Source organism: Nesoenas mayeri (genome assembly GCF_963082525.1).
Source record: "Nesoenas mayeri genome assembly, chromosome: 7".
In the NCBI taxonomy this organism is placed as follows: Eukaryota; Metazoa; Chordata; class Aves; order Columbiformes; family Columbidae; genus Nesoenas; species Nesoenas mayeri.
The window spans coordinates 29,398,602-29,469,730 of NC_137551.1; the positions used below are offsets into that span (position 1 = coordinate 29,398,602).

The window sequence follows — 71,129 nt, forward strand, 5'->3', positions numbered from 1 at the left end:
CTGCTTTCCACCGCTGCCTCTGGAGTTTTGTGTTCAGAGGCATCACACCATGTCTATGCTTCTTGGTGGGAAACCTATGTGTTCTGATAGTATTTCTGGCTAGCTAGCAGCACATGATGCATGGAGGGTGCTGCTGCAATCTATGTGGTATAGGTATAGAAAAGAGAGTCCCCGTCACCATGCATTCGTAACTTATCACAGTTCCAGGCACAGCCCCAGGACCAGACTGACAACATCACAAATGTTTTTTATTCCTGAAAAAGCTTTAGTTGTTCTTCATGGGTAGTCAGTTCCAAGGGTTGTTATGATTAAAAAAGGAGTGGCAGCTTCAGCAGCTTGTTGTCTGTAGGCTGAGGTGGTATGATAGGAGCATTGTGGCTGTGCAGTGACAAATCCTCTAGGATTGACCTCCCTTTTTGGAACAGTTTCTAAAGGCAGAGCTGCTTCACGGATCTTGAAGCCCCATGGGTTCAGGTGGCCAAGATCTTTCCAAATCAGTGCAAAAAAATATGGTTTTCCCTTCTCTGGTAGATAAGCGAGGTATTGTAAACAACCAAAAACTGTCAGTGATTCAGACAGTGGAATATGTGTCAGACGTCCCTGCTCCCAAAGTAGCACCGCTATGGTCTGAGTGGTGGTGTGTGTCAGCAACCAGCCTTCCCATCTGGGAAGCTGCCCCTCGAGCCACACTTCCCTGAGCACTGTCTGTCGGGGGTGATGTTCCCAAGAGGTTCTGGGGGTGCACAAAAGGGAATGAGCATGTCTGCACCACGCTCCTGGAGGAGGAGAGCAGTGGGAATGAGAGCTGAGCATCAGTCATGGAGGATCGCTTCACCACCCCCTCCCAAATTTGGCTTCCAGTGTCACCACGAGCAATGCTGGACAAATGTTCTGGCAAGTGACAAATTGTTTCCCAGCTCAGCCCTGTTCCCTGCCAACCCCTTTTTCCCTGTGAGTTGACTTCTGCCTACACAGATGCTTCCAGAGCAGCCTGGATGCTGCCTTCATCGCATGCTGATGGAACAGTGAGTTTGCACTGATGAACATTTTCTTCCCCTGGATTTCTAGATTTTCCTGCATGTAGGCAGAGAGCAGCGTGATGCTGTATGACTGAAGCCCCTGCTCACAGTTCCTGAATAATAAAGGCTGCCCAAGCTCACAGCCTGAAAGCCATGTTTTTAAAGGCCTCCAGCACACATTCACACAGCAAACATCTGTGGTGGTGTGAAATGTGACAGCTCTGTGCTGATCTTCAGCCAGAGGCTACACTGCCCACCCTGGAGCTGGAGGAAGAGATGGTGCAGGATAGTCCAGCCCCCTTCAGCAAAATGACCTCTGGCTGAGGTGGGACCTTTCTGCAGATAAATTAGCAAAGTGAAGCAGAACCCTCTGGGTGCAGGAGGGATGGAGTGAGCAGCAGCTTATAGGGCTAGCGTTTTCCTCCTGCTCTGGAGGACTGGCTGTTACTCTTTTTATCAGGACCGTAGGATGAAACTATCTGGAAGCCATAGGCTATAAGGAAGCCCTAGAGATCCTTCATCATGAGCAGTGCCTGTTGGAAAGGGCATTTCCCAGGACAGACTTGGGAAGGGAGAGGGGAAGGGCCTGGCTTTGAATTTATTTTTTTTTTAATTAAACAAGAAAGTCTTAATAGACCTGGAAATCCCCCTTTTAAATTTGATACACCAGCCCCTTGCAGACCCCCAAGCCCTCAGGGAGGAAGCGAGATTAAATGCACTTGAAGTTGAGGGACCAGAGAGACAGGGACCCAAGGCATGTCTGCACTTGGGTAAGACAAAGCAGTGACTGAAGGAGCTCATTTGAAATTAAGCCCATAGATGAACAGCCTTTTTCTCAGAGGAGACCACCCTTTCACAGGAATGTGAGATAAATAAAAGACGACTTTGTACCTACAAGGTCTTGCTAGTGGTGCAGTTTGCAAACCGAGGATCAAGGCAGTTTCTGTTGCAAGAGTTCCTGTGCAATAGGCCGTTTGCCGTATCTGCAGAGGAAATCAGCTCTGTCACCCCACGGGCTCTTTTCTGCCAGTAGGAAACTGCAGCGAAGACTCATACTACAAGCAGTAGCGTTGTACTGGAACGAGTTTCCAATACAAAGTTGACTTAAGAGCAGCCAAGGTGCTGCACTGATTCGGCTGTGTGTTAATAATACCAGTACAAATCATCATGCAGGTCCTGCTGGTCTCAGATCATGCCCTTCCTACAGGACAAAGGTGAGCAAATGCATGACAGATATCCTCCAATTTTTGTAACCCTCCTGTTTTCTTAATGAACAGCATTTTTGTTATTATTTGCTTCCACATTTACTTCAGCTTAAATATGCTTATATATTTTATGGGTTAGAGTGTGATACCCTCTTATGTAGGCCTGTGAAATACAGGGGTGGAACATGGTCCTGCTGGCACAAACCAGTTTCATGCACAGAATGAAAACTGTAATGGGCTGAAAGTGATGGGGAAGTTTTATTTTGTAAAGATGCTCAAGTGGGCTATGCCATCAAAAGGATACAAAGTCGAAGCCACATCCTGCTGGCTTGGCTAATCCATAAAAGAGCTTTCAGTGTTTTTCCCTTGGAGTAACAGCTTTAAATTTTAATAAGCTGTAGTGTACTTTCACCGGATGTCATAAGCTGATAGAAAGTTTAAATAGGGTTAAGTAAGTAGGAGCCTAGGAGAAATGAACATAAGAGACATAAATCATTTCCTCTCTTTTACAAGTTTTTTCACTAGGTTTATTTTGGAAAAAAAATAAATAAATAATCAAATTATTTTTTTCTTCTCAGATGCCAGGGAAGGGAAACAACCCCTGAAGTAACTATAGAGCAACTTCAGCAGAAAGGACACTTGGTAAATGAAAGAATTTAATCAAATAATTAATTCAAGTTACTTTGTCATTTAATAGATTTTAGGATAATTAGCATGTTATAGACTTGTGTACCTGAATGTGAGCCACGCAAGCCTGTAAAACAAAGACTTGTAGGAAGACTCCCTTAAAGTTTCTTCAGCCCACTCCTGCTGCAGGGCAGGATCAAGTCTATGTAAGTCTTTCCGGATAGACTTTTGTCCAGCCTATTCTTGGAGCCCTCAGTGCTGGAGAACCACAGCCAGCAACCCCAGCGCCAGCACTCTCTGCTGCCGAGAATCTTCCTTCTGCCTACAGCAGATGTGCCTTCCTTCACTTTAAGCCCATTATCTCTTGAGGTCTGGTTTATCTCCTTCCTCCTCACAGCTCTAAGCAGCATGTTCACAGCCTCCCCCAGCCCCCCAGCTCCAGCTGTTTCCTCTGTCCAGCCCTGCAGCTGCCTTCTAGGTACCCTGCAGCAGCCCCAAATACCCTCTGGAAATACCATCCAGGGTGATAGCCAGGGGGTAGATCAAAGCCTAGATCTCCTTTTTCTTTGTTTTCTCTTTGAAAAGGTGAGATAAAGAGCTTTTGGGGCATGGGATGTGCAATGCCATGCCTGTACTGGAGTAAGATATGGAGTTTGCAGTTTGCATCATGACCCACTGGTTGCCCTGCTGATGCCTGGGGACCCCTGAGAACAAGCAAGGGCTGTGGGGTGGGGTTTTCTTCTGCTGCTGGCAGTGATGTCAAAACCAGACATGTAACGGGTTTTAGTAAATGTGTTTGTTTATATCTGCATAGCCTACTAAAATGACTCCAAAACTTTCTCAGCTAAAAGCATGAGCTGCTCCATTTTGAGCTTAGAAAGTAATTTCTGTACCCAGGAGCTGTACTCATTCTCAGTGAAGTGGGCACAGTAACACACACTGTGCAGTGGATTATATTTATATGATTATACCCTTTAGGCAACAACCTGGTACTTAAGAAATTAATCAGTCAGAAAGACCAAGGCAGAGGGAACAGGATTCAGCGATGAGAAGATTTGGTTCCAAAAGACCTGGACCAAAGTAACCAGCATTTCTTCAAGATCTATTTGTCCTAGTAGTCAATTAAATAACACGTGTAAGAATATCTTATGTCATGTAATGGCTCCCAACAGTCTACAGAAACAGTAACCGCACACAAGGACTAGGATTTGCAGCATCGGATCCAGTTGGGTACCAGTGGGCAGGAATAGCGGTGAGATATGAGTGAGAGCCCAGACGGGCTGACCATGGCTGTTAGTGGGGAGAGATCTGCTGGTGTGGAAGAGGAGCAGGTTCCTGGGAAATACATCCAGGAAAAGGGAAAAGACAGAATGAGAAGGCAAGAAATGCATGTGGGGAAACAGCAGCAGGAAGAGGAAAGAACAAATGAGAACTGGCAAGTTGATAAAATAACAAAAGGGCTTTGTCTCATGTTAAAGTCAACTAACCACACAAATTATTTTCCCATGTAAGCAATTACTGCAGCTACCCCGGGGATGGTATGTGGTTGCTAATGGGAAGATGGGTTCTTTACATTCATAACTGGGTCTGGCAAGTGCTCCATCAATGTGTTTCTTGATGCTCTGGGCCATGTCAGGCAAGATGAGAAATTGAAACTTGATTGTGTAAATAGCAGGAATCCCTGTTTTAAAAATTGCCTGTCCATCTGTACACAGCAGTATGTCATCAGCAGTGGAACAGAAAGAACAGTGGCTTCTAAAAGGAGATGGGAGGTTTGCATTATTCCTCTTTCTCTCCTGACAGCGGCTGTTGACAGCAGCTTGCAGCAGCCAGCAGGGTCACGTAGGCGTGAGTCAGGTAAAAATCAGACGTAAGTCTGAGGTTCCTTTTCAGCCTGATTTTCAGAAGTGCTGAGCGCAGACAACTCCCCTTTAAGATAACACACCATTTAGCTTAATTCTGTTTTACAGCAGCAGAGCTGGAAATATAAACCAGATATGAGAGACACTGGGGCCACATAAACTAAAATTTGGTTGGTTCTTCCTAATTGTATAGTTTGTGGCACTCTTTTTTTTTTTTTCTATTTCTTTTGGAATAGTCACTTATGATTAATAATTTGTTAGAGAATGTAGAATTAAAGTGAAAAATGTATGAGTTCTTTTTTATTGAAAATGGTCCGGCAGTTACTAATCTTTTTATTAGTTTCCTTGGGGAAAATATATTCCAGTTCAATATCAAATCACATCTATGGAGCCATAAAGTGAGGGGGATGGTTGTCATGCCACAGAGTCTGTGTCTGACAGTGCATTTCACCCCCTAGCATCAGCTTTTGGTGACAGGTTATTCTGTTGAGACAAATTTGTAAGCAGGCTGTATTAGTTAATGATCTGATTTGTCAGACTTTGTCAAGAGCCACCAAGTCATTATATCGATGAGGTCTCAGCTTGACAATCTCCTGTTGCCGCTGCTCAGCTGTCATTAGCCCTGGCTATAAATTTACCTGTCTTCCAGCTCGCTCTATTTACTGGCACAAACTTGTCTCACTGCTTGAGCTGTAAGTGTTTTGACATTAGCCACTCCAAAATTAGAAACCGATGTTATGGAAAACTTAATAACATTAAAGAAATGCCAACCCCTCTTCTCTGATGTCTTGTGCTATGCTTTGTTCGTCTGAGGAATTTCTTGCGTTTCACAACCAGCCGGAGGATGGGGATTCAAGATTGTGCCCCAGCAGTCATGATGCAGCTCAAGCCCCAGACTAGGACTCGATGGCATTTAGGTTACTCTCTATATACCACATCCCTGACCAATTCCTGTGTGACCTGCCTTCCCCTCAGTCTCCTTTCCAGCAGCCAGAGCTCACTGGCTTTTGCTCACCTTTGGTCTTGCTGAGATTTGGGGTTAACTCTGTGGGGTGGCAAGCACACTTGTAGCACCCAGCACAGGGTGTCCTTTGTCTCATCTCAGGCAACTCAAGCCCTAGAAACTTGACTGATCCTGTCTCTTTTGCTTCCCGGGAAGCATGCATTTATTCACCTAAACCCCTCTTTAAAGCTCCTTTTGTGGTTCATTCTCTCAAAAAGGCAGCATTTTGCTCCTGAGCAAGACCTGCTGGATGCTCCCCCACGGATGCTGTGCCCTGGGGTGGGGGTCCAGCCGTGCCCCCCAGGAGCCAGGGCCACCCCTCCCCAGCTGCAGCAAGAACATTTCCCTTTGCAGCACTGAGAACAGGCAGAAACAAAGAGTCCGGAGGAGGCAGGGAGGGGAGAAGGGAAGAATGAGCTAGGTTAGGGGAAATACAGCCTGGAAGAAAAGGAAAGGACCAGCTGATCTGAAAGCCCCGATAAAAGCCCGAGACAAAGGACGAAAGAGCCTGGGAGATTATCAAGGGGAAGCGGGAGGAGGAGCAGAAAGATGCAGCAGAACCTAAGTGGGAATGATGTAAAGTGCTGCAGGGAGGAGGGGAGTTTCCTACCTAAAGCAGAGGGTGGTTTATGTTACTCAGCCACCTCCATTTACAAGAACTGAGCCCCTTTCTCCCTTTTGTCTGAGAGCACCTGACAAACGAAGGAGCTGCTCCAGCGGGGAAAAGTATCCGTGACCATCCCACAGCCCTGACAGCATCAGCCCCGATTGCTCATCTGTTTCCAAGTACAACCGAGTCATTTTGCTGGTGGGCAGAGAAGTCAGGGACACTCTGCGTCCAGTACCCTGCAGCGGAGGAAGCATTAGCACTGCTGTTGTTAGCCTTATTATTTTCTTCTAATAAAAAGGTGGTCATGACTCACTCCATTAAGAAACAAAAGCAGAGCTGTAATCTACTGAAAGACAGTTGTTTGGATGCTGAGCATTAGGTGTGTAAAAGGAGGAAGGTCAGCTGCAGGTCAGGTCCGGTGATACACATACACCCTGCTGCCACTACAGGCCAAACTTCAGGTATTTCTCAGAGAGGTTATTTTCTGGGCTGGTGTGACTGGCCCCCTCTGTCAGACTAGCACATCACCGGGAGGAGCGTGCGGGGGGTGAAAGCTCTCTTTCCCACCCCTCCACATTTTGCTTGGGTTTCCTGAGAGGAAATGATGCTCTGGTGTGACTGTGCTGGGCCCCCTCCTTCCTCCCAGGAGGGAGAAGCGCACCAGCCTCTGCCCACAGCCCCCCTTCCCCTCCCTGTGCTGCGCTGGGACCAGTTGGCCAGCTGGGCTGTTACTGGGGGCTGAGCCCCGAGGGAGCCGGGCTGCTTCTTGGGGAGGAAGAAGCAGCTCCTGAAGCTGGGGGCTGGGAGGCAGGAAGGGCAGGTTGTGTTCCGGCAGTGCCAGGGCTTTCCTGTGTGAGCAGGAACAAGTCACTGCACCCCTGCCTGCGCCAGCCTCCCACTTAGTGAAAAATGAAGTGGGGGAATTGGTCTGTCCATGGGTTGATGAGAAGGTTTTCAGCATGGCTGTAGCAATGCTTCTCATGGTGGGGATCCAGTTCTGGCAGGGACCATGCTGGCACATGGGGACAGCCATCCCAGCCGCATGGTCCCAGCCATGCCCAGCTGCCTCCCAGGGTGGGTGCAGAAGAAGGGATGAAGCCAGGCTGCTGTGATGGTGGTGGCCAGGTGAAGACAACACCCACGTCAAGATGCTCTGCGAACATCTGCCCCTACCCACAATCTATTTCTATTTTTGTTCCATCTCATACCCTGACTGACTCAGAGGAGGGGTCAGGTTAGAAGGAGCCAGCTGGGGGCTGCAGTGGGGTTGAAAGAGGAAGAGGAGGAGGTGCTTCGAAACCAGTAGTTGCTATTCTTTCGATCAGCTTGAACATTTTCCTTGCAGACTCTCTTTCATGCTTCTCTGTTTCAGCTGCAGGCAATTTGAGGCAGGGATGGCACTTCCTGCCTGCTGTTGAGGTGAACATACTTTCAGGGCCCCATCAGAATAAATGACACGCTGCTCTGAGACAGCACCACTGTAATCTGCCCCGGCTGTAATCCTGCTTTGGCTGGAGCTCATCCTTCTGCCTAACTTCTAGGGATTTCCAGTTCTCTTTTTTAGTCAGTTTGCAAAACTCATCTACAAGGAAAGGGCAAGTGCCAAATTTCCTGATTCCTGTGCGTCTTAGTGTCGAGACTTCTGGACAGAGGCTCAGACTGAGGTCTGTACTGTCTCACGGGTCCTCAAAGTACAGTTTTGCAGCTTAGAAATTTACCACAAGGAAAGGGACATAAGATCCCCCAAACAGCCATGCCAGCAGTTTTTCTGTCACAGGTAGCCCTCCCATCCACAACCCCCCCCTCCATAGCATTCATTAATTCTGCAGAAATGGCACATCTTGCTTTTTTCCAGACTGTTACTCCTTGTTTCCTCCTTTGCTGCCAGGCTGTGAACCTTGGGCCAGGTAACCACATCCCCGGGGATGTTCCCCAGGCAGTCCACACTTCTCACTCGGTTACCTGCTTGCCTTGATGCAAACTGCCGCCCAGACAGGGGACCCAGCTCTTTCCGAAGGGGTCTAGGAGCAGGCAGCTCCCATTCCCTGAGCAGCAGTGTACTCGCAGGCAGGCCTGCCTGTGCTTGGGCTTTGCTGGGGGCAAGGACATACACAATGAGAGTGGGAATGAGGGGAACTGAAAGCACCTTTGCAACCTGGTGTGAGAAGCCTGTCCAGTGCTACCCTCCCTCCCCTCTCTCCACCCCCTTCCCTCCCCCGGCACGCTTCCCGGTTTTGACTGGAGGGAGAGTGGTGATGCTGGGATGAGCCTCAGGCCGATGACTGAAGAATTTTTGCGGCATTTTTCAGCTTCCTCTGCCTCCGAGCCTGACTAACGCTGCCTGCGCGGCCGCAGCCCCCGCCTGATGCCGGGGAAGGAGGGAGGGGATCCCCGCCAGGGGGCGGTGCGCCGGGCGGCACTGGGCGGGGGATGCCCATGTTTGGAAGGCGGGAGCGTCACTCCCCTTATATGGGCAGTGTCGTCAGGGCCCAGCCTCCCATTCATATAAATGCCCAGTGGCGGCAGCCGGGATTCCCTGCCTGGGCTCGGCGCGGTACCGCGGTGTCTCCGCCTGTCCCTCCTGCCGCCGCTGGCCGAGGCGCTGCGGCTCCCGCGCCAGCACCGGGACTCCCCAGCGCGCACCGTCCTTTTCCGCTCTCCCCGCTCCTGCCCCGGCTGCGGCGGGGCGCGACCCGCGGAGGCATGAAAGTCACATCCCTCGACTGCCGCCAGCTGAGGAAGCTCCTGCGGAAGGAGCCCTCCCGCTGCCTGGTGCTAGACTGCCGGCCGTACCTGTCCTACTCGGCCTCCTGCCTCCGCGGTTCGCTCAACGTCAACCTCAACTCGGTGGTGATGCGGCGGGCCCGCGGCGGGGCCGTGCCGCTTCACTTCGTGGTACCCGACGCGGCGGCCCGAGCCCGGCTGCTGCTGGGCGGCGGCGAGGGACCGGCGGCGCCCGGCCGCCTGGCAGCCGTGGTGGTGCTGGACCAGGGCACGGGGCACTGGCAGAAGCTGAAGAAGGACAGCACGGCCCAGATCGTCCTCAACGCTCTGCTCTCCAGCCTGCCGGAGGCCGGGGCCAGGGTCTGCTTTCTGAAAGGTGAGAGGGGCAGCGGGGAAAGCGGGGTGCGGGGGCTGGGGGCAGCGGCGTGGATTGACCCTCGAAACCTCTCCGGGTAACGGCGGCCCCGCCGTACTCCGGTCCCCTCTCCTCCACCGCCACCGTCCTACAGTTAACCTGATTGTTGGTGCAGGGCAGGGAGGTAACGCCGGGATTTCGTTTCTTTTCCACCCACTAGAAGTAAATCCCGGATAGACTCTGAGGGCTGAGCTCAAATGCCTTTCCGCTCACCCCCGCCGCGCGTTTGAGGCTCATGAAAAGCGAGCAATATATAGGGAACAAGAAAAATATTCGAACATTATCAGGAGGGGAGGAGGGCGAGAGGAACTGGGGCTGCGTGAAAAATAAACTCAGCCGCGCAGAAGCGAGGAGCGCTCCTTGCTCTCAGCCCGGCGACACAGGGCGACTCGTGTTGGGCGCCCGAACCCGTGGGATCGGTGCCCGCTCCTCCACCCAGGGCAGGGAGGTTTATCTCTCCATCGGGCAGATCGAGGCTGGAGGGGGAAACTCATAGCGGAAACTCGGGCGCTTCTTGAGGGACATAAATACCTTCTCCCTCATGTCTATTATAGCCCTTTGATTGCGGTTCTCTGTTTTCCTTTCGAGCAACCCGAGGATAATAAAACGATTAAAAAAAAAAAAAAAACCAACAAAACAGCCCGCCCTTTCTCTGTCCTCCCATCCCCGCTTCCCCTCCATTTCTCCCGGTAGCGCCTTTGTCCTTTCGCCCTCTCTGTTTCCTCAGCCCCGTTCTCTCCGGGAATGCCCGGCCGGGGCCGTTCCCGCCCGCAGCACCGCACACCCGGCTGCCGGGGCCGCGGGGCCCCCGGAGCGCGTCCACAACAAAGCAGGAGTTCTCAAACACACCCCTCGCCATATCCTGAGGCCATGGGGAGGACATAAACGGGGGAGAAAACCAGGCGAGGTTTCTTGAATGAACTGCCCCTGCCTCCTCAAGAGCCAGGGTTAATTCACTTTTATTAAGTCTTTCATCGCAGTAGTTTTTGTCCTGATGTGTCCACTTTGTACCTCCTATTACAATCGGTGCCTGGAGGGCTTCCTGCCGGGCAGAGGCACCTCCAACCTGGGTATTGCCTGGTACCAAGGCGGGGGGAGATTTCCAGGGTGGTTTGCCACCACCCTGGCTCTGTCCGGTCACTGCCAGCCTGCCCTGGGCTCTGATGGTCACCCCAAAACGACCAATTCTGCTGCTGCAGGGCAGAGATATTTGCACTGTACTGGGCCAGGCAAATCCTTGGGGACCCTATTAAAGCAGGGATGAAGAAACATCTCCAGGGTCAGACTGGGAAAACTGTGGCAAGGCAGGGTCTGCGCTAAGCTCTGCTGACTCCCAGCTTACTTTGTAGCCACAAAATCGTCCTTACCTCCTCATGTACCAGCCCCACACTTTGAAGTGGTGGCTGTGGCTGTGAGCAGTTTATCTGGGGTGGGGTTTTGATGGAGGCTCTGCTTTCTACCTTGTGCATATTGCACAAAAGTTTCTTATCTTGAAACCTGTTGATTTCAGGCTAAAAAGATTCCCCTTTGGTGGATGAGAAAGTTCGCTCCTTTTCCTGCTGCTTTTCCCCTTTGCTTTGCTGGGAGTGCTCTGGGTCGCAGGATCAGGCCCGTGAAATCCACTGCTCCATTTCAGATCTGGTGTGGCCTGAGGAGCCAGTGACTCACTGGGCAGCGCTGGTGATTCACTGGGGCCACAGACCCCCCCAGGAAGCTGATGTGGTCTGGGGGAAGATCTCTGTGACAGTGGGGGTATAAATCACCCTGAAGCACTGGGCACTGATCAGAATAGAGAGTCCTTTTGGGGTCTGTAACATCAAACTTGCAAATTATGGGCTGCAAAACTACCAGAAAAAAAAAAATTCCTTGAGGTTTCCCCCTTATATGCACATTCTTCCTAGGTGTGTGGGAACTGAGAGGAGGTGCTGGCTACTTAGAAGGTTAACAAGGTCTTGGTCTTGTCTTGGAAGTCTCGGTGATGAGATATCAGTAGGTTGTCCTCATCAGGTCAAGCATCCTGGGGACCTGGCCCCAGGCAGGGAAGCTAGTGCAGAGCAGTTGCACACCAAGTTGCATGCAGGCCGTGTTCCTTCCCCTGCTTTCTGGCTTCTAGGGGCTGAGTATGTCACATCTTTCATCTGTGTAGGTGTAGTTTCATTCTGGGTGAGCTCAGCCCCAGCAGGGTGAAAGCGGTTGTGTGGCAGAGGAAGAGCTTGCAGAACGATAAAATAACGGATCCTCCCTTGGTGCTGACAATGATTCTATTATTTATTGATTAAAACCGAAGTGCAGCCCAGCTTTCTGTGATGAGCAATCTAGTATTTGCAGAAATGACCTCAGGGAAGTCAGGTTGAGTGGGGAGGGGGAAGAGGACATTGCTGGAGGATGGGATGAGAAGATGACTCACCATAAGAATGGCCTGCAAATATCCTGATCCCCAAGGCTTGTAATTAACCATTCACCAGCTGTGTGCGTTAGGTGCCCCAGAGACATGAGACATGCATGTCTGTTTGAGCACGCACACTGATTTGGCTCAGGCAGATTTCTGTGTTCATTCAGAAGTAAAAAACACAGCACAGGGCACAAATAGGGATAATGGCTATTTATATAAAACTGGATATATATTTCCTATATGATGGCAGTGGCTAGGGGGCAGGGGGAGATAAGGTCAGCTATGCAAAACAAGAGGATTTAAAAGGCCACCCCATGAAGGGCAGTTAGAGATCCGGAGAGCATAGGAACCTGGAGAACTGCTTGTGTTTGTTGGCTTTTCACACTGCAAGTTGATCATTTTATCAACCCAGTTGTTGTGGATAGCATTTTTATCACCCCCGTCATGGTCTCCATGGTCACTTGGCTGCTTGACCCACTCCCTCGCGCTGTGAACTCTGGGGTGAGCCAGCTGAATGAGGCTCGGGAGTAGGAGGAAAGGTGCAGGTGCTGAGTGCCAGCTGACTGCAAAGTCACCCTCCTGCCCTCCGTCATGGAAAACAGAGTTTCATCATGTTCAGTGGGCTTTGGATTGTGCCAGCCACTTGTAACACGAGGACCCCACAGCAGGAGTGAGTGGGCGACAGCAGCACGTCACGAATTTGAGCACACATCTGCTCAAACATTGCAAAACAGTGAAACACCCGCGTTAGGGGGCTGAAATGTCAGAGGTAGCTGTACCGGGCTGCCCTGGCAGTGTGGGTGGTGGGGTGTGCGGCTGCTCAGATCTTCAGCACTTCCTTTTGTTTTGAAACCCTTCCTTGCACTGGGGCACCCACATCGACCCTGCTTATCAGGGCGAAACAGTTGCAGATGAATGAATCACAGAGGGTTTGCTTTCTGAGCCTTGTTTACTTGAGGGCCACACTCTGAAGGATTATTCAAGAGCTTTTTCTGTTCATTTCTGCTCTGAAAAAGCACAGGTGGTAGACACTTGGCACACCACTGTTTCCAGGCTGCTCCTGCTACCTGACTTGTTCATGTTAATTTTGGAGATTGTGTGCTTTGATGCAGCATATTCCTACCCTGGAAATAGGCAACGATTTAGCTGACAACAAACTTTGAGCAACGATGTAATAATAGGATTAATTCCTTTTCATTAGCAGTGCATTGAATGAAACGAATGCAGTACTTAACCATCCAGAATAGCTCATGTGGGGCTATTCAGTTGTCAAATGCTGTCACAGGATTTCATTAAGTTTTATAGCTGTTATTTAATAGATTGGTTTCAGTGGGGCTGTCTTCATTACTTCGCTGTCTTGTGCATTGTGGTGATAATTGACACAGTCACAACCATTCCCCTCTTGTGCTTGTGTCCATTCAAAAATGCAAATAAAATATTTCTTATGTTGTCACAGTAATAACAGATTTAGAAAGGATGACTATTGAGTACAAAATCTCCATCTCAACTGCTGGAAATATTGCTCACCTCTAAAACCTGGGGGAGGGAGCTTAGTCCCTGCTGTACTGGAGTTAATGGTTGCCAGACTCAACAGAATTATGTTCACTAACACTTTTAATCTGGATCCAGTGGCTGTTGGCGAGTTAATAATTATCAGTACTATCAGACATTTTTCTTTAGCAGTTCCAAGCCTTCTAAACAAACCTTTTTCCCCATGGGAGCACTATCCCTCATTAACCCCCTGGGGCCCATTGCCGTGCAGCACTATTCCACTGCATTGCAAGTGCCAGAGCTTCATTTCTCCTCCACTTTAATTAAACCAGTTTTTGGAAGCCAAACCATTCATGTCTGTCTTTTTTTTTCTCTCCCTTCCCTAGGGGGATATGAAACCTTTAACTCGCAATATCCTGAGTGCTGTGTGGATGGAAAACTCATTTCCCCGGAGAGAACAGAGGCCGAGAGGAACCTCTCCAGCCACTGTGAGAAGCAGAGTGCCAACCACAAACCCGCTTATGACCAGGTGTGTGTCACAGCTGTAGTGGGTCACCTTCCGCTTGCGTCTTGTCCCTCCTGCCACCAGGCTCAGGTGGAGGCTGGCAGGGTGCTGGGGGGGTCCTGGTGCTGGCACAGGCTGTCAGTACATTGTCACAGTCCAGGCTGGCAGCCCATGTGCTGAATAAGATGCCCTGTGTTTGCTGTTGGCCAGCAGCGCCTGTGCTCCCGCTTCATAATTTGGCAGTAGAAGGAGGAAAAAAACCTGTCTAGCCCCAAAACTGTATTTGTGACTTGTCCTTATCACACAGCCAGGCAGCAGAAGCTGTGAGCAGCTCGTGCCTCCCCAAGAGACTTAAAATGGGCAAAGGAGGGTCTGCCAGAAGTGTCCTTTTTCTAGCAGATGTGCTTTGCCCATGCCTCCTCCGGGACCCCAGGAAGACTCTGGCACTGGCGGAGGGAGGCTGGGGCCATGGGGCTGCTTTTGAAAAGAGGCAGCAGCTCTGGAGAGTTGCCCTCGGCTGGGGGGAGTGGGGTTTCCACAGGGGAAGTCATTACACCCCCTTGCCTGCCCAGCCTGGGGAACACGAGTGCTCTGAGATGTCACCTGTGGTTAGGCTGCTTCCGCCACGACACCTGTTTCCTGGCACTGGGGGAGCCCCCAGGCAATGCCCCTCTGCTCCCCAGGGACCTCCCACGCTGGGGGTACCTCTGTCCCCAGGCTCTATCCTGCCACCTCTGTGGTCCCGACTGTCCCCTGTGCGTGAGACCTGCAGGCAGCTCGGGGGGTGGAAAGCTGGTTTCTTACAGCCGGGGGCTGGCAGCAGCTCTTGTGCATCATGGAAAGTTACCTGCAATCTCCGAAACCCTTGTGTCAGGCGGTGGCTTTTTTTCTTTTGCGGTCTCGTCACCCAGGCTTTGCTTGCGCTGAGGAAGGAGGAACCGAGATGACATCTCAGGGCGGGTGACGCAGCGGGTGCTGCGTCTCAGGGAGGTGCAGGGGGACAAGGAGCCTTGCTCCAATTTTTTTTCATTTTTTTTTAACTTTCCTTCACCTTTAGAGGTGCGAGTGGAGGGGCTGAGTCCTGGACTGAGCTAGAGCAGCCTTTTTCTCCATCCTCCTCTTCCTCCTTGCTCAGACATGGCTCCCCACCTTGCCTGTATTTTGGTAAAGCCTCAGAGGCAACGGGCCTCACATATGAAAGCGCTTTGGGGCCGTCCTGAGGGGCAGCGCTTTAAAGAAAGCCAGAAACATCCTGCACGCGAGTGGGCTGGATCTCACTTTGTACCTCACAGATGTGGGCAAGAAAATGAAAACCTTTTTCCTGCGTGGGCTTTGACATCACAGTGATTCACTGGTCAGCAGCACTGGGGTCCAAAAATGCCAGCGAGGGAGGGAGAGGGTGCCCACGCAGGCTCCCTTGCTGCTCTCTCGGGTATCAGAAATCAAATACCCTTGAAAAGGAATTACATGCTTCTGCTCCTTCTCTTCCAGGGTGGTCCAGTTGAAATCCTGCCTTTTCTCTACCTTGGTAGTGCCTATCACGCTTCCAAGTGTGAGTTTCTCGCCAACCTGCACATCACGGCCCTGCTGAACGTCTCCAGGAAAAGCTCAGAGTCCTTCAAAGACCAGTACTGCTACAAGTGGATCCCGGTGGAGGACAGTCACACGGCAGACATCAGCTCACACTTCCAGGAAGCCATCGACTTCATTGGTAGGTCCAAATGAACAAATTTCCAGATCTTCATGTATTTTTAAATCAATTTAATTTAAATTGATTTAATTCAAGATACACGAAGATCCGAAAATTTGCTAATTGTTAAATTGGTTTAAAATAGAATACATATTGGTGGGAAGGATACATTATTTTCTGTACGCTCCCAGATGTGACAGCAAAAGTATGAGCTCCCTCCCTTCCCCAGCATCTCTCCTGGCAGAGGGATTTCAGCAAGGAAGGAATGAAGAGGGAAATTCAGAGCATCCTTCTTTCCACGCTGGAAGGCTGAGTGAAAAAAATGCCTCCTCTTGCTTCATGTGCTCAAGCAGCCAAGTGAGCTGGTTAGCTTTATTTTCTTTTCAAAGCAAGCATAAGCTTAACTTCAGCATGACAGGGAACAAAGAAGTATGGTTGAGTAACACTAAAGTCTATTGATTTTTTTTTTTTTTTTTTTTGTAAAGGAAGAAAACATATTGGTTCCTTGCACTTGCATGCCAGACCCTGTAAAAGCCAGGTGAAGCAGAATCAGCTTGTTGCTTTGCTGTGCTGAGATATTCCAGAGCCAGGGTCTTAGAAATCCAGTGTCTCCCCTTCTCTCAAGAACTCTTTCCACTTCTGCTTTTGATCATGTTGGTATCTCACCCTTTAATCAGACACCCCAATGCAAAAGCAAAAGAAAACTTCAAGCCGTCCCCTCCTAAATCTTCCCACGCCAGGCTGGGCCAGTGAGCGGCACACTGGCCATGCCAGTTAGCACAAGGAAGAGGCTCAGGGTGGTTTCGTGGGGTGGAACAGCCTGAGCCCGCGTGGAGATGATGTTGAAATTGGTGCTGTTGCTCTCCAGGAACACTTGAGAGAGAAACAGAACAAAACCCCAGTTACAGATTTGCTGGACTCATTGCTCGGCTGAGTTTGAGTCCTTTGACAGTGCAGGCAGAATTCCAAACACCTGATCTGAGGGTGCCCTCCGAGCCCTTCCTGGTAAGGGACCTCTCACATCTTTCAGGGAAATGCTAATCCACAACACTCCTCTGTCTCATCCCAAACCCCTTCTGATAGTTGTTGAGTCACTTGGAAATTTCCCAGATTTTGAGGATGACTTTAGTTTTCACTTTCTTTTAAAACTGGGCATGTGGTGTAGATGCTGTGTATGACTCAAATCCATGTCTTCTTTATTTTGTGCGGTAGTTAAATATAACTGGTCGTGGTGGCACCAGTCCCCTGGCAGACAATCGAAGACAGGCAAATGATAACTTGCTCAGCTCTGTGTTGTTTCAGTGCCATGCACTGAGCACTACATTCAGCACAGTTCTCCATAAATTGGAGCTTGAACATATTGCTCAAGGCAATAGAGCAGAGAACATCTATTTTTGAACTGCATTTTTGTGTGGAAAGGGCTTATTTTAAGCACACTCTCTTTAATCTAATAACAATCATTGTGTTGTGTGAGTAACCACAGTGGCTCCTGTTGTGTAAAATGGGTGCTTTGCATAAGCCTTTTATATCCTGACTTAAGTCCAAACATCCTTTAACCAGGCTGTAATTAGCAACTGCCTACCAGCCCTCCTGTGCTTTGTGGTGAGCCCCAGGGAGTGAGCTCAGCCTCTCCACCCAAGGGTACCCACCAAGGGCTCAGCTCCTGGCACCACCACTTGCTGTGAACCAGCCGAGCAGGGAGTTGGGTTTGGACTTTAATGAAAAGTCCTATTTTCCTAGCAAAGCTGATGAGAGGAAGGCAGCCCAGCTGTTCTCACCTTTGAAAGACCTGATGGTGGGAGTGCTGGCAAGGCTGGGCTTGGGTCAGTTCTTTGAGCCATAGGCAGAGAAATGTAGTTACAGCAAACCTGAGCATTGCCCAGATAGCTGATCTCTATCTTGCAATGCTCTGCAAAGTGAGTGGTTCCACAAGAGGAGGAGACAGGGGAAGGACTTTCCTAAAAAAAATGCAGATAGAACTGAATCAGGATACACAAATCCTGAAACCACATGTTATCTGCAGATCAGCTCCACCTCAGACTGGCTTTTGTCCCCCTTTTCTTTTTAATCTCCATATTACTCTTAGTACCCAACAGAAGAGCAAGCCTCTCCTTGTCAGTGGACTGGCTGTGTGCCATATTCCACCTCCAGTACTGGGTGTGTGTCACAGTGTCTTCTCCATTCCCAACAACAACTGATGTCTGAAATTACTTTTTTTTCCCCTAGATTATGTCAGACGAACGGGAGGAAAAATCCTGGTGCATTGTGAAGCAGGGATTTCACGCTCTCCCACCATCTGCATGGCGTATCTCATGAAGACGAAGAAGCTCTGCTTGGAGGAAGCCTTCGATTATATCAAGCAGCGCCGGAGCCTGATCTCACCAAACTTTGGTTTCATGGGCCAGTTGCTACAGTACGAGTCGGAGATCTTGTCTTCCACTCCCAGCCCTCCTGTCACCTCGTGCAAAAGAGAAGCTGCATCTTTTTTTGCAGAAGAACTGACATTAGGCAAAAACTTTGAAGGCTCATGTTTTGCCTTTCCTACCTCAGTGTTGAGTTCTGTGCCCATCCACTCTCCTGTCCACCAGCTGAAACTCAGCCCAATGACAGCATCTTCGTCCTGCTGAACATCCCAGGGAGACCAGAGCTGGTGAGGTCCTCTGATCCAAACTGTGACCCCAACAAGAACATTTCATGAACGTGCAATAGAGAAACCTCATCAACTTAGTCTGAGATGGAGTGGTGGTTGTGGGTCATACTTCCCATATGCTGTGACTGTAAGATGCAAGTGCTCTAAGTGTGGCAAGTTTTCTGAATTTTAGTGTCTTTTTTTTTTAAAAAAGTGCTTTTTTAGGTTTTTTAACCACAGAGTGTGTACCCACTACTGTATTTCCAGATTCTTGGGGAACAATGAGAAATCCATTTACAATGTTCTCAGTTCCCATCTGCTTCCCTTCTTATTTTTTTAAAGACCCTTATTTAAGGTTTCAAGCAATAAACAGCAGCAGTGGGGAAGAAAGCAAAAGAAAAAGCACCACCTTTGCGATGGCAGGGGTGGTGGGAGTGAATATTCATTCTGCTTTTTCTCTGGCTTTCCTCCTCCCCTCTCCTGTGTCACACTTTCAGGGAGCGAAGGGCTGGGGTGGTGGGAGGGAGCTCCTTTCCCAGGACACCATTGCACAACCAGGTGAAAATCCCCTCCCCTGCTCCAGCCTCTGAAGTGTCAGGTATTGACCACAGCGTAACTGGATACCAAACCAGCCCGTGGATCCATTCAGGTGTGGCATTTCCTGTACGTCTGCATTTGCCTTTGTACTGGATGTGCTTTTAACTAAAGCAGGGAACTTAACTGAAGCTATCAGGCTACCCTGCTGAGCTATTATCCTCCCATCTGTTGTATAAGAACAGCCCTAGAATACTTGAATGTCCTCATACCAGTTACTTCCCATCAGATGATACTGTAACTGATGGATTTTACACCAAAAAAATAAAACCCTGACAAGCTCAGCTCTAAGCCACCTCTTCCTCCATCCCTTTCCAAGTGTTCCCGATCTGTGATCTGTATTGTTTGTGGTCAAGTGGTCTTGTTCAGTGTTATGTGACTTGCTTAGTGTGTGTGGTCCCACCTTCCAGCCAGCCTTCCTCCGTGAAAACTGCTCACGTTGGTTTCTGTGTCTGCAGGGAGTTCAGAACAAGCAGTTCACTTTGTCTTGTTGACCTTTTTATTTTTTTAAATATGTAATATGTATGGGAAATGGCAATAATTTCCAGAAGATCTTGTGAATGTGAAAAAACCTGCAATGGTTTTTATGGAGTGTAAAAAAAATAATAAAGAGGAAAAAAAAAAGCCAGGAAACCAAAGCTGTTTGTTGTACTCAGAGTGAGCTGCAGAAGTGCTTTTGCAGAGCTTGGTGGCAGGAGAGGTCACCTGAGAAAAATCCCATGGCCCAAAAGTGATGTACGGAGAGAGAAGAGGAGGGTAAGCACCCCTGGGCGCTGTGCTCAAAGCCTCCAAGGTGCATCTCTACAAAGGGGAGAAGGTGAGGGGGAGGATTGTTTTAAACAGCACGACATGAGTCACGGTGGCGTCACTTCCCAGCAGTCAGGCAGGCACTTCTGTTTTGATTCATGCATGTTTTATATAAGATTTACCATCTTGCTGAAGATGAAAATCTGAAGTAGACACAGCCCCCACTTCCTTCCCAAGCACTTGCCATGGGATGTTGCATGCCCTGTGCCACAGGCCACCCACGAGTGTCACGCCAGGGACCAGGGCATGTGGGTAATGCTCATCTTTTCCCTTTTTTATTAATGAAAAAAAATTAATTTGAGGTGGCAGCATCGCTGACCCATTCAATGCCCCTTTTCAGCTGGGAGTTTTTAAGCTCTTACTGGCTCATCACTGCAATACATTTTAATTTGCATTTCCAAGTTATCAAGTTGAAAAACTTATGGTAGATGTCTGGGTGAGTTACAAAGCATTTCTGCCCTCTGGGGTTCATCCAATTGTAACATCCTCCCCGTGGGAAGCAAATCTCACAGGTGAGAAGCTGTCATTGGAGACAGGCTTTGAATTTTCTCCCTGTGTTGGGGGGCATGGCAGCAGCCCTGCCTGGGCTCTGGGAAACCTGAACACAGGAGCCAGCACCTGGGGAGGTGAGGCAGGTGATCCAGTAAGAGCTGATCAATTAATTTCCTGAAAGATCTGATTGCTGCCCTTGGGGAGCCCTGGAGTGTGCTCTCTGTTTCTCAGCTCTCATAGCAGAAAGGCTGCTAGGCTTAGCAAGAGTGGCCATGTACTGACCACAGAGACCTGCAACCTTGACAGAAACAGAGCAGCCAACAGCTTTTATTAAACAGCATAAAACATCTTCTGGGGGAATGGCCAGCTTTGTTTCTCAAGGATGAGGAGGCTGAAACCCCCTGCAGAGCTGATGTTTGCCATGAGAACCTGCAGAGCACAAGGCAGCGGGCTGAAGGGGTTAACAGAGGGACTGCTGGCCTTGGCAGGTTTGACCACAGCAGCTGGAAAGGATCACAGGCCAGGCGGAGGACCAGGTATTTAGCAGGGAGAGAAGGCAGCTGTTCTGGTTATGGAGAGGAACTCTGATCCTGGTCTTTAGCACAGTGTGTTGGTGGATAGTGTTGGCAGAGGGAGATGCTGGGCTGGGATGCAGCAAGGATGGAGGATCAGGGCCCTGTGGGAGCCTGAAGGGGGGTTGTAATTCATGCCTGGGCACAGGAGCCTGAGGCTTGTTCTCCTGCCCAGGGCATGGTTGCCTTTGCTTGGCTGGTCCCAACCCATGTCTCCTCCCTGCAGGAGGACACCCTGACATCCAGGGCATTGGGATGTAAATACTGCCTCCCAGAGGGACATGCTCTTGTGCCTGTTCATGCTTTGCTGTTCTAGTGCTAATGTAAGATTTCTGACCCCTGCTCAGCTCTTCCCTTGGCCAGTTTGGCAGATCTCACCTCTCTGAGAGGACATCACAATCATCTGACCCATCTGACTGCAGGGCTCTGGAGTGAGAGTATGTGCTCTTGTCCCTCCATTCCCGTGCTGCTCCAATGGGCAGGGTGGAACTGAGGACCAATGTGTGAAGGTGAGTGTGACAAATCAGGATGGCACCTAACTGGGGGATGTGATGTATGATTTTGAACCTGCATGGACAGGGCAGGAACCCTGATTCTCTGCTTCCAGACACCAACAGAAAACAGCTGACTCCATCCTTAGTGAGAGAAACAACTCCAACAGTGTTTTGTGGCTTGTGTGCCAAGCAAATTCATGAGATTGGACAGCCTGGAAGTCTTAGACCAGATGGTCTTGGTTCTGGGTAGGTCAGTCCTAGGAATGGAAGTTGAGATCACGCAGGTGAGTTGGATATGTCAGTGCTGAAGGATGGCGGCTGACATTGACAGAGGCTGAACTGACTGGTTCAATGTGCCTGGCAGAGGAACAGGGATGTCAAAAACAAAGTTGTGATGGAAAACAGAGACACACGCAGCTGTAACGGCCAGGGGAAAGCTATAGCACGAAGCTTTCAGACATCAGAAAAAGCAAGTGAGGGAAAGATGCCAGGAATGTTGTACCCTCAGGCAAAGCTTTGATTAGAGCTTATCCTTTATGATACCTGAGTCCAAAGAAGATGAAAGGAAATGTCACAGAAAAGGGGATTTTGCAGGTTCTGCTGCCCTTGGAAGTGCTTGTTCAGGGCTGTGCTGGAACGTGAGCATCTCTCACCATTGACACACTTATGTTCTGAACTCCTCAGTGTCAGGAGCTGCTTCAGATCCTGGTGTGGGACTGAAGAGAGCTTGTGCCACATAAGCTTTTGGTCCCATGCTCTTAGGCTTACGAAGAGCATGGTTGTGTTGCAAGAGTGAGCACTGCTGCTCAGTTGGTCTCTGCTTTGCTCAGGCTGCCTTTCCTTTCAGCCTCCAAGACAAACAAACTCCTCAAAAAAAACCTGCCACAAGAAATACATGTCTTTACATGATTGCAAATCAGATTGTGAAGTGATCTGGGTTGGGGGTGGATGGGTGGGTGTTGTCCTTAAGTGTCCCTTTGTGTTCTTTTAGTCATTTGCTAGTGTGATCTGCAGCCTATGCTGGTTACAATATCTTCTCCTGCTTCTCTGATTAAGGGACTTTCCAAAAGGTAGAGATTACATCCTGACCAGTAAAACCCAGGTAAAATTCACCTGCTTCATGGGGAGTTTATACTGAGATGCCCATTCCTGGCTCCTGAGCAACACTAGGTAGGTAGTTCTCAGCTTCTTGCCTTCTGGTAGCGAGTTTCTTTTTTTCAGAAGACAAAGCCTGAATGAAGAAGGTATTCTGCAGGCGTTGTTATTTGTGTGCTAAAACCAACACTTGCCTTACCAGGAAGTCAAAGATCCAACTGTGCCTGTAACACGGCAAAAGTAAGCGAGGCTCCAGGTGTGGTGAATTTGACCCTACATCTCCATTTTTCACGGCTTCATGCTAATTGGAGAGGAGACACGCTGCCAGCTCACTCTCTGGGGAGACAAAGACAGGAATCAATTTGCAGAGCCACATAAATATGGAAGTAGGATTTTTTTTGGCGTGGGAGGTGTTACCAGTGCCACACATTACGGTTCCTTGGCTTTATCACATCGTAGGCTTTTGCCGAGACGTGAGTAACTTCTCTAAATAAGGAATATGAAAATAGCTTGTGAAATAGGTTGAGTCATCAGAGAAAATCAAATTAAGTTCTGACATTGGGGCCTCAGTTGTGAAGTCCTACTTTGTTTTACTGTTGCATTATAAACTCTGGGGTCATTTCAATCTGTTTATTTCAGCTTCAAAATTCAAAGTACTCTGACATCTAAGTAAGGCTTACCAAACGGGTTCATTTTTCTGTTAGCAGCAGTGCTGCATCCCTATGTGTCCTGCCTACGAACACTTGCAGGGAATGTAAAGATTATCAAGAGAAATGGCTTCTGTTGCTAGAGCTGAAATGCTCAGCACTTCTTCCAGCATTGTCTAGTTATTTAAGAGGATTTATGGCCCCTAAATATCCCTTTCAAGTACTAGCCTACCTCATGGAAGTTATTTGTAACTCCTGGGAACCCTAGCAAGACCTGTTGTGCTGAGAGCTGCACAAACACCAAACCAACCCAGAAAGCCAGTAATTCAGGACCATGGTAGATAGAAAGGGAGAAAGAAATACAAAGCCCCAAAGGGATAGCATTGCTGTGGGGCTCTCATGTATCTGTCAAGGATTTTTCTTGGCACACCAGGATAGGACCCATGCTAGGGAAACCACCCACGGAAAGCACCTCTAGGAGAAAAGCTTGCATGGGATCCATGGGAACCATTGGACGTGCTGTATGTGAGAACAAGTGGGAAGCACCCACGGTGTAAATCCTACAGCTACGTGACACGCAGGTCCCCACCCAGGACCAGGCTCACTGCAGTCACAGGATTTCAGGACAGGAAGCACATGAAGGTGTCTGATCTACTGGGTCTGTTAGATGCTCAAAAATGACAGGCAGACTGATAAAGACCTCAAACTCCTTTGGCATAACCATTTTTCCAGACTTGGTTTTGCTGAGCTGCTCATGTTAGTAAAGTTACTCACATGAGTAAGCGTTCATCAGACAAGATTTAAGACTCTCAAGTGAAGCGATAAAGGAGTTTTTCATTGTCTCTCTTGTGTGTCTGAATAGTGGTTTATTTCTGTCACACAGATACTCCATTTCTGAGACTCCTTTGTAAAGCAGACAGAGTTTGATAGTGAGTCATCTCTGGTTATTAAATTGTCCATACATTGCAAGCTGCCTCCAGGCCCTGATCCAAAGCCTATTGCCTTCAGTGGGGAGGACAGTTCCTGAATGCAACGGGCTTTGGATCAGGGCCTGGATGAATCTTTGCATAAAATCTTCTAAGGAATCATTTCTTCTAATTGGAACTAGACTTGACGCTGCATTGAAATGGAATATGAGGTCTGCAGGACTCAAACTGGAACAACGGGTATGTCCTCTCTGCTCCAATGCCTCCAATCATGTTAAGTCAAGTTAACTGGAAAATCAATTGACACGAATTCCAGCATGACCATTAACTGCCATCCGGCTGGGCCCTGAGAGGCTGGCCAAGATTAGGCAGATTTCTAACAGGAATGGAGAAGAACTGTGTGCGTTCGTCTCCTAGAGATGCTTTCAACCCATGGCCTCCCTAGCAATGTCCGTGTTGCCCCGAGTAATTACTGTGGCTAATGGAGGGACCAGGGGGTCAGGCAGCCTGGGATCGATTGTGGGCTCTGCCCTTGGCTTCCAGGGCAAGCGATGCAGCTGCACTCCTGCTGGCACAGTCACATTTGTCAAAAGCATAAAGGAAGTGAGTGAGAGCTGGACTGACCGAGCTGACCAGAGAGATCCCCTGAGAATATATAGAAAAGAACTGTAGCAGCAAAACTGTGTTTTCTGCAGCACAGATCATTTCTCCCACAGAGGATGTTTCTGCTCTGTTGGTACAAAGCAAAGCTTTGCTGATGTGGCTTTGCTCACGCAAGAAGCATTTTGCTGCTAGAGTGGACCTGAATTTCTCTCCAAATGTTTCTTGCAGGCTTATCCATATGTTTTTGCATCCTGCCTTGCATCAGGGATAATGACATCGATCTCATTCTGAGAAGGGCTTTTTTCATATGTTTGCAATGCAAATTAGACCCATGGACAAAGGCTATCCTAAGCACAAAATCTCATTAACATGATGCATTTATTGTACTGTGCTTGTAGGCCCATATGTTCCCTATTATGAGAGAGTGTGTTTAGGTGTGTGTTTAGTTTTGGTGTGGTTTTTTTGTGTGGTGTTTTATTTTTTCTCCCCCCAGCCTATAACGTTTTATTTAGTTATAAAAACAAAACCAATCAGCCAGTGTTTCAGACAACCACGGTGCACTGGAGCAGCCGCTCTGCCAGGAAGCAGGCGATGGGAGCCCTGAGTGGGTGGCAAGAAAACCATGTGCTACCGAGAGCTAAAGCATTGATATGGTTCAGTTTACTAAATCCAGCTGTGAAGAGCAGCTGGTTTTCTGGCAGCCAGTGTGACATACTCAGGCGGATGAGAGGATGGATCAGGGGCCACCAGTGGGGAGAAGGGGAGGGTTCCCTGTGCTACTAAGTGCTAAAGTGGCTCCTGGCAATTCCAATTACCAAACCCAGCTACAAGGAGGTTTTCTGGACCTGAATGTGACATCTGACAGGGATATGCCTCAGCCGTGTGCACGGGGAGGACGGGGGAAGGAGAAGGGTTCTGCATAACCAACTACTGCCCTGCTTGGTGCTTGGGTTTGTGGGATCCTGGGGAAAGGTCATGGGGACAAGTGGAGGATGTCTGCAAACAGCAGGGGAGGCTGCCAAGAGGCTTCAGGCAGTGTTCCCATCCTGGTTTCTCGGTTTGTCTTTCCATTTCCTTCCCTTCCAGTCCCCCTACAGGAGGGAGCTGAGGACACCAGGGGAGACAGCGGGCACAGTAGGCCAGAACAAAGGGAGATCAGGTAGAATAAACAGCAAGACACCTCCTTGGGGGGCTGAAAAAGATTAAAAAAAAAAAAAAAAAAGATGCCTGTTATCTGGACCAAACTGTGAAAAGCTGCAGCGGTGAAGCCTGCCAGGCTGGGTGTGATAGGAGAAGGATGTCCTGCTGTCCCTGGGCTCAGCCTGGGAACAGCCTGAGAAATGATGCTGAGCGTTAAAACTGGGGGGGAGGGAGGTCGGAGATAATCTCTAGGGTAGTGGTCTTAGTTACCATGATAAAGCTGGAAGTTATCTTTGCTTTCTTTTGATCTTCAAAGGACAGGAGGAAATTTCACACTTAGAGGAGGCCACCCGGTGTCAGGTGAAGTTGCTGCAGCTTGTGAACGTCGGTCACATGCCATAAGGCCAGCAACTCACCTGCCTTAGTGTGAAAATGCCCCGTTGAAGGAGTCTGCCTTTTCCTGGGGCTGGTGTTGGTGCCAGGGCTAGAAAGATCACATTTGCTTGTGGGTCCAGAGGCTGCAGATGGATGGCTCAAATTGAGAGTAAAATCCAGGCAATGTGATTGTGATGTGATTCATCAGTTTGGATGTGTATTACTTTGTTGGATGGATGTGGTCAGCCAAAATAATTATTTGTGTTCTAATCTAATTACAAATTTACTGTGGCTGTCTCCTTCCAGGTGCTAATGAGCAGTAGAGGCAGGAGGAAAGGGATTTTTCGGTATTTCAGAATGCTCTGTGCAAATCAGATATGTAGTCTGGCATTTCTGTCAGCATAATTTTGTTCATATTGGCCACAAAGACTGAAAAAGCTGCCCTGAAATGAGGTGGCATGGGTCACAGACCCAGGCGGGCTCTTTCTGCCCCTGGCCCCACAGCCTGGCTCACCACACCACGTGTGCCCAGCGCAGGCGTTTGGCCACTTCTCTGCATCCACCCACCAATTCCCCCAGGGAGTCTCTGTGGCTCTCGGTTAGTCTGTGTCCTGGCACTGCTGGGAACTGGTTGCAAAATATCCATTTGGTCAATGATATCATCCAACCAGCAACACCTCTGGGGCCTGGGCAGGCACTGCCACTTCCCCTCCGTCCCTCACCCACTCTTTCACAACAGCAAATAATCAGTTTTTCTGCGGATGCAGCTTTGGAGTGAGCAGCCAGTCCAGCAGATGGGATGTATATATTTATGTCTGAGTGGCTCTCTTACTGCCAAGATCGCATTTACTGCTCTCTTGAACATGAAGAGATTCTTTGGAAGTAAAATTGACTAGTTTTAATTCATCTCCTGATCTCCCAGGCTCGTACTGCTGCCTGAGCTGGACATTTTTCATCCGGAGTTTGCATTAGGAAGCTCTCCAGAGGTCACCCTCACTTATGATTTATTTTTATGACAACCAGTTGATCCTGTCCTCCCAGGGCTGTGAGTGGCAGGTGCTTCCACCCCCCCCTGGAATGTGATGCAGTCCCCAAAAGCAGCCACCCACCTGGCCTGATGCGGGTGAGCTGGTGCCAACCCAGCCCGGCTCCGGGGCAGCATCCACCAAAGCCAAGGGTGCTGGTGGCTGCCACCCTCACTGCTGGGGCAGTGCCACTGGTGCAAGGGCTCTGCGTGGTCCAGGGTCCCTGATTTGCTTCTCCTTCACACCTGGGCCACCCAAAAACAGGTCTGGGGGTACATCTAGGGGTGTCCTCCAGCACAGCTGACCCCATAAACAGCCCACTGCGGGGCTGTTCCACTGTCTGAGAGCTAAAAAAAAAAGAGGAAAAAAGAAACAAACAGAGCAATAGTTTATTTTACAAAATTGCCAAATGCAACAATGCTCTTTGTTGCATCAGAGCAAAGAAAAACATAGGTTTCCACCCTTCGGCAGGATGCGGACCCTCTTGCCCCACAGCAGAGCTCCTGGCACGGCCCTGCTGCAGCACCCGGGTGCGTAAATTCATTTCATGTGTGTGTGATGGCTTGCGTTATAAAATTAGTGAACCAAGTAAAATTAATTCAACCACAACCAGATTTTATTCATAGAGAGGCTCAGCTGGAAGATGATGAGCAGAATAACTGCTTTCCCTCAAAAAACCTGCAGCAGATTCATTCATAATTAAATACACCTTTTTTTAAAAAGGACCTTTTTCTATTGTCCATTTTATGCCATTGCTTTACCCAGCCACTATCTTCTTGACAAGTATGTTAGCTCTCTTAAAATGTTGGATGAATGGATGAATACTTAACAGTCAACAATCATTATTTATCTGTACACATTCAGAGAGGATCATAAAGATCAGGAAACTTTTCTTGAAAAGGAAACCTCTGTGTGTCTGACTTGAATGGTTTTCAGAATAAGTGTTCCTTGTTCCTCAAAAGCCTGTCAGGCTCAGCACACTGAGACTGAAGTGTATGCCCAGGCCTGTGAAGAAGGGGCTGTTTTTTCCTCATTTCACCTGCTAGCATAACCACTGAATTCAAAGGTGAGAGAAAGATGCGCTATGGCCTTGCTGCCTCAGGATTTGTACTTGACCTGGGCAGTTCAGGAGGAGAGGTGTTGCTGGCTGTCCCACTGTTACCCTTCTTGACCTTGTGCAAGACACTTTCTCGCCCTGTTTGTTTCACAAGCTGAAATCAGAATATCAGAATATCTGGCCATGTGTTCAGAGTGCCATTAAAGACCAGTTTCTGCAAGGTCTAACCAAAGTGTCTAACCAGAGGCCTGGTCCTCAGTTTGCTCCTGGGATTTTGCTGTGACACCAACACAAAGGTGAAGTGTCCCCGTAGTGCTCTGCCTCCCCTGCCACTTGCTACCGACTTCAAGTGCTGAAGCACAAGTGATTGATGTTGTGATGAGCCTGCTGATTTCTCCAGTCATTTAAAAATGGCAGTAAATACCTCAGTGATTGCAGCCATTCATGAATGAAAGCAGCCTATACACATGTTGGTTCACAACTGAAAGTGGTAATAGAAGAGGTTAATAATAGCTTTTAACAGCCTTTTTCCCCATAACACATTTAAAAAGTTTTTTCTAAGATAAATTTTACTATTTGAGAAGAAAAAAAAAATAGACTTCAAACCCCATCTATATGTTCCTATTAAGCTTCCTGAAAGAAATGCCTGATGTATTTTTATGCCAAAGAAGCCTAGATGAATTAAAGCAATGTTCCCACTTCGTCCTTTCTAATGCTAATGGTTCATTCTAGCGTATTTATAGAAAAACGCTGCTTATAAAACAGAGACATAGAATAAAGCTCTGAAGCACCTACTGAAGCGAGGTGAACTCCATGCACAGCAAGTACTGATTATATGTTTCCAGGTTTTGAATAAAGTGAGCTGTTTTACTTGCTGCCAGCTTCCTGCAGTCCTACGGACCTGGCAGCTTGACAGAATAAAGATGACATGCATTGCCCTGGGGTTGGGTGCATATATTCAGCATGGACTACAAAAATGAAATAATAACAAAAAATATAATACCTACCCCACACCCATGCTCCCTCAAATACAAATCTCTAAAGGCTATGTGACAAAACGTCTATGCAGGTGCCTGTATTTGAAACACCCTTTGAACTAGACAATTGTTTGCCACTTAATCCTTACTGAACGCAGTTGCTATTTTTGCAAGCACATCACACTGGAGGGAAAGTTTGTTGACGAAATATCAGTGAGATATTATTTTATTCCTTTGAATAAATATAACCCAGTGTCTGTGCACATCTGTAGGCACACATAAGTCATGTCCAAACTGCAAGAGTATGCTGTATATCCAAAGTCTTCAAGAGGGAATGAACACCTACCGATGAAAAAGATCTCAGGTCTTTATTTGTGCCTGTTCATAATACATGGGGTGATGCACTTCTTGGTACACCTCAACAACACCAAGATATCTGGGGCACCAGGTGTGGACCAGCAGGTTGTGGGATCTCAGATCTTAGAGCTTTAACTTGAGCCAGGGTTCTCAGGAGGACTTTGTGCCTCCAGGCACAGTAATGTCAGTGCAGCAGCCAACAGAAAAGGCAACATATTCTTCAGCAGACGGCCACCCTGGTGACTCTGAACTCGCTTTTTAGGGGAGGAAGATTAAATCCATGCTCTGGGAGTCTATGATTAAGTGAAAACAAGTTTCTCAAATACAAAGGAAAGCTCGAAAAAATGACTCACGGCATCCTATACCTCTAAAAGCAGAAGACAAAGATGAATGAACTTTAAAACCTGTCAATTTAAAAACATTTCTACGCCTATTACTGCCCTCAGAAACAGAGATGAGTAGCACAGGGTGGTCCTTCTACCCTTGGCCTTAAGGAGGAGTAGAAGGCTGTTAGTGAGGAGACATCCCAGCTGCTTGTTGTGGCAAAACCTTTGCTGACATGTTTCAGCAGAGGTCAGACTGCACTGCCTGCCGTGCTGTGCCCGTGGCATCTCAAATGCATAAAACATATTGCTGCTTCCTCTCGCCGGAGTGCTTTATGGGTTGATTTTGAAAATTACAAGTTTATGTAGAATTTTTAAATCTGTGCAACTTATTTAGACACCAATACTAATAAAAAAATTAGACCTAAATAATTATTTTAACCAGGTATAGGATTTGTTAAGTGTACTGTGAGAAAAGCAGAGAATTCAACTCCACTTTCTTAACTCTCTTCTCGCCCCTGCCAGTGGGTCCCTTCAGATGGGCCAGACAGCTGGGACTCAAAATACTGGCATCTGTAATTCACCTTGCACCAGAAAAAGTGAGGAGTAAATTCCATTACACAAACCAATCCCAGAGAGATGTTGTGAGATTCATTTAAGTTCCCAAAAATACTAAAATGAAAGGGATTTTGAAAACGCAAATGGAGTAAATATTTTTTTCTCTCAAATGCTACTGAACCGACCTGTTTCAAAATAAATGCACAGCAGTCAGGCAGGAAATTTTAATCCTGAATTTTGTTTGTGGAACGATCATTAAATGCTCTAGTTTTTTAAGCGCTGTGTTTTCTGAAGAAACAATGAACCATTTAAATGGTGCAGGTGAAATCTGTTACAAAGCCTCCTGATGGGTGCTCAGTAATACCATTTCATCACATGGCAGTTAAGAATGGTTGGGGCTTTGACATTTTCCTATTAAGCAAGGAAATTAATTCATACGCTTATTATTCTAGGAGAGGTAGGAACTACACTGTTCTGTTCAAATTTAATTTTTATTAGTGTTAAGACGATAGGTACAGGAATTCTATCACACGTATAGAAGTGTTGGCCACAGCTGCATTATTTGACTGTCAAATTGAAAACTGTTTTCTCTGAGATGTTGTGCCTCTGCTGTTGTCACAATAACACCTGAAATTACTGTAACTGAAAGAGAATAGAAGAAAATTAATGTTTCTCTTCCTTCATTTTGCTTATTTTGTGTGTTTGACAGCTCCTTTGGGGAGACAAATGGCAGCTCCCTGGGAGATAAAGGAGTGGGTACAGACTCCAGCTAATCTTTGTTTTCCTGAGGATATTTTGCAGCGTTCCTGTTACTCAGCTCATTCTCAGCACCTAGTTCGCTTTGCCCAGGCTTTTTGGTGCGGATGCAGCGCTTGGCGCTCAGATCTCAACCCTCAGAGGCACTGAGGCCACCCAGGGCGCCCGGGCCCCTCACAGCGGGAGGTGGCTCAGCCTGGTCCAACACCGCTTCGGGTTGCCTGGCTGGAGGGGCTGGAGTCGGCATAGTGGGAACAAAGAGCAAAAAATTGACATAAATAAGCTAAAAATTGGACAAGGGACCGAAACCCGCACCTCCCAGCCCTGGTGGGATGGCTGGGCAAGGGGGCACAGAGGGGCGATGGGACATACTGAGGCCCAGCCAAGGGCCCTGATGCAGCCAACTCCTTTTTTCTTTTTTTAAATCGATTTTCTATTTTCAGATGCTCGAATAAAAGAGGTTTAAGATCAAAGTTCTATTTCACATTTCTGGGCGAGCACCTGTACCTCCCTCCCCCTCGGGAGAGGACACTGGGCTGTGTTCTCTGCTTTCCGCACTGGGGTCAGATCTCCGCCATGTCCCGCGCCCGGCCCCGCGCCGCCACTTTCCCCGCTCCCCTCACACTTGCCTTTGGCGCCCAACCCGCCTCCCAGGGGGAGTTACCACTTTTCCCAAGTCTCTGGGGGGACCCTTGCGGAGAGGGCAAGCGCAGTCTCCCGCCTTCCCTTCTTCCGAGCACCTTCAAATGGGCCCATGAGCATTTCAGAAGCTGAAAAAATTGGACTCTCTACTGTCCCCTGCGGTATTCCTCTCTGATGGAGCAGGAGCGCGTTCTCTGCTCCGCATCTCCCCCTCCAACTGGTGCTGAATGGTTCGCGCCGGGCCGGGATGGGGGAGTCTCCGCCGCCATTTTGTTTGCGTGAGGGGTGAGCGGGGCGCTGTGCTGGGGAGTCTAGGGGGGCTGGAGGGGCGGGAGACGGCGGAGACCCAGGGTCACGCCGAGCACTCGTGCCAGGCAAAGACGGTGAGGGCGGGCTGAGCGACAGCAGGAGGCACCGCTGCGGGCGCCGCCCCCACCCTCCGCAAACATGTACATCAAGCAGGTAAGTCGGCGGGGTCCGAGCCGCCCGCCGTGTGCGGTGCGGCTTGGGCCTGACTGGGGCGGTTTGGGCCGGCCTGCTGTGCTCCGCCCCGGCGCCGCGGGGGTCTGCAACCTCTGGGCAAGCAGCAGAGTCAGGTCTCGGCCCGCTGGCTGGTGGCGAGACCAAAGGCCTTTCCTTGGTTCGCTGCTGTCCCGGGGGTGAGACCGCGGCCCTTGCTGAGGGGAAGCGTCCCCGGCCCAGCCGCGGAGCTGCTCCGTCGTGCAGGCTGGCGGGTGCCTTTCCTCACACTGCTCCCGTGGCTAATGTCATTCATTGCAGGTGTGGAGTGGCGGTGGGGAGAGGCCCTCTTGGGCCTGGGACTTGTTGGCGGGCTCTGCGGGGTTCCTTCGGACGGGGCAGCCCCAGTGTCCCGGCCCTCCAGTGGCTGCCGACCCGAGGCCGGGGGGCTGGTACAGAAACAAAAGGCTTTTCTCAGCTGTCAGGCGGCATCTTTCAGCTGTTAAAGTTGTGGGTTCTCTTTTTACTTTTTTTTTTTTTTTTTTTAATAAACCTGCTTGTGGTTTTAGTGGAGAAATATGATTGTATTTGGGGTTTCAATTCAAACTGGTTCTATCTGCCCCTTTCCCCGGGAGAAACAGCAGTTACTGTTTGTATTGGGGTGATGCCTTGGGCCCCCGGGCACGGACCATTTAACCTTACACTTCGTGCTTGGCAAGTAGTCTGCAATTAGTTCGGTTAAAAAGGTTCTTGTATGAACCTTTTCCAGACAATTTTTTGGATTTAGATGATCACTAATGTTACTTCTGTATTATATACCTGCAGCTTTACCGCATAGTATGGTTGAATTTTTCTGGTTGATTTTGTACCACTGTCTATGCATGTTAATACAAAGCCTACTAGGATTCTCATTTCTCTCTGAGCTCAAAATTTGCCTGGCTTTCTGATGCCCTACATGTGTCTTTACGAAGAAGTATACTTTATAATCTTTAAAAGTGCATGTTCTACATAGAAATCACGTTCTCATCAGTTCGACTCACTAGGGAGTGTTTCAGTTGCCTTTTGATCGCATTTTAGTAGATCACTGGCATTGCAGGTGCACGCGTTACTTCAAAGTCTTTGAATAAGAATTCTTGTTCTCCAGATTTGAATCACACTAAAGTAAACAGTAGTGGAGATATATAGAATCAGAGTAAGAAGTCCAATTTAAGTCAGAACAAGGGAAATGAGTTTCATCTGGAAAAAAATAAATTTAGGTGGTCAGTAACCAGTACTGTTCTAGGACCTATGGAACAGAGCATAACAAGCTGTGAACATGATAATAAGGCGGATGAGAGTGAATTTGATTCCTCCAGTATCTCTAGTTCTGTTGCTCCCCAGAAATCATTCTTGGAGTTTGAAAATTAAAAATATTTAAGTCTGAATCTGAGGCTATACAAGGCAAGAAAGAGGTTATGATGTTTCAGAATATGAGGGATGGATGAAGTGAGAAGCCATCTAGGAAAAACTATGATAGGGAGGGAAATGGTGTTCAGAGTCTGCCTGTATCGTGTTCTTGTGGTGCCTGAGTATGTGGTTGGTAAAAGTTTGTCCTGCTATAATAATATCCAAGAAATAATGATCAGTTGGTTTTGCTTTTTTGTAGAGGCATTCAGGTTATTCTGAGAATAAAGTAGATTAATTATTCAATTCTGTAGGTTTTTAGAATATTATAGGTAAACTGTAAAAATGCTAGAGACCATTTTTTCCCCGTTCTTTTCATTTTTTTTTTCTTGAAATCTGATGAATTGGGAAGCAGCATTGTTTGCCAGATATTTTTGGTTTTATTTTTTTCTGTTTTGTTTTTTTTATTTTTCAATATCAGAATGAATTAACATATTTGCTGTGGCCTAGAGTTGTTGGCAAGACCTGAGTAAGATTTACTGTTCCTGTTTTTTAATTTGAGAGCCATTGATACTGAAGCTGAGCTTACTGTTACTGTGAAATCTCTGTCTGACAGATAAGACACATTGATTTTTCAGGCGAGGTGTGGGTCTGTGTTCACAACCATAGTGACTGGGTAGTCTTCAGTTAATACATTGTCTTAAACTTGCTTTCGGTAGTTTGGACCATGAAATTCTGAAATCCTTAGTTACTCCCAATGCAGGTTATTTGAATTTAGATCTGAATACAGTGCAGGCACTTAATGAGGACTGTATCTTGCCTGTGGAGAGGGAGCACAGACAGTTGAAATTTAAAAAAATGTTTAGATATACAAAGTACTGGAGGAAGTGTCAGAGTATTCCTTTTCCAAAAGAGCTGCTGTTACTTACATCAGGTGTTTGATAGTCCAGGATTAGTAATTTTCTACCTATACGTGTTCTTAGCTTCAGATTCCAGTAATGAAATAGTTTTGCAAAGAGGATTTGACAAGGAATATATAGTGCCTGGGAAGAGAATGACTGTGATTTCTGACTAAAAGTTAGTTAATGCTTTTAAGTTTTATTTCCTTTCAGGTTTATAAACTCAGGTGTTTAATTTGAAATCTAGCATGGCATTTTCCTTCAGTATTAGTGAGATGGTTTTAGTCCATTAGTATAAACATGTGGTAAAAGAGTTTTCTGTGATAATCCTTGACAATGGGCTGTCACATAGTGGGAGAAAGGCTTAAGAGTGAACTTGACATGAATTAATCAAGGCACTTTCTTCTCCCAGTCTTTTATCTAGTAAGTTTTATGGATAGGATTTTTTTCCCCATCATTTGTGTAGTGCACTACCAGAATATTACAGAATATGGATGTGGTTCTGAGGGTAATTGTTTCTTGAGCTGCTCAGGTGTACGGTTAATGTAGACTTTTGTAGTAGGGGAGAAAGACTTGCTTTAATGTTTACAGTACTACTTCTAGGCTTTTTGCTGAAGTTTTGTATGTGCTTTGCAGATACCAAGTATCATGCTTATCTTCTGGAACATAGGCTCTTTTAGTACTTGAAGATGTGAGCAAAGGGTTGACGTGTTCAGAAAAACAGAAAATGTTGATGGGATCATAGACCTTACAAACAAACCAAAGTCTAAATAATTTCACATTCTGAACTTCAGCAGTAATAATATTGAGAAATATCATGTAAGATGTTTTGCTGTCTTCCTAACAAGTAATTCTCATGGTGAGACATTGGCATTGTTTCGACAATATCTTGCTTCTGCTGGAGAAGAGCTGGGTGAAAGACATAACTGTTAAATGTCAGCTCTATTCCTTTTGTAAAGTGTTCTTGCTGAAAGACCTGCAAATATTAAAGCTTTTCAGGTGGCTGCCGTCTTTTTGATGTCTTGCTGAACAGAGCAAAGCTGCTCTGTAGTCTTTCAGCATGGCTTTAGTGTTTGGAAAAGATTGCTTAATGCTGGAATATGTGCGCTGGAAGTTGTATCAGTTCCACCACTGTGCAGAACTGATGTATTGGAAGAATATTGTTGCTCTGTAGCTTGTATATTGCTTGGCCTGGCAAACCTCAAATCACTACTGAAATTGAATAGTTGAAATTTGACATGCTGCTTCTAGATGAATGTTTGCTGTGGAGCTTCTGAAGTTGAATGTGAAGGTTTGTATTTGTCTACTTAGGAAGTGAATTCACTAGAACCAAGATAGCATGCATTTTTTACTTTTCCCTTTAGGTTGTGCAGTAAAACAAAATAAGAGTGTATTGCATGTAAAACAGGTAAAGTCTGGTTTAGTTTTTGCAGTCTATAATTGCTCTACTTGAAGAATTTGCAAATAGAATTCTTATGCTCTATGTGGATTGCATTATAAGCATTGAATATAGATCTGGCCCTGCTAGGATAACTGCCCGTTATATTGGGGTTTTCTTTCCCATATGTGCTCTTTGATGCAAATACACATTTTTGTGTAGTTTGTTACAAAAAGACTCTCAGAATTCTCTTGTTCATTGTGCTGTGGCCTAGAAAATTGCCAACATCTCTTGTGATATGGGGAGAAAATCTGTCCCTAAACTGATGCTTAGGTTAGGGGCAAGTTTTATGATGTAACCTGTTGATTTTGAGCTGGAAGGTTGAAGTGTGTGCAGGAAGGGCGGGGAAAATCAAGTATATTGTAATTGATATAAATATTCTGTAAAATAGGTCAAAAAATGCTAAAGAATGGAGAGAACTTTGTTAAAATAACTTGCTCTTCTCATTAGGTTATCATTCAGGGCTTTCGAAGCTACAGAGACCAAACTATTGTGGACCCATTCAGCTCCAAACACAATGTCATTGGTAAGTTCTGATACTTGTCTTTTAACACTGACCGGAGCTGTAGTGTTATTTCAGATGATGTTCACATTGGAGTGAACAGATGCTTTGTCCTGTCTTTTCATTTGCATTGAGTTTAGCGATTATACAGCAACTTTAAGATTGCTGACCCAACGGAGAACAGTCAATTTTGGATGTAAAAACTTAGTAGCCAGAGGCTAGAAAAAAACGTGCATGTGACTTAAATAGCATGTCTTATCATGGAATATAATATAATATCGTATAATGTTACTTCAGCTGAAATTTTATATAGGCATTTCCCTTTTTAAAAGGTGGAAAGAAAAATTCAGCTTTGCTGTTTTTTGCCTTTTCAAAGAACTGTTTGGAATCCCAAGTAGTTTTGGGGATGAGGTGAATCTGGAGGGTATGCAGGCAGGAAGAGATTAAAAGCCTGGGATGCTCATTGCTGCTGGAAGGCTAGCAGTTCTGAAATTAATACAGTAGATGCCCATCTTAAAGATAAGGCACTGAGCCTTGCTGAAAAACCTGAGTCAACACTGAGGTTACTGTATGTTAGTGTAGTGCAGCGCTCTTATACTTTTATTTTTTTAAATAGAAATAGTACTTTTTCCAGTCTTTTTAAAAGGAAACATTACTGAATTAGTAAGTGGAGCATTAAGAAGTTGAAACTCCACCTGAAGTTCATACAGTCAATCTGAATATACAGGCAAGTGATTTCTTTTGGTTAAATATAAAAAAATTATGCTGGCACCAGAATTTTTATCCCACCAATAGATCAGTATTTAAAAGAAAAGTACGTAAATAAACAGGATTGGTTAACCATTATTCTCATTGTGGAGTAGTATTGGAGTTTGTAAGTCATTGCAATGTGTTTGAGAAAAGACTGCTTTGTTCTCAGGCAGTGACTAAATGATCCACCTGCTAAGTTTGCCTCATTCCACTGAGGTTTTGTTTGTGTTATATTTGGGTTCTGTTCTTGAATATTTATATGCAGAATTTAATGTAAATTGCAATGTTAACTTATGTCAACCTGAGGTCATACTTTGTGTTTTAATTTTCAGTGGGAAGAAATGGATCTGGAAAAAGCAACTTTTTTTATGGTAAGCATGGATTTCATCATAAAATATTAATAGCACAGGAATGCTGATGACACCAGTTTCTTTGTTCATTTTTGCCAGTAGCTGGTTTAACAAATGTTCTTCCTCAGCAAGGAGTGGCAAACCGAGCATTACTTGACGATGATGAAATGCACTTGTTTAATACTTAACTTTAGGTTTTTTCCCAGTACTCAGCTTCTCTTACTAAAGGGCCCTTTAAGATTTTAAAGTGGCAAAAATGTATTTAGAGGAGGAAACTGTTTCTAAAAGTCACCTACTTTGAAAGCTGATTGTGATATTTGCAGTTCCTTTAGACATTCTTAATGGCTGAATTCTAAGCTGATTCTATAGCAGTATGGCACAGCTTATACAACCCTTTAACATATGGTTATGAAGGGAATTTTGTGGGGTGGGAGTATCAATGGAGGAACAAAGATGGCAGTCAAAGGCGGCCTTTGTGGTAGTAGTCTTCATAAATTGCCAAGTATTGAAGCAATATTTTTAACCTAAGCTGTGCGCTATGTATTTGTAAAGGAAAGCTCATGAATCCCTACCTGTGCAGCATTGTTGGTGCTTGTACAATGAACCGGCCAGGTGGTGACAATGAGATGCCTTCAGAGAAATTCTAATGTACACCAGACTGAGTCATTAAGATCCAGCAGATTAATGTTTTTAATGAAGAAACATTGTAAGGTATTAGCAGAAGCATATGATACAACAGTAAAACAGTATGTTTTGAGTTGAAGAAACTGCTGCATATCTCCCTAAAGGAAAGATTAAATCTTGTGTTTCTTTACTATTTTATTACAGCAATTCAGTTTGTCCTCAGTGATGAATTCAGTCATCTTCGCCCAGAGCAGAGACTGGCTTTGTTGCATGTAAGTGAAGGAGTATAACAACAAGAGTAAAAATAAGCTAATGGATTTGAATGTTACTAGGAAAACCATAAATTGCTGGGCTGTGGATATTTTAAGCCAGTTATTTTGGAAACATTCTTAATTTTTTTGTTTCCCTTTGGCAAAAGAGAAATTATTACAAAGTAATGATGTTATGCTGATAATGCACACTAGTGAATGTGTATCCAGGATTTTCAGAAATAAAAATATATGTACTGGATCTAACATAGATGCTCTTGACTTTCAAATCCTTGGAAGGAAGGGGGAAGTGGGATTGCCAGGGAAAAGGGGAGATGAATGAGCTCAAAATCTTTCTTAAAGTGGGAATTACCTAACCGCAGTATCTCCTTTCTTAGGAAGGTACCGGTCCTCGTGTCATTTCTGCATTTGTGGAAATTATTTTTGACAATTCAGACAACAGGTTACCGGTAAGTTGAAGACATTACTTCAGAAATAAATGATCATTTCAGACTGATATCTCAGTATTATAGTAAGTCTTCAGTACGGTAACTGCGTTTGAGTCGATTCTGGTAAAAAGTGCCATAAGCATTCTGGATTAGTTTTACCTACCTACTGCAAGCAGTTAACCTTACTGGGTTTTGTTTTCTTAAGATTGATAAAGAGGAAGTCTCACTTCGCAGAGTTATTGGAGCCAAGAAGGACCAATATTTCTTGGACAAGAAAATGGTGACGTAGGTACTTCTTTTCCTTAGCTGAATGAGAGTAGTAGTATTTCTGTAATATTAGCTAGTCACATTGAACACTTGCATCTCTACCCTGAAATAAATTCTCATGACTTTCATGAGCAATGCTAATTTAGTTGCATAATATTGAGTACCAGTAGTTTGACAGCAAGGACAACAGTCCTTGTCCTTGTGCAATAGAGAGCAGACTTTGAATTTGCAGTTTAACCCATTCATTAACTTTGTGTTTAACTGCTTATGTAATAGTTCTTTCAGGGCTTTTTTTTTTTTAAATAGAAGAGTTACTAGACTTCAGGTTGATTCATATCCTTCCTTGTGATATCTTTACCTGTATTTGCCTCTTCTTTGCTTTGAGGTGCTTCTTAATCGTTTTCCAATGCTGTTGTATTTTTAGATATTTTTCATTTTTTTGGTCTCATTTCATTTTAGAATTAGCTATTAGCGAATAAAGAGGCTTCTTCAAAGAGAGCATGCATTACACACGGTGATTATATTATGTGATGAATAGTTGTGATACTTTACTGAACTTTTACAGCTGTCACTTTTACTGTAAGTGTTTTTAATAGATTCACAATAACATTTCAGGAAAAATGATGTAATGAACCTTCTTGAAAGTGCTGGATTTTCTCGCAGTAATCCCTACTATATTGTCAAACAAGGAAAGGTAAGATTCTTGTTCACAAAGTGGAAGAAATCACTGTTGGGAGCATCATGCTTCCTGGAAAACAAACTTAGTTTAGTTATTGCAGAAGTAAACCAAAGGCTAAATCAATCTTAGTCTTAGTTAGAAACAGTTCTTGTAGATGCTGCTTTTGCAAATACTACTGTCTTAGTAGTGTATGATGATTTCAAGAAAAAAGTTTTAATGTCTGTAATGTTGATATGTAGAAAAGTGCTTTTTCATGGTAATCTCTGCAATCACATGCTTTTCTTTATACTTAAATACAAAGCACACTTAATTTATATGACCATTTCAGTGTAGATTCATAGATTCCTGGGCTTTAAGATGAGGTGGTAGAGCCGTTCTGCAGAATTTTAAGAGGTTAAAAATCCTGTCAATGGAGAGTCAATGGAAACATATGGAGGCACCAAAACTGAACACACAGCAGGGAAAGGGCTCACAGCATGGCCTGTGTGAACTGGTCTTCAAGACCCAAGTACACTTACCAGACCTTTCAAAGCACACCCAGATCTGGAGAGGAAGGGCAGATTACTTGTAATGGCTCACAGGGTGGGCCACCATGGAGACACTAACTATTAGCTCCAAAAGATTACTGAAAGGCTAATTAAAAGGGGAATGCAAGAGACTTGTGGAGCACTTGATGGCAGAAATGCTGACCCAGCAGTACAGTCTCTGAAATGTTTAGCAAGATAAATTTTCCGATACAGCTGAATGTGTGTTTTTGGAAAAAAACAACTTCAGCTGGAAAGTTACTTGTGTTTTGAAGAGGGGATTGGTGCACATGACTCTTACAGCCAAAATACACATACTGGTGTTAATATAATACAAATTAGAAACAGTTACCTTCCTAAAAATGATGCAATTACTTAATTTCTGTTGAAGGAAAGTGAATTTTACATCAGCTTTAACTGTATGACTGATTTAATGTTTGATTAATGAGTGTTTCATGACCTGATTTACTCTAAGATTTATAACCCGCGCATTTTGGTGTGATTTTTGTGGAGGCATTTAAACTAATAGGTTTAGCACTAGGCCTTGAATTTCTCTAAAAGTAATTTTGAGCGGGTAATGATTTCTTCCGTTTACATAATATTAGTATCTTGAGTCTGGCAATAGCTGGTAGCATTTGAAAACAAAATTTGTTACAAGCAGAGTACTTGCCACCCTAAACTAATTGTCTCAAAAAGAAAGCAATATGGTATATACTATATATCTGAATATTCCTGCCAACACCTGAGGCAAGCAGGCACAGCAAAAAAAAGGCAATCTTTGATCTGTTGTGATTAGCCATACATACAGAGCCAGGCTATTGAAATCGTAGATCTTGAATTTTCAGATCAACCAGATGGCCACAGCTCCCGACTCTCAAAGACTGAAGTTACTAAGAGAAGTAGCCGGTACCAGAGTGTACGATGAGCGTAAAGAAGAGAGTATTTCACTAATGAAAGAAACAGGTAAAATAGTTTAAGAAAAAATGCTTTACAGTAGTTCTGTTAATTCTAAAGGCTTATGACTTCTTCAATAAAGCTAATTGATAGGTAGATTTTATTTGTGGTATGTTAAATGATACAGAGCATTCATATTTCCTCCTTGAATTTTAGATACCTCGACAGATTTAATAAGTGACTTCATGTGTGTTTTTAGTAATAAAACTTTTTAGATAGGCTAATTGGGATATTTGTTCTGTTCAAAACAGTGAGTGGTGTCAGCTGACAGTGATGCAAAAAAATCAGGATACCTACTGCTAAGCAAACACTAAAGTGTGTGTAATATAGTCTATAATTCTTTTAAGTGTGTGAGCCAAGAGAGTACATGTTTGTGTTGCCTTACAGAACAAGAGTTCTGCTGTAGGAGAGTTTTTTGTACAGAGGGGGAACTTGTGGACATGGGTTCTCCTTTTCACATTTCATAACTGTTGACAAATAGTTAATCACTGGAGACCACTGGGTAGCTTTAAGGGTGAGAGAATGTATTACAGTTTTTAACTGAACTTCAATCCTGTCATCTGTTCTAAAGAGGGCAAGCGAGAGAAGATCAATGAGTTGTTGAAATACATTGAAGAGCGACTGCATACCCTAGAAGAGGAGAAAGAAGAGCTTGCTCAGTATCAGAAATGGGATAAAATGAGGAGAGCATTAGAATACACAATTTATAATCAGGAACTTAATGAAACCCGAGCTAAGCTTGATGAGGTAAAGTAGCTTAACCAATACAAAATGTAACGTGAGCTGCTGATTTGCTTTTTGCCAACGTCTCCTTGCACTCCTTGATAGAATCCTGTCAATGTTTTTCAGTAATTTAACAAATAATTTTCATTCTTGAACTACTACAAAACCAGAATCTTGCTACTTAAGCTAATGCTGATATTTCCATACAGCTTTCTGCCAAACGAGAGACAAGTGGAGAGAAATCCAGGCAGCTGAGAGATGCACAGCAAGATGCTAGAGATAAAATGGAGGTAAAAAATACTTTTAACAAGGGCTCTCCAGAGATGTGTTTTGCTTTGTGGGTTGTTAATTTTTTTTTTTCTTTAACATTGCTATGCTTTCATCCTGTTTGGAAACGGGAGAAGTTTGTCACACTTTTCATGTATCTTGAGCTGTTATTAATGGTCTTGTGAGTTTGGATAGATACTGAAATGTGCATGTGGTATTTAAGATAATACATACTTACATTTGCATAGGAAATAGAACGGCAAGTTCGAGAACTGAAGACAAAGATTTCGGCAATGAAAGAAGAGAAAGAACAATTAAGTGCTGAAAGACAGGAGCAGATTAAACAGAGAACTAAATTAGAGCTGAAGGCTAAAGACTTGCAGGATGAATTAGCTGGCAACAGTGAACAAAGGGTATGTAATAGCGCTGAAGTCTTAAAATGTCATTGGCACGAGGTAGTATACTTGTGCGTTGTTTTGATTTTAGACTGCAGCCTTTCATTATTGCTTAAGGTTTGTTAGGTATCTGAGTGTTTGGTGCTTGTAGGGCATGTAAACATAGACTCATGTGTTACAATCCCGTATTTATCATCCTATGTGTTGCAAAATCTAGCACTTGCAGTTCTCTTCATCTTAATTGCTGCAAGTATTGGGATGGAGGGTTTGCACTAACTTGAACTTTGGGCCGTACAGACCATCCTTGCTTGCATAGTTTAGCTTCATGAGAATGCTTCATTTCATTCCTCTTTGCTGTCTTGATTGGAATTAAATTCAGTTCTGTTAAGTATTGAAACAAGATAGTATCAGATAAGCAATGGCATCTTGCAATCTTACAATATAATTGTTCTTTAGAAACCCATATCTACCTAATAGTCCAGTTACTTTTATTGCCTAACTTTAAATACTGCTTTGTTTGACTTTCAGAAAAGACTGTTAAAAGAAAGACAAAAGCTTCTTGAGAAAATTGAGGAGAAGCAGAAAGAATTAGCAGAAACGGAGCCGAAATTCAACAGTGTAAAAGAAAAAGAAGAGAGGGGAATCGCTAGGTCTGTGGCATTTTACAACAGGGAGTCAAGCATTTTAAAAGAAAGTCAAGATAATAGCAATACTATCCAAATGTGCAACTAATTCGGAGTGGTACTTGTTGCTAGAGAATGGGGTAGCTATATATATTTACAGATGGTCTGTAAAAAGCTGCTTTTATTGTTAGGGGTAACAGTATTTGGTGAACTTAATTTTTAAACTTAATAACTTTTGTGGGCTATTGTGGACTTCTGATTTCACGAAATAATTTGAGTGATTGTGTGTATGGTTTGTAGCATGATCCTTTTATTTTTGTTATTGGTTTGGTGCTTAAATTTTAGAGGCTGGTTTGACACTTTTTGTAAATTCTTATGGTAATTCTTACTGCTTGCTCTTAATATTTTAATTCAAGGTTTCTTTATAATACAGCATCTCTTTCCTTTCTCAAAATAGACTTGCACAGGCTACACAGGAAAGAACAGATCTTTATGCAAAGCAAGGTCGAGGAAGCCAGTTTACCTCCAAAGAAGAAAGGGATAAATGGATAAAGAAAGAACTGAAGTCTTTAGATCAAGCCATCAATGACAAGAAGCGGCAGATTGCAGCTATACACAAGGATTTAGAGGATACAGAGGCAAACAAGGAGAAAAATTTGGAGCAGTACAGTGTAAGTTTTCAGCTTATTATTTCCCAGTATTTTTGAGAGAAGAGTTAAACACTCAGTCTTATAGGACAATTAGACTTTGGTGCCTGTTTATAAGGAAGATGAGACTTTCTTGTTGGGTTTGATCTTCTAAAAAAAGATTATTGCAAATGTCTGCAGATAAAGTCTAAACCCCCTTTAGCACTGCATCTTCACTGTGTGCTTTCTGGTACTTTGCTAGAGTTTTTGACCTGGGTTTTCAGGAACGGATGTAGATCTGCCTTGTTCCTGGTCTATGTTGAACATGGCCATTTCATATAGGTAGTGATTTGTTATGTTTTTATAGAGGTCTACATTGCATTAAGGAAGCAATGTCTGAAGATAAGAGGCTTCTGAAGTGGTGGGCTAGGGTCCCATCAGGATCACCAGACTGTTCAGGAAGCTTCTTTTCCCTAGGTTTCCTGATACAGAGACTCAGGCATGGATTCAAAAAATTTCTCTAAAATAATTTATTTATTTGCAAAGTACAGTGTGTAGAGCAGCTTGAGGTGGGTGCCTCTGGTAGAGGGAACCCCAGCTGAGAAATTCTTGGGCAGTTGTACCCTTAGAATCTAAGCTTCACACTCTTCATGCATCTGTTCAGGCCAGTTGTAAAATCAGAGACTGGAGTCTCCCCATTCTTATTATTAGGTCTGTTGGTTTTCATGAGGTTTCTTATCTCTGTGGGTAGTTGTTTGTCTTTTTTCTCTGAAAATGTGGTGTTGGTTGTTTTTGTGGTGTTTTTTTGATGTTGGGGTTTTTTCTGCACCTGCAGTTGGGGAAAAAAAATAAGTTCTTGGCATAACCAAAGCATTCTTCTGTTTATCTTCTTTTAGAAGCATCGTTCTGTTCCTTTTCTTATCTCTGGGGATACAGCTTCTTTATCCTCTAGATTGAACAGTCTCTGGGCCCTTTTTTGTTTAATGAGTCAGAAAGTTCAAAGGTTCACAGCTTGCAGTCTAAGCAAACTTACTTAGGCTAAGCAAATTCTATTTAAGCAGTTTCTAAACAAGTTCTTTGTGAAGCAGTATACTAAATAATTCAGTAAGCTAAGGCAGTCTATTGCCTAGCAATTGGTTGTTTTCACTCTTTTCTTGTATTCCCTAAACAGAGGATCTTTTAAATGATACTGCAGGTGCTGCACCTTTGCACCACAATTGCAGATGGTTAGAAGCTGTGTCCCTGTCTGTTTTAGAAGATTAGTCTGTATCAGTATTATCTGCATAACTTTTAGACTTTAATTTACATTCAGAAACAGCTTTTACACTGCAAATACAGCAGTGCAATTAAAAAAAAAAAATCACTCCTACAGGAGTGAAAACTGCTGCATTTATGGTGGCAGAGCATCCAGTGCCAATGCTGCTACCCTGCATGTGCTAATAGACCGTGTTGTTTTTTGTGTAATATATCTACTGAAATCAAGGATCAGTCTGACAAAATCTAGGAATGTAGTTGTACAAAGAAGATGGTGTTCTGCTAAAATACTGTTTTGATCAGGCCCTTGTTAGCAAAATAATGATTCTGTGACTTGGTGGATGAAAGAAATGGCATTTACCATTGGCTGTTTGTAATTGTATTGTTTGGCTCAATAGGAATTCTATAGAATTGAAGAGGTTAAATTTGAGATGGCCTTTGATTCCTCTTAAAACATGTATTGATTTTCTCCTTAAGGAAGGACGATTTATGCTCAGACTGAGTTTTATAGCTTTTGTTGTTCAAAGGGGAGATGTCTTGGGTGAGTGCGATAGAGAGCTTACGAAGTCAGGTTGGAAAAACTTGGCTGTGTTTTGAGAACGCAGCCAGTCCTGTACAAGTGGCAAGTGTTAAACTGGCAAGGGGACTGTGTCTGTGCATTGGCTTAAATAGCTTGCTGCTGACAGCAGCTGTGTTAAAGTGCTTGCCTTACTGGAGAGCAGGCTTAAGGTTTTTGATTAATAGCAGCATGGCATGGTATGCAAGACTAGTATGTGTGTTTTTATCACAAGTGTTAGGTCAGAGCATGGTTAAACATAATTATGTGTATGGTAGTTACTGCTTTGATTCGGTTTCTTACTGTGACTGAGTGAGTCATTTCACTGTGATGCCCAGATGCACAGTGCAACTTAGTGCCTGCCTTGCAGTCTGTTTGATAAATTCACCTTGTTACTTCTCTGTTACAAAGATGTATTTATTCCTAGAGCTTTTGCAGTTTGTTGTAAATTAATTTAAATGTTTGTAGGAATTGTTTCTGAATTTTAAGTAGTAATTTAGTATTGAATAAAAAAAAATATTGAACCTAGAGAGGTGTAGTTTCATGCTGTTCTTTTTTGTGTTAGAAACTGGACCAGGATCTTAATGAAGTGAAGGCTCGTGTTGAAGAACTGGACAGAAAATACTATGAAGTGAAAAATAAAAAGGATGAACTACAGAGCGAAAGAAAGTTAGTAATTAATTGAAATATATCTGAATATCACTTAATGTGAAGGACCCCAACTGTGTAGTTGTTAACATGGCATGTAGGTATGTTTTTTAAAATATAGCCATGTATGAACTCCTGCACTTTGCCTTCCTGATTGTTTATTATTATTACTTTCAAAGACTGCTAATCTATCTTCAGACTTCATTCACTCTTAAAATATTTTAATTATTTTTGTTCTTTAGTTATCTATGGAGAGAAGAGAATGCAGAACAACAAGCTCTTGCTGCAAAACGGGAGGATTTAGAAAAGAAACAGCAGCTTCTCAGAGCAGCAACTGGAAAAGTAAGATACCTCATATTTTAGAATTCCTTGTGGAAGCTTTTCTTCTCATTCTTAAAAGACGTCAGAGTCTTATCAGAAAGACATGATAGTTATTTCTTTTGCTTATCATGTTATTGTCATAATTAAGATGGAAAAATTATATTTGTAAGCTGAATTTTTCAAATATTTTTAGCTCTGGAACTACTTGGAAATTAGTTTTGTAGGCTCAAGGTAATTGAGGAAGGGTGAGGAAACCAGGTAGAAATGGAGTAGTTATAAAATTTCTGATATCTTCTTGCTTTTTTTTTTTTTTAATTATTTTTAAAAAAAGGACCCTGAAGAGTGGCAGACTCAAATATTTAGGTATCTTCTGTTAGCTGTTAGAGCTGTAGGTTAGTTATCGGGAACTTGTTGAAAAGGTTATGGCTTTCACAGAGTTAAAGTGGATACTACTTCTGCAATACAATAATGATCTGTGTTTTAACAGGCTATTTTGAATGGTATAGACAGCATAAACAAAGTTTTGGAACACTTCCGTCGAAAAGGCATAAACCAGCATGTTCTAAATGGCTATCACGGCATTGTGATGAATAACTTTGAATGCGAACCAGCTTTCTACACCTGCGTTGAAGTTACTGCAGGGAACAGGTAATTGCATGCTGTTCAGTGCTAATTAAGTTAAAACAGCTGCAGTGTTACAATTTAGTTGTTGGTGCCAGTTGCTACTCAATGTTTTATTCTTTTAAACTTGAGCTCCTGTCCTTTTTTTATCAAAGTGCCTTCTATATAGCATGGTCAAACTGCTACTCCTTTGAGAAGGAAGAATTCTGCCTATTTAAAAAATAATCATAGCTGCTCTTGATCTTGTCTAAGACAACCCTAAAAATATAACACAAAGACCACCCAAAAAGGCCCCAGACCGTTACTCCTGATGTTTACCAGAAAGGTTAGTGGTGAGACTGAGCTATATTGAATAATGTGGACAACATCTTCCAGTATGGAGAATTCTCCAGAAAGCGATGCTGATGTTTCAATGATAACCATCAATAAGAATTATTTCACTTACACTGGAAAACCTCTTGAGTGAGCGTGGTCTCTAAACTGTCAAAAGCTGGTGTTTAAAAGCTGTCTGAAAAAATGTGGGGCATTAAGGAGTCTTTGTGTAATGTATGTTCTAGAAGAAGTAAGTGCCTATTGCATGATCCATCACTTTGTGCAGCATCTGACACTTCAAGTTATATTGTTTTTAGTGTGATCAGTCCCCTGTCCTAAATTCCTGAGTAGTCATGCAAATTCTTGTTCTAATGAAATGTAGATAGTGGCATAAGGGCAGGAAAGAGGACAGAGGTGACATGATCTCACAAACCATCACATAAAAATGTTGATGCTACCACAATTTGAAATGCAGTCCCTCCTCTGAAATGTGTGTCTGTGTGAACAAGGGTGTCTCTTCAAAGTTACTTAATAGTTCTGAGTCCTGTTTTATGCCACAGAGTTTGGAAGAAGCAGTAACAAGCAAACTAGTTCTACTTGAAGAAAGATCACTTACTTCAATCTGATGCTAGTCCCAGTCACTGACAGGTAGATAGATGTGGTCTCTGCTTCTGTTGGTTGTGTACAGAGGCATAAGATGCAGACTCTGTAAATCCATGTGAAGAGGGATGAATATTGTATAGTGAAATGGTATGGAGGACAGAGATTTGCACTTGGACCGAACAGGGCTGTGTACACAGTGATAGCGTATGCATGTTGAGCTGCTCTTGTGACTGGAGGGTGGTATGTAAGATTGTCTGATCCCATTCTAATGAAAGTGAATGGAATATATCCACTTGTTTATTCTAAGACACAGAGATATGCAGATATTTATATTGATATATTATTTCATAATACCTGTATGCTTACTGTTCCCATACAAATATGTTGTTGCTTTTAGCACAGTAAAGTTTTGCTTGTTTGTTGGGCTTGTTAATTAGGTTGTTTTATCACATTGTGGATTCTGATGAGGTCAGCACAAAAATCCTAATGGAATTTAACAAAATGAACCTTCCTGGAGAAGTTACTTTCCTCCCTCTGAACAAGCTGGATGTTAGAGATACTGCTTATCCTGAGACTAATGTGAGTTAGAGTTCCTTTTGAACCTTCCTCTACTTCCTAATTACAAAGCCTAGTATTTTTAATTGTGCGTGTATATTGCTTATTGCCCACCACTTGCTTTGGTGGGCAGACTGTTGAATGTCTGCAATTAAATGGGACTTCTAATTTGTGCTTCTCAACGTAAAAACTCTGTTATAAGAAAGTACTTACTTTCCTATCACGCAGTTCCTCTTTGAAGTTTAACTTCACCTTCCAAGTAAATAAGTGATACTAAAAAGAAATAGAATTTTCTTGTAACCAGATAATTGCTGGAATTACTGAATTTTAATTCTTTTAAGTTGAAATTGCTGCCACAGACAAAAGCTGAAGAGGAAGTTCGTGTTATGTTACACCTGTAGATGATTTCTCAAAGTTATTGAAAATGAGTTGTGGTTTTACACTTAAAAATGCATAAATAAACCTTCAGTGACAATCATTTAAAAAGTAGTTCTGAAATACATTTCAAAAAATATCTGCTCTTATTTGAAATTTCCATAGTGAATTAATTGTGAAAATGTTAACTGCTTTCTACACTAATCATGGTAGAATATTTTCTTTAAAATTAGATTTTTTTTCCTCAGATAAACATAGGAAAAATAAACAGGAAACAATCGGACTTTCAGCATGTTTATTTTGGGAGGGCTTTACTAGTAAAACAGTGTTAATATTTGCATTCTCTCTGCAGAAAGGAGTATTTTTTTGGAGGAAAAAAAAAGTCTTCCCATTTATGATACTTATTTGATTTGTTTCAGCAGCAATTTAATACTCAGATGAGATTTCTGGCAGACCCGTAGTTGACTTAAGGCTCAAGCCAAGCTACTAAAAGCTAAAATTGCAAAATCTTGCATTTGATTTTTATGTGCTTGTCAATCAGGATGTCGCCAGATGTCGTCCTTCTACCAACTGACAGCTTTTCATTTCCAAAGTATCATTCACAATATTGTGCTTTACGTTCAGGGTTTGACATCCTGGATGCAACTAATGATATATACAGCTCCAGGAGTCTTCATTCTAGAAGTTTATTGATTGTGAAGCCAATGTTAATATTCAGTGCATTAGAGATGTGCTAAACTTTTACAAATTCTTGTTGTGAGACTAGTATGTGTTCTGTTTTTACTCTTGATGGTAGTTTCTTTTTTCAGGGCTCTCTTAAATTTTGTGTATGAATTAGTTGCAATATACTTGCCATATTTGTATCAATATGCTCTTCTCATTAAAATCACTGTCACTTCAGGATGCTATTCCCATGATTAGTAAACTGAGATACAATCCAAGATTTGACAAAGCTTTCAAACATGTTTTTGGGAAGACTCTAATTTGTCGTAGCATGGAAGTGTCTACCCAGCTGGCCAGAGCTTTCACTATGGATTGTATTACTCTGGAAGGTAAATATTGCAATTTTATAAATTATTCGTTGTGAAAATGGGTTCCCTGGAATGCAAGGCTCATTAAACATGGTCTGTTGGTGTTGTCAAAATAAGTTTATTTTGAATAATAGTATACTTGTCTGAGATGTACAAGGTTGCACTTGTTTAAGTACAGTGCTTAAAAATACAGAATTTCTTCACAAGCCATTGAATTTTCTGTGGTCTAAAAGTTAGTAGCTATGTATCTCCATCCTGAGGAGTCGTAAAGCAGATTGGATTTGTGTTTATCCAGTTTGTTTTATCCAATTTAACAGATGTTTTCTTTCCTGGAGTGTTGATGGTGTTTTCCACAGACTTAAACCGGTGCCTAGGGAGCAAATGTACATCCTTAATTACTGATAAGTGTAAGGTGAACTCTTCCGCATAACAGACACATTTACATGTTATAGTGTCTGAAATAATCTATATCTCTTGTTAATTGCCTGTTCTTGGAGGGCACATTCCCTGTAGGTTTATTTTAGTCTCTCTGTCTTTTACAGTCAATCTGAAAAAGTTGCTAAGGACATCTGAGGAGGAAATTATTTATTTTTCAGTAACAGCATCCTCTACAAGCCACAGATGCTGCTAATTACTCAGCCTCTCTTTTATTTTCTCTCTCGTGGAAAATCTGAGGGATTTCTTTTTTTTAACTGGTTGTTCTAGGTGTGTGCATTTTTCCCTTAATAAATATTTTTCTTCCTTCAAGCTGCATGGTTTCAAAAGTTAATTAAAAACAACAACAACAAAAAAGCTAATGTTTAAAGGAGATCATAGCAGTCTGTGTTGGTCTTGAGAATGGAAATGCACTTTAAGATGAATCCCAAAACATTCCCCTAATTATTGTAAACATACATAGATGGTTCCTGATACTGATGCAGCACTTCCATAGGTTGATTTAAATCTTCTAGTTAATTTGTTAAATTGCGTTGTTGAAGCTGCTTTGAACATTATGGAGAGCATATAGTGTGCTGATAGCATGGAACATATAGTCTCTTGCTGTTGTCCTCCTAGGTGACCAAGTCAGCCATCGTGGTGCTTTGACTGGAGGTTATTACGACACAAGGAAGTCTCGGCTTGAGTTGCAAAAAGATGTTAGAAAGGCAGAAGAAGAGCTTGGGGAACTCGAAGCTAAACTCAATGAAAACTTACGCAGAAACATTGAAAATATCCTTTTGCTACTTTTGGGGAAAGGTTGTGTGATGACAGAGTTTTTGTTCTGCGGTTACAGGAATAGGTGGAAAACAGTAGACTAACCTAATGTTACATATTAGCTGTGGCATTTGTTTTGACTGTTGCTTGTGCAACCTTGTTCTATATTTTATTATAGGGATTTTAGTAACAATAAATCAGTGGTAAAACAGAAACAAACAAAACCCCTGCACGAGAAAATGAGTGTACCACCAGTGAAAATAACACATTTTTAAAAAACACCCATTGTTTATGTGCTTGAATTGCATTACATTTTAAAAATCATTTTTAGATCAATCCAGCGTTTTAAGAAATACTTTCTATACCACTTTTATTTCTTTGGTAAAGTGTCCATACTGGGGAAACTTGACTGAAAAATAGCGATTAAAGCACACCTTGGCTGATAGTTTGCTTCAGAGAGTGGCTGACACTGTAGACTTCAGGAAAAAGGAGCTTTATTAATCTGTCCCTGTTAAAGTTAGATCTTGATCTTTAAAGCTCAGAGGTGGGATTAAACCATACACTTTGCTTTCTGTTCCTTCTAGAGTTTGTTGTAATAACTACTATAACCAGATATTCTTGTTAACTGCATTAGTCTTCACTGCCTCTTCTGACTCATGCTGTATTTTTAGTTCTTGTGTCCTGAATTGGTGTGTTACATAGTCCACTTATGCTGTGGGGAGGAGATGGAGCACCTTATATTATAATAAAGCTCTGAGGTGCTTGACAGTCTTGGTCTTTTCAGTCTCTTTGTATGAAAGGTCAAGTAACTGTCACCTTTTTCCCTAACCTCTTTAACGCTACAATGTCCTTTCGAGATCCAGTATCTAGAATTCAGGGGCAGGGAAGGTTTACACAATTTTCTTCTCCATTATCCAGGTCATTGTGTCCTTTGAACTGAACTGCTTTGTTTTTTGACCTGCAGCAGTGCATTAGAGACATTTCAGGGGCAGCATATGCTTAGAGCCACAGCTGATAAGCAAAACTTTAAAACTATGTGCCTGCGTCTTGTTAACTCAGTGGAAGAATATCGAAACAGTATGTTAAATGTGAGTTTAATAAGCTGAATTTGCCAGCATGCTTTACGTGCACCAATGGTAAAGAATGTCTTTCAGCCTTCTTATTGTTACCTGTAAGTGATATGCAGGACTCCATTTGTGTATCTACAATTAAGTATTTATTAAGTGTTGCATTTTCTCCATACTTACATCTTTTTTTTAAACTACAAATTTGTAGGCATATGGTTTAAAAGGATTTGTGCAGAAGCTAATTTTAACACTAATCCTAGTGTGCGTTGTACAAGCAACCTGCTTTTTGTAACTAGGAATGGCAGCTTGAATTCCTGCTGCTTATAGCTGAGTTCCCCAATTACCTATTAGACCCCTTGGTTTCAGTACAAATTAACTTTTAACCAAGGCTACTCTTTTGGAACTGAGGAATCTTTCTTGCTCTCATTTTAGTCAAAATCTTTAGGCCTGGGTTTCTTTCTGAAGGGGGGATCTATAGGGGATGTAGGCAGAGTGCTCACCTAACTGATAGAAATTCCTATGTGGCATACCCTTCAGCTGTGGTAGGTCAGTGACTGTGATGTGAGCTGTTACTGCAGTCTGACAGTAACTTTGAGAACATACCACAAACAGACCTAGTAGTTGGGAAAATAAAAAATTCCATTCCTGGTAACTTCTGTTCTGTAGCTCATTCAGTTTTTGCAGAATGAGTATGTAGCGAAGTATTTTACTGTAACTTCTGCTTAGGGGAATTACTTAATTTTTAGGGCATTTAAGTTGATGTCATGTCTCAGAACTAAGGGATAATTGTATTGTTTTAGTATTTGTTTTTAAATGTAAGCATCTGCTCTTCTATATTTTTGAATATTTTGGGTTTGTCTTTTGGGGTTATTTTTGTCAGTTTTGTCAGTATTCCTTAGCCCACGGTATGGATTAATAATGAGATTGACCAGCTAATGAACCAAATGCAGCAAATTGAGACACAGCAAAGAAAGTTCAAAGCTTCTCGAGACAGTATTTTGTCAGAGATGAAAATGCTGAAGGAGAAGAGACAACAATCTGAAAAGACATTTATGCCTAAGGTATAGTATGTGGATATTGAAAGCTGTTAAGGGTTTTATATTAATTGTATTTATTAATATTATTGATAAACTTACATTCCTGTCTGGTTAATGTCATAATATGAAATATAAAAAAAAAAAACTTGAGAGGTGTCACCAAAAATACATAAACAGAAAAGTGCAATTTGTATAAATCTATAGATTGCTCTGAGGAATGATTCTAATATCTGTTCCACAGCAACGCAGTTTGCAGAGCTTGGAGGCAAGTTTGCATGCTATGGAGTCGACTAGAGAATCATTAAAAGCAGAACTGGGGACTGATTTGTTGTCTCAACTCAGTCTTGAAGATCAGAAGCGTGTGGATGCTCTTAATGATGAAATTCGACAACTACAGCAAGTAAGGAAATGGAAATTTCTTTCCATTGAATGTGATACCTTTCTTCCCAATAAACTTCCTTATGTCCTTTTGTATGAAAAGTCACTTATGATGAATATAGTGTAATTAAAGAAGTGTTTCATTGGTAGATGTGTTTGGAGTTTTCTTGTCTGCAAAGTGTGTTTGTATGTTTTTCGCAAATGCTGGGTGAATTTTATTAGCTGTATTGTGTGAGAATTATGGCTATTTGTGTTGGAATCATCAGTTTCCTTGCTTCTTCAACTTCACAACAATAAATACAAGTGGATATCATCTGAAAGGAATTATGCAGAGTGTGGGAAGATAAAACAATGCCTTTAAACACGTGATAAATGAGGCAAAACTACAGTTTTTATCTGATACACATGTTGTTGAAAGAATACTGCTTCTTAAGTATAATCTCTAAAGCTTTTCTGGGTTTAAGAGTTGGATTCTTATGCTAATACAGTTCAAGAAACTTACTGATTTGTATGGTTGACTTTAAAACTAGACAGACACAAAAGTATTTACTGTTCGGTTCTTTCTACCTGTTAAAATGAGAGCAACAGTCCAGAGAGCTGTGTGATATTTAATGCACAGAATTTTGTGAAGAGTGGGGTTTTTTTGTTTGTGTGTCTTATTTTTTTTTTAAAGAAAAAAAATAGTTGTTTAGGAGTCAGTTAATGCAATTAATATACTTTTTTTTTCAGGAAAACAGACAGCTTTTGAATGAGCGGATTAAACTAGAAGGCATTATTACAAGAGTTGAAACATATCTCAATGAGAATCTGAGAAAACGCTTAGATCAAGTGGAACAAGTAAGGATTTTCTCTTAAATGTACTTTTGCAATCTGTTTTTGGTTTATTTCTGAGGCTTTAACATACTAATCATTTGATAAATACTCATTCATTACCCTGTATTATCTGTGGTGGGTTTTGCTTCCCTATATCCAAGCTAAGTGTGTTATTTAAATTTCAGCATAGTATTTTAGGCATATGAATTTTTGACAGAAATCCTCCTTTAAATACACAACCTATGGAGAAATAGGGCCACCATAATGACAGATTTGTTTGAAGGTCTATCTTCTCTAAAACTTCACTAAAATATTTAATATAGTTGTATGTAGAGTAGCAGAAGATAACTTGTTTGTCTGGCTTGTACTTTTGTTCCCCTCTGTGCTGAAGCTTGGTGGCATTTACTTTGTCCCATAGGAACTGAATGAGCTACGGGAAACAGAAGGTGGCACAGTTCTTACTGCCACCACATCGGAACTTGAGGCCATCAACAAACGAGTGAAAGATACACTGGCACGGTCAGATGGTGGGTAGCATAATTTTTTTTCAAATAAAAATCCTGATGGTTTTGAAAGTCCACATACACCACATTTTGGTGGAGAAGACGACCATTATATGAGAAGTAATAATTAACCTCAAATACAGTTTAGTACTTACATAGTGTGTAACAGATTTTTGGAACTTACTTCAGAAGATAAGTGATAAGATTTTGTGCATGTTGTACATAAATGAAAGTGTCTACAGCTGCACACTGTAATACCAATAAATATGTGTGGGTGATTACAGACTTAAGGCTTCAGGGCGTAGTACTTTTGAAGCAACCTTCATACAAGCATGATGTTATATAGTTGTTCTTGAATTTTGTCTAACCTATCTAAAATTTAAGTTGCTGTCGAATAGGAAATAGCATCTGTACAGCTCAAACTTTGCTTCTCTTTCTAGACTTTAACAATATGACCTTACTTTGTTTAAGGTGTTTTTTAAGCCATGTACTCATTCATGAGGAAGAAAAGAGATTTTCAGCTTTTTGTCTTAAAGTTACCTTTCTGTTTCATAACTGATCTTTTTCATTGGATTACCTTTTTGTCTCATAAATACTTGACTGGATAATTGCTGATTTTATGCAGGCATGTAAGACTTACCATTTTGGGTTTTGTGTTCTCCCTCGATATCTCAGATCTGGATAATTCTATTGACAAAACAGAAGCAGGAATTAAAGAGCTTCAAAAGAGCATGGAACGCTGGAAGAACATGGAAAAGGAGCATATGGATGCCATCAACCATGACACAAAAGAACTTGAAAAAATGACTAACAGGCAAGGCATGCTTCTCAAGAAAAAAGAGGAATGCATGAAGAAAATTCGAGAGTTAGGTTCACTTCCACAGGAGGCTTTTGAAAAGTATCAGACTTTAAGTTTAAAGCAGGTAATAAGTGTACTTGGTTTCATGTTTTATGACTTGAAATTTTAGTGTTGTGTTCATCTCAAGTGTCAAATGTGGGTAGAATTTCGAGTCACTTTGATATGTTAATATTTTCCATTTACAGTTATTCCGCAAACTGGAGCAGTGCAATACGGAACTCAAGAAATACAGTCACGTTAATAAAAAAGCTTTAGATCAGTTTGTGAATTTCTCAGAGCAGAAGGAAAAATTGATAAAAAGACAAGAGGAACTGGACAGGGGCTACAAATCCATTATGGAGCTCATGAATGTCCTTGAGCTCAGGAAATATGAGGCAATTCAGCTGACTTTCAAACAGGTAACAAAATGGCAACAGTTGTTAAGACTTGGTGCTGAAATCAAATTGTCCCATTGTGTAGCAGCTATATGGGCAGAAGCAGATATTAAGTACGTCTATCCTATATTAATAGAAGGCAATATCATGTGGCTTGAGGTTTGAATTTTGCTTTTATATTCTAATAAAGAAATAGGTTAGCATTTTAAATAGATGCTCATCTTGATTGTATTACAACTCTGGCTTTGCTTTATACCTCTCAAATGCTTCCTTTCTTTCAAATCTCTTTACAGCCCTTTCTGGGGAATGTCTGGTAATAAGCTCTGTACTAAAACCATTCTTCAGATTTAGTGAAAGTAATTCCTAATGTTAGCAGAGGATCTTAATTACAAAGTATGTGAAGTCTTGTCTTAAAAGATCATTTGCTTAGCTGAGATCGTCTCTGATGTTTACTGAAACAAGTAATACTTGCTTTTGCTGCTGTTTTATATTTTAATTCTACCATTTTCTTGTAAAAGTGAAACTTCTCATATTACAGGAACAGTTGGCTTAGATGTTTTTAAACCAAACTCTGTATAGCATGTTTCTCATTTGTACTTGTGTTTAAGAATGAATGTGGGTCTCTGCAGATATTTAGTATGATCATGTAAAAACAGCTGTTGTGTGTAATTGATTTCATTATGCAAAAGTGAGCCAGTGTATTGATTGTTTCTTTTTCAGGTTTCAAAAAATTTCAGTGAAGTATTCCAGAAGTTAGTTCCTGGCGGTAAGGCCACATTAGTGATGAAGAAGGGAGATGTGGAGGGCAATCAGTCCCAGGATGAAGGTGAAGGCAGCACTGAGAGTGAAAGAGGATCTGGATCTCAGAGCAGTGTTCCATCTGTAGACCAGTTCACTGGAGTTGGCATCAGGGTAAAGAAAAATCTGTGGTTTGCTACTGGAAATACTCATTTAGATTGCCTTTTAACTCTGTTTTTAAAAAGGAACATTTAATTGGTCCTTTTTATTCACTATAAAAGCAAGTGATGCTGTGGCCTAATATTTTGAAAACATCTTGTTCTTGCATTGTTTTCTTTAGGTATCATTCACAGGGAAACAGGGTGAAATGAGAGAAATGCAGCAACTTTCAGGTGGACAGAAATCCTTAGTGGCCCTAGCCCTGATATTTGCTATCCAGAAATGTGATCCAGCTCCATTCTACTTGTTTGATGAAATCGACCAAGCTTTGGATGCTCAGCACAGAAAAGCTGTTTCAGGTCACTGTCTGCCTTTATTCATAGTCATTTTGATTGAAGGTGACAATCTGTCTTCTCATCCCTGATATTTAAGATAAAAGCTTTATCCCAAAACGTGTATTAGAATTTAACTTTGTGCCTTCTGAAGCTTTCATGGATTTGGTTTTAGGTCTGGGTTTTTGTGTGTGTGTGTGTGTGTGTGTTTGGGTTTTTTGTTGTTGGTTGGTTGGTTTGGTTTTTGTTAGGTTTTTTGGGTGGTTTTGTTTGGTTTTGGTTTGGTTGTTGGTCTGGTTTGGCGGTGTTTTGCGGTTTTTTTTGTTTGTTTGTTTTTTGGGGTTTTGTTTAATTAACCGAAACCTCATTTTGAATAAGGAGTAGCAAACTCTTTGCATGTCTCACATTAAGACCTGTCCTGCTTTATTGAAAAAATTACATTAATAAAGAATTCTTGTGTTCTTTTTTAGATATGATTATGGAACTAGCTGAACATGCTCAGTTTATTACAACAACTTTTAGGCCTGAACTGCTTGAGTCAGCTGACAAGTTCTATGGAGTAAAATTCAGAAACAAGGTAAAAATATGTTTCAGTTATGGCATCTACTGAGAACCTTAAGTTATGCATTTGAGACTCCACAAGAGTTGAAAGTGGATCGGTCGTATTTCAAATAATGGGTTTCTAGTTACATTGCAGTCTTATGTAGAAGTTCTCTCCTTCCTGAGAAAGAATATAAATACAGAGATTTGTTATGTTCTTGTCATATTCTTTAAAGGAAGTTAGAGATTAGTTATAGGCCTGTTGCTGAGTGCTTGAGCCTTTAGAAATAAGGCTGTCTTATTCTGCTGGAGATACTGTATTAACTGTATACTTCTTTCTGTTCCACCAGGTCAGTCATATTGATGTGATCACAGCAGAAATGGCCAAAGACTTTGTAGAAGACGACACCACACATGGATAAATGAAACTGTACTTACTGTTTGTTTGGAAGATGTGTATAGTGCTATGTTTATGCCAGGGACCTGTAAATTTAAAATATGAAGTATTTAGTCCTTGTTTAAAATAGTTTTGAACATACATTTTAACCAAGATCCCAGAAGGCTTAGTTTCAAAGGAGCTTGAGTATCCATTTTGTCTCTGTTGCTGTATTTTATAAGATAATTGTTAATGTTACCTTTATACAGTAACTGTAGTTTGGAAATTTTATTCTCTTCCCTCAAATATTTTGTAAAGTGTCTGTTGCTGTTTTAAAGCTTTTTGGAAAGTGCTAGCTATTCTTTCTTAAGTATAATTTTATCATTTATATTGCCTCACATGTTTTTTTTTAATGGCTTCAATTAAAGGGTTGGTTTTATCGCTGTAACTTGTATATGTTAAGTTTTTGGTTTGTTGTCTTTGTTTTGGGGATTCCACTGAGATGGAGTAAATAGTATTTGATCATATTGGAGCTGCACATTTCAGAAGTATGAGACAAAGCCATTCTTTTAAGCCATTTTTATGTCCACTTTTTTTGCAACATTGCCACTGCCAGCGGAAAACCACCCCAAATCTGTGCTTGTCCAAATTTATAGTATTTTGAGTGTTGCACTGAAAAAACCTTGAAGTATCAGAAGATATTGAGAAGTCTGAAAAGACCCTAGAGCTGTATCAAGACAAATCACAGCCCCCTCTTTTTTCCCTGGCATCTTGGCCAATGTAACAATTCCTCCATCATATCCCTCAACCTGAAGGGCCAGCATAACTTGAGACAGGTGACAGTCACCAGTCAAAATGTGAATCTCTTCTTACTGTCTAGACTTTTGGCAAAGGGCTATTGAATAATTTGATATGTTATTCTGGAGAACTTAAGGCTTTACCATGAGCCATACATTTCTTAGGTAGCAAAGCAATTGTAAAACTGAATTTGGTTGGTGTTGCAATAGTATAGATATAAATAAAATAACATTAAACAGTAACTTAGTAACTTTAAATAGTACAGTGAGAAACAGTGAGCTTTTGTATACTGCATTTACTCTGTAGGGCACTTCCAATGAAGCAGAAAAATAAGTGTCTCAGGTTTTCATCTGCAAACACCCTTACTCTCCACTGAGAACTTCAGGCAGAGAGTGAACTGATTACAAGTCTCCTGAGCTGAGGAGTGCATGTACTTGCCATACCAGGCAGGGTAAGAGAAGAATACTAAACTTGGTATGGAATAATGGAATTGTAATAATACAGGTAGTAATTTTCTACAGTAAGACTTAAGGCAGAAGGAGGAGGATGCTGTGTCTGGCACAACCAAGCTTGCTATAGTTCCTAGGGAGTCGCTACCTACATGGTAGATTTCTCTCAGTGAAGAGAGGTTAAGGTAGAAAATGAACTTGTGAACCCACATAACCCCAACACCTCCAAAAGTTTTAGCAAGTGAATAGATCTTTTGAGAACCCTGAAGAATTTGAAATTTGTCCACTGCATGCGGAGCTGTGAGTATGCATTTTTGGTGGCTACAGAGCAAAGCATTCCTGAATTACTCACAGGTGAAACAAGTGAGTTCAAAGTTTAGAGAAGGACCTAAAGAATGTAGCCACAGATTCAGACCTACTGTTACTGATTTCATGCCATTTGATCCAGTGTGTCTAAGAACATACTTGAAGTATCTGCGATCTATGACCATCAAAGGCAGCACTTGCCTGTGGTAACAGCAGGCTGCAGTCTTGGCTAACTCGTTAGGATTGACAGCGCCAGGGCATCAGCTTGACAGTTTGAATTTTGGAAGACATAAGCAGTGCATAGGCCATGAAGCTAATTACTGTGCTTGTTAAGTGTCATACTAAATTCATCCAAGATTGATAATGAATTTCATCAAATAATCTCATTAAAGTGCAAGTAGCAGAGCAGGATTTTTGTACAGTGCTCAGCGTAATAGAGCCTAAATGGAGCTGGATAACTTGAGCAACTTCAGCTGTGTTAGGAATTTTCCTCTGGGTTGAGTCTAGCATTGAGTTAGTTATCAAGCAAAGTAGGAAAATGGGTAAATCTAGCAAGCTGGTGGAACTACAGCTGAATGCTGGGTTGATATTATGCAGGGTAAGAATAGACAAGCTTTTGATAGCTTTTAGCTATCACAATTTCTTGTCTGCTAAAGACCAAGGTTTAGAACTACTTGCACAAAACTTGGGGGATATATCAAGACTTTCAGAATCCTTTTTCAAGGTAAGTTCGGGGGGATGGTGGTTAATTTTTTGTTTAAACCCAAGCGACTACTCAACTTTATTCTGCCCTTTAAAAGTGGAATTTCTGGAGAGGCTACTTTCTAAGTCGATGCCTTGTTTTCCTGTGAGTATACCCATTCTCTGCCTCATTTTCAGTGCTGTGATGCAGCCACATAATGCAAGAGTGAAAAAAATGGCATCAGTTCTTCATCTGGTTAACTGAGTGTATTAGCAGTAATGCCAGCATGCTTGGGACTGGAGTGGGAAGTGCTGCAGGTGAGATACTGATGCTGTACAGTGAGCTTGAGTTGATAAATTAGAATCTGTAGTTGGAAGCATTAGTTAAAATTGAAGAAGGGCTCAGGGATGTAGTAAGGTAGGTTGTTTAGCAAAATCCATACCAACTCACTACATTGCAAAAGAAATTGTATGAGAGAACTACATGAAAGGAAAAACAGAACCTCATCCCTTGCTGTATGTTTTAAGGAAAGTCCTTGTACAAAGGAGAAAGAATAGTCTTGATAAATTGCCGGTACACACAACTTAGAGGAGGATTTTGATTTTTTTCCCATCCTGGTTTTGGCCACGATAAAGGTCAGCAGCGGCAGAAAAGCTTTTTTCCTGTCTGCCGCCTAATGATTTGCTGACAGCCATTGCAAAAGTCAGTGGCTGGAGGTGTTTGTTGTGTGGTTTGTGATGGTTCATATCTGGTCCACCCAGTATCATAGTTCACAAGTTACCTTTTCTGTTTGCCAGTCCTTTACATTCTTCCTTAAAAATAAGCTTTGTTGGGAGTTACTGTGTCCTTGCAATTCTTCATGTGTGTCCTGTTTTTTTTCCACCTGGAAGTTTAAGGCAGAGTTCAGTGAAACTATACACTTGCTCTGAACTGCAGGACATCCCAGAAATTGTAGAAATCCTGTGTGCCCCGTGATGTACCTGCTCTTTATGCCCAAGGAGTCTGAGCTTAGATGTATTGACTGCAGGATCTGTATAGTGGCTCTGGTAAGTGCTCCTCAGAAACATGGCAGCACAGGCTGTGCTTGTGTTCTGGGTCAGAATCGGGTGTTACAGCTTCTGCTGCCCAAGTGTAGTGGGAGAAGATCACTGGTGGGAAGATCCAGAAATGTGAAACTTCAGAATGTTACCATTTTATTCTCATTTCTCTGGTTATACTTGTTCTTCTAGTAAAACAGAACTGTTGTTTTCTGGTGCCCAACTGGGGTTGTGTTTCCTCCTGTAAGCTTGAAAGTCACCTGGGAAATACTGATGTAACTGTTGAATATCTCCAATATAGATGTTCAACTGTTCATTTTCTTAATTATCAATATGTAAAACTTTTCAGCTGAATCACTGATAATTTCTGATATTTTAGGATAGTTTTCATCTCTAGTAAACATTCTTCAAATACTTTGTAACAGTAATGTGTTTGAGTTTTGTATTTTTAATCTTATGTAAATGTTACAAGGTGTGTAGTTTGTGACTTTGGGCAGCAGGTGGAGCTGAACTGGACTAAAAGCAAAGATGAAATTTGCTTTATTGTTACAAGTTGAGGGTAAATTCAAAGCTTTTTTCGTGAGGCTTTTGGAATTCCAAAGACTGTTTGAATACTCGTGAGGGTCCCGAACAAAAAGAGAAATAAAAATAGTTTTACATGGATAAGAATGTAAGTAAATGGGGATAAATTACAGGGTTTGCTTTTAAAAAATTATAAAAGCTCTTAAAATTTTAATAATTTGCTGAAATGTTCTTATTGGGTAGAACTGTGCCATTCCAGAAAAATCTATGCATAAATTTCTGTAAAAATAACCACTGTACAGGTAAAGCAAAGAAAAAAAGCCAAAATTGACACAAAAGTATAAGAATCTAGTTCCTCTATAGAAATAACTAATAATTATTTCTAGCAAATTAAATCATCATTCTGTCCTTGTAGCTGAACTCGTGGGCACGGGAGGTGATGATTCCCACAGCAAGGATGAACAGAGGGGACGAGCGGCTTCTGTTCAATCTCTTCGCCCAGGCTGGAGGTACAGAGTGAGTCACCCTGACTGCTGAAGCTGCCAGCTGCTGGGACCCTCTCACAGCTCCCGTCCGAGTGCGGTTCTCACAACGGCACTTCTGAAGAGCAGCTGCCCTGCTTTTGGAGCACGGGGTTCTGACAGATACCAGCTCTTCACCTTGTGGGGAATGGCAGGTTTTTATTGACTCTTAGTGGAGCCCTGCTGACTTTACAAGCTGAGACCCTTCGGATATTGTTTCAAAATATTTTCCTAGGGAAAGGTAACCTTAGAACATGGAAGGTCTTTTTTTCCAGCATCTGCTTTCATTCCTCATTAGACACAATGGGTGATTTTACTATCTCCCTAATAGTCAATAAAAGCATTCCCAGTAACAAAATCTAAATCTTTTCACATGTGCAGTGAAGTTCATTTCACTAATGATACTGGTTTGTTTTTCAAAGAGAGTTATAATAGAGTGGATTTGGTTTTGTAGAAAAGCAAATATATAACATTTCCTTTTAGTGTCATTATAAGCATATTTGGGGATTATTTTAATTGGAGGCATTTTTCACCTCGGTCCTGGCATGATGTCCCTGTTCTCCTTCTTACAGTCAGCTGAAGTGCAGAAAGAAGCCGGTTAGCCTGGGATCCTTATTTCTAGTTATTCTGCCTTGCTCTTCCTTTAGTGTAGTTTTTTCTTCTTTCATTTGCTGCCTTTGACTGTAACCACGAGGGGGCATCTGTTGTTTTTTGTTAACCTTGATTGCCTCAAGTTCAGCTTTTTCATTTTAGTTTTCTGCCTACATAGTTTGTCTCAGACAATCATTTCATACCTAATGCAGCAACAATGATGGACAAAATCGTTATTCAGTAGTCCTTGGATTCCTCTGTTGCTGCAGTTTGAGCCAAGTGTTAACTGTGTTCAAGGAGGATACATTTAGCATAAAAATCTTTGTGACAACACTGAGCCCAGCATGTTTTCAGTTTTACTTAATCAGCAGCTGCTTCGTGTTGCACTTCACTTCTAGGAGAATTCCATTATTCTTCTGAAATAACTCCTAATTTTTATCTGCTAAGGCAAAGAAGAACTTGTGATTTATTTTTTTCCTATAGTCATGGCTTGCATTTGGGATAGCTTTGCTCTTCTGTGTGGAAACATAAAGATGAGAAATGATATGCACGTTCTCGGGTTCCGATGCCTGACAGTTCCCACCATTCTAGAAATGAGATTTACATTGGGTAGGATAAGCGTTTAAGAATCCACTTCTGCAACTACACCCCGAGAGGATGTATCGGTAAAATGGTAAGATGTTTGTTGGGTTACAATGATATATCATCTGCATATACTATGCTTTAAATAGGATGCATTCCACACAGAGCGTGTGTATGAGTCAGAAGTAAAATATCTAATTGCTGTTGAGTTTATTAAAGGTTTTAAGCAGATGCTGCTAGAACCTTGAGCACAATGAAAATCTGCCTCTGACTCTCCAGAAGAGCCCCAGTTTTTCTACTTAAAGATAAAAATGCATCCATGACCTTTGGTGTTCAGATCACCCAAATAGCATCAAGGCAGCTGGATACAGGCCCTCAGTGCAGGGAAAACCCTTCACCTCCCCTTGCTTCAACTGCGGGAGTCTAAGCTTGTAAACGAATTTCTGGTCAGTTTTAGAATTCAAGCTTGTAGATGCTGAGTAACTGGAATCTCTCAAGTACAGCTCTAGATAGCAACACTGGCTACTTGGGAATAAATTGCATTCCCATTGCTTTGTAATTGCAGGTACTGTAGAACCCAAAACTGTACTAGGGTTCCTCTGTGTAGCTGCCGTAACAGCTAAGAGGAAATTCTAAATTTTAGAATATATATGTATATTGTACATAATATACATTACAATATATTTTTTAAATAATGTAATATACAATACATATAAATATATTTAGGATATAGAAAGACATATATTAAAGAAATACTCTTTCACTTTAAGCTAGTGCTATGTTCAATATTTTGTCTGAATTGGAACCTGAACGGCATGGTGTCTGCTTGCTTAGATAATAAAAGCACTGTAATGTAGAGGACATATTTACGCAGTTATTACAGTGCACAGTGGTGGTATCTAATACTTGTTTTTAAAAATTTTAAGTAATTTTATATGTTCTTTTAAAAAGGTTCAAAACACACGTGCCAGGACAGTTATGGAGTCCTAACCTCTTTTTCCAGTTGTACTTGCCTACAATGCTATAATGCAGATTTGTCACTAGATAACAGTTTTGAAGTATTTCATGGGTTATGGTGCTGTTTATTTGTCTCAAACTGATACCAAGTCACCCATCACTTACAGTTGCAGCCTCTTTAAAAACAAAAACAAACAAAACCCCACAGAAACAAACAAAACCACATACAAAACCAAACAAAAACAGTCTTCTGCCAAGCCTCTATGTTTTATGCATGACAATTCTTTAGCCCTCAGGATTTTCCCTGGGCCTTACTGGAGGTGGCAGAGAGTGAGGATGAGGTTCAAGCTGACCTGCCTTGATTTTTGTTGGATCCTGGGCACTATCAGCCTTGTTTTCTGGTTCATTCAGAGAACAAATTTCCAAGAGAAAAACACTCTGGTGGACCAGGCAATGCTCCCGAGGCCAAGCTTAAAATCACATCGTCTCTTTACTTTCATGAATCTTCTCTGACCCACAAAAAGAATTATGCTGAATTTGTAAGATGGCTCTGATGCTAAAGATTCAGATGGGTACCCAGGTAGGCAGATGGGTACATAAGTTGGAAGCACATCAACATTAAAATCTCTTGTTTAATAAGGGACGCTCTAATAGGTGTGTTCACAACCGTACTTATAGAATATTTGTAAAAGCTTTCGTGCACAATGGTCTGTTTATGTAGATGAAGTCTGTAAGAGGTCTGTTGCAAATTTTAAGATAAAAAAGAGAAGGGAACGTACTCAGCTGTGCTCCTTCAAAAGAGGTGGGGAAGTAAAATAACTGGGTGGTGCCGGTGTGTCATCTGAACCCCTAATGAACTTGTGGAGCTGTCTCCTGGGAGACAGCTGTCCATCAGCTATGTAAGACATCAAGGATTCTAGTTGTAAGAGAATCACACCTAGATAAGATACTCAAAGTAGATGATGTAAGTATTCCCTCAGTGTCCAGGGTAAAGCACGGAGGTCACAAACTGGATGGAAGAGAAAGACTTTGTTTTCATTAAGTAATAGTCTGATTGGTAGCTGGAGTAAGCTGGGAAAACTGGAGACTGCCTGCTTGCTGCTTTTAGATCCTCTTCTCCGCCTTCCTCAGGAGGTGGGGGCACTCTCTGCATGTAGGGTAGTTTTTCAAACAGCAAGTAAAGTGTTCAGAGTCAGAACGGGGATCAACTAGCAATATCCAGCACAGTACACTTGTGCTTTGTTGTCTAATTCCTCCTTGTTTGCGAGTGGCTGAGTGAGGCGACTTGGTCTGATTTCTGGAATGTGCAGCAAGATGAGGGGAAAGCATGGACAGAGACAGCTGGCACGATAAAACTAGAGAGGAGGTTCCCAGGACAGCCGGTCTTTTATTGTTTTTGTGTTGGTTTTATCTTGGCTATGTAAGAGCTCAAGAGAAGTGGCTTCACTGTGAGGCCCTTGGGGACTCTGAGGTAGCAGAAAGGTGTGTTGTGCTGGTTCTCTGATGTACCACTGGCTTTGAGGATAGCAACCCAGAATCACAAACATGGAGGCTTGGCAGTCAGATAAGGATACCTGGATTGTCCAGGCTGTGTGCTTATTGAACCTGCTTGCACAGAACAAGTCCCATCTCGTGTCTGAACCTTTCAAGGTCACCTGGTGATAAAAGGAAGGACTGCTCAGTGGGTTGCAGTTTCAGATTGGTGATGAGAATTTGCAGAGTTATTCATACCACACATTCCTAAGGAATCCCTGAATGGAACCCTAGGACCTACGTGTGGGTTTGTACACTGGCTGATTGTGGAGGTTGTATTAATAACTCTTTGTTGTATAAGTCCATAGATGTTGGCCTGTGCACAAAGGGAGCCAAAGGGCTGGATGAAGGCTGTGATCAGGCTCTCTGGCACTTGCTTTCTGACATTCAGCAACTCAATGGCTGCTGTTGTCTTTGTCTGTAGGGAGGTTGTGCTCACAAAGCTGCTTGAAGCACTCAGCTTATGCTACAAACAGCATGACCAATGCCACCCTGTTTCCTTGCTCTCTGTGAATTTCTAGGTGCCAAAAAAATCCAAGGCAGGATCCAGGATGCTACTTCATTCTCTTTGTAGAGAAACCAAAGAACGTGGTCTGGGGAAACCTCCACTTGGTCTGCATGCTGTCCCTCCTGAGCAGCGTCACCAGCATTGCCAGTTCCCATGAGGTACTCTGCTTGGTGACTAGAGAACTTTATTTAGCAGGACACGCAATCGAGCAGCTCCAATTGGGAAACTATTAAGAGCAAAACAAAAAAAAACTGGTGTTGTAAGAAGCTAATTAGGTACATAATATCTAGAATCATTCCATGGATAACTTAGTTATGCATTGCATAAACGCATTGTTTATGAATATACTATAATATCCTGTCAGTCCCTGACTTCTACGTGCTTTTCATTCCACCGGGGCTTGGATAATCATTTTATGAACCAATTTCCTGAGGGCTGAGCTGAGTACCCTCTATGCTTTGTAGTTTCTCCTGACTTCACCTTTCAGGAACCATGCACAATGACTGCAGTATGGGGCTGTGTATAATGGTTTGGCAGGTCTCCACAGTTGTGGAATTTACAATCATCGCTGTGTGTAATGCTTGGAACAGCTTTTTTTTTATTTCTGGTGGATGATGAATTAGGCCATCTGTCTCCAATGTCTGCTGACCCTTCCCCCCACTCTCCTCTTTCCTGGTATGTTCACACTGTCGCACAGTCAGCCAAGGTCAAGGTCTGGAGCCCAGGTCTGTGACCTTCACCACTGAGACCATGATGGCTCAGCCCTCAGTTTCCTAGGGTAATTCTCCAGTATGTTATGCACCCACAGGTCTGAGATGCCATGCAAGGAGGAGGGATCCATTTACAGTCACATTAAGAATGCGATAATAGGAACTTCCTTCACACATGTAGCTAGTACATGAATCCTACTTTATTTAGACCTAAAGTGGGCTAGCTTTTCAAAATGTAAATGGAATTTTTCAAAATGTCAATAGAACGCTCCCTGGTTTGCACCAAAAATGGCAGAGGACACATGAAATCAAATGGATCGAACATAGGTCTGAAAACGTTAAATGCAAACACACTTAGACATCACTGAGGCAGATGGGAGCTTTGACGAAACAGAAACGGGAAGCCAAGTAAATTTGTCACGGCTCATTCCATTTTGCCCCTTGCCTGAAATAAAAATATATGATAGTGACGTAAGTATGGGCAGCCAAACAGATATGAAGGTTTACCCATATAAACCAAGGTAGTATTAGTAACTGTAGAACTTGATCCAAAGCTGTCTAAGATTAATGGGAATTTTTCTACTGAGTTTACTGGGCTTTGGATTAAGTGCATAGATACAAAAGACTTTATGTAACAGCTTGCAGTGGTAAAGATCTCTGCAAGTACTTGGGAAATCTTTGGGAAGCTTTTCTGTAAACAGCCAGATCTTTAGCATGAGTGTAAGACTGGAAGGTTTATTTACTGCTGTTGGCAGTCATCATACGGATAGATGAGTGCCTGTGCAGCTCCATGGCAATGGGACTTCTGCAGTGTTGCCAGTGGTATTACAAAATGATGAGTCAAGTATATAAAAAAAAGTGAGACTGTATGGAAATCATGGGACTTTGTTTGTTTTTAAATAGAAGGCAGTGGATTCTTTTTGTTTGATGCTTCCATTTTGGCCTTTAAAGGTGCATGCACACGATATTTCAAAGCAGTTGTGTGTTCCCAGGAAGGGCCAGGAACTTCTTTTTAGTGAAAACCTGAAACTCCCATGCAGTGATATGACTCCATCACACAGGGCTAAAAGATGGTAGAGAGTACAATGAGATTTGCATTAACACCTTTGGAAGAGGTGATACTGCGCTAGCAGAGGGAGTAAAGGAATGAGATTTAAAGGAGTTGACCAGCAATGAGAAAGAAGGGGAAATTCCTACACATGGAAAGTAATTGAAATGCCACGTCTGATGACAGAGCAGATGTAGTATACCTGGAGAAGAGTAACTGTCTTGTGATTCTAGATTGAGATTACCTCTGACGAGGAAAAATTATGAGTAGCGCTATGCAAATTCTACGCACAATATTATGTAGCCCAACAACTCCAAGGGGTTGTTAGTTTTCCGCTCTTTTTTTTTCACTTGGCTATTTCAACTATGTGGTTTTGCACCTGTTTGGGCTGCAATGTTCAAAGGTTTGTCTTGTGGGTCCAAGCAGTCCTGTCTGGAGCTGAAGCAGCTGAAGAAGCTAATGCTAAAGGATGATAACTGCAAATATAAATAGCCGTTCTCACTCCTTGAAAAGAATCCAGCCTCTTGAAAAGATCAGAGCCTGCCTGGACTCAACTGTGGCTGTCTACTGGCATATGAGATTGCTGCTCTGACATTAGGCCCTGCCTATGCTGCCCTAAAAGTTTGGTCCTAGGGTGGTCACAGGTACCTGAGTCTCAGCTGGATGCTGTGTTACCCCTCACGTGTGGTCCAGAACGTACATTCACAGGCATTTGCAAGACCACAGAACAGAGAATGAGTAGATCTGCCATGAGGGAGCCCTGGCCCTCCCATGAGAGGCAGCACAGATGTGGCCACAGCTTTTCCTGCTGGGGTTTAGCCCAAGAAGCCCTGAAGCATCTCTCTTTGTGACTTAGCTGGGCCTTCCTATTATGGAGTGGCCTGAAGGAAGAGAAAATGAACAGACTGCATGTAAACTCATTGTGAGGAAAAAGGGATGTTGGTGGTGGGAAGACTAATAAATTAGTGTCACTGTTTTCCTGATGCTTTTATTAGTCTTGAAGTGCTAATGAGCCTTTGAGATTGGGCAACTCTTGATCAGCTGTCAGTGTATACCACAGCATAAGGGATCTCAGTTTCAAGAACAGAGATGGGCTTGTGAGTTGATATGAAAATCAAACATTCCTTTCATTGTTGTTATAATAGTTCCTCTGTCTTAATAATCCTTCAAAGACTGAAGCAGAAAATGGTTTGCTCCTTGTATGGAAGAAAAGTTTGGAACCATAAAATTCAGATTACTTTGAGACTTCTGTCTCTCAGGCTTAAGCAACTGGCAGAAAATTAGATGGCATCAAAGAATCACTGGAAAGGGGCTTATTTAATTTTGAAATTTATTGGAAATTGTCACATGTGGTTGCAATGCTAACAGCTGTTTTCCTGTCACTCTACAGCAAAAGAGAGTGGCAGTATGCCTGGATAAAGAGCATAGAAGTTGAAGCAGTAGATGGTGATAGAGACATAAATGGAACTTTCTGGGATATGCAATCATATACAATTATGCTGTTTGTACTACACATGTTCAGGGCTCAAAAGTGCATGAATTTGATTTTTTGGTTTTGTTTTTAATAGTGGTACTGTTACAATGAATTAAAATAAGTAATTTTACTTGAAAACCATTCAGATGAGATACACAAATAACAATCCCATCCTAACAAAGAGTTGGAAAAATACCTTTTTTCCATACTTTTTCTAATCAGATCTCAAAAATACCTCTATTCAATTTGAATTTTCTGTGTGCAAACTTGGGATTTAGGGAAAATACAGCCCTTTTTTGGGAACAGAAGTGGGAAAGACAAATCTTCAGGGAAAGTTTGCCTCTAACGAAGCAACAAGATTCAATGCACAGTGTATTTCTGAGGGATTACTGGAGACCTTGTGCATGTGGTGAGATACAAGGCTGTAGGCCAAGAGCTTTCAACCTCTGTCAGTGTAATAATCCATACAAAATGTGTCCTTACCCATCTCATTGTAGAATTTGCAGAGAAAGAGAATAAGAAATCAAACCCAAAACTGTCTAGGGTGTACCAATAACTAGTCTTAAAGCCTAAACTGTTTCCAAGTTTTCATATATATTCTATGACCTAAAAGACCAGCTCCTTAAAAAAATACTTTTAAAGCCAACTAAAACTCATGGTGGTTAACAGTTGTCTGTAGTAAGACTTTAACAGAACCCGTGGTACATAGATCATGTTCATTGGGGGGATCCCCGTTGGAGCGTATCAGAAATGGTTATCAGTTTGGGACTCAGGTAGAACTTGTCTTAACCTTCTTTCCACTAATACTGACATCCCTATAACAGCACCAGAAACTATGCCATAATGAAAAATCTTACCATAGATGATTCAAAGTAGTTTTAGGACTAGTCATTTATTGGTCATTTAAAGGAATCCCGTTTATAGCAGCAGAAGTCCTTTCTTGTTAGTCCTGGAGCTGTGATGGTGACAGAGGGACAGATCACTCACTGGCTGCCC

General features: G+C 42.7%; 2 protein-coding genes across 4 annotated transcripts; both read left to right on the forward strand.

Annotated features, from left to right (window-relative positions):
- Positions 1 to 9,021: 9,021 nt before the first annotated feature.
- Positions 9,022 to 18,170, forward strand: DUSP5 (dual specificity phosphatase 5; the record flags this gene model as incomplete). Its single annotated transcript, XM_080347959.1, has 4 exons — positions 9,022 to 9,426; positions 13,735 to 13,877; positions 15,345 to 15,564; positions 17,770 to 18,170. Exons 1-4 carry the CDS (start codon positions 9,030 to 9,032, stop codon positions 18,168 to 18,170), a joined length of 1,161 nt encoding a protein of 386 aa, XP_080204085.1. The 5' UTR covers positions 9,022 to 9,029.
- A 13,772-nt stretch (positions 18,171 to 31,942) lies between these two features.
- Positions 31,943 to 58,859, forward strand: SMC3 (structural maintenance of chromosomes 3). Of its 3 annotated transcripts, none has more exons than XM_080347783.1 (29): positions 31,943 to 32,074; positions 36,242 to 36,317; positions 37,376 to 37,414; positions 38,222 to 38,289; positions 38,664 to 38,735; positions 38,920 to 38,999; positions 39,597 to 39,675; positions 41,030 to 41,147; positions 41,710 to 41,885; positions 42,071 to 42,151; positions 42,377 to 42,541; positions 43,052 to 43,173; positions 43,604 to 43,817; positions 46,148 to 46,251; positions 46,473 to 46,572; positions 47,039 to 47,199; positions 48,525 to 48,666; positions 49,919 to 50,069; positions 51,102 to 51,254; positions 53,216 to 53,367; positions 53,585 to 53,743; positions 54,451 to 54,558; positions 54,953 to 55,061; positions 55,713 to 55,960; positions 56,082 to 56,294; positions 56,991 to 57,182; positions 57,349 to 57,526; positions 57,970 to 58,076; positions 58,390 to 58,859. In XM_080347783.1, the coding sequence occupies exons 1-29, from the start codon at positions 32,060 to 32,062 to the stop codon at positions 58,459 to 58,461; spliced, it is 3,654 nt and encodes a 1,217-aa protein (XP_080203909.1). In that variant the 5' UTR covers positions 31,943 to 32,059; the 3' UTR covers positions 58,462 to 58,859. The 3 variants fall into 3 exon arrangements, with proteins under 3 accessions (XP_080203909.1, XP_080203910.1, XP_080203911.1); XM_080347784.1 differs by having other exon boundaries at positions 51,111 to 51,254; XM_080347785.1 differs by lacking the exons at positions 31,943 to 32,074; positions 36,242 to 36,317; positions 37,376 to 37,414; positions 38,222 to 38,289; positions 38,664 to 38,735 and having other exon boundaries at positions 38,934 to 39,003.
- Positions 58,860 to 71,129: the final 12,270 nt, after the last annotated feature.

Excerpts from the sequence above, each read along its gene's own strand:
- SMC3 (XM_080347783.1), top strand. Across the intron at positions 37,415-38,221 it reads AAAAAGCAACTTTTTTTATG|CAATTCAGTTTGTCCTCAGT; the intron begins GTAAGCATGGAT and ends ATTTTATTACAG. Across the intron at positions 39,000-39,596 it reads TTGGACAAGAAAATGGTGAC|GAAAAATGATGTAATGAACC; the intron begins GTAGGTACTTCT and ends ATAACATTTCAG.